This window comes from Genypterus blacodes, unplaced genomic scaffold (assembly GCF_046128005.1).
Source record: "Genypterus blacodes isolate CSIRO-AG114 ecotype Tasmania unplaced genomic scaffold, CSIRO-AGI_Gbla_v1 ptg000009l_1, whole genome shotgun sequence".
Taxonomy (NCBI): domain Eukaryota; kingdom Metazoa; phylum Chordata; class Actinopteri; order Ophidiiformes; family Ophidiidae; genus Genypterus; species Genypterus blacodes.
The window spans coordinates 105,089-177,177 of NW_027466823.1; the positions used below are offsets into that span (position 1 = coordinate 105,089).

A 72,089-nucleotide genomic window follows, 5' to 3' on the forward strand; every position below is an offset into this window, starting at 1 on the left:
TACTGTATGTATCTGATTTACCTTTGAATTAAGAAAATCTAAAGCCTGACAGTTATTCTCACCTCTAATCATGGACTGGAATACAATCTAATCTAATAACTCTGTTCATTGCTCCGCTGTGATCAGAGGGTCAGATCTACAGTATGAACACACACACTGTACAGTACATCATCCACACACACACATGGAGAAGATGTCTGTGACTTGCTTATTGTTATCATTACAGTTAATTTCTGCAGAGATAATATCATTTACTCTTTCCTCTCCTTCCTGCCCTCAGCCTCAGTCAGTCAGTCTGAGCTTTCCGGCAAATATGAGAGAATTTGCATCGTATAAATATTTTATAGGTCCTATCTTTTTTTTCTACTATTTTTATTTATGTATTCATTATTATTCATTTGTTTATGAATAATCTATCATGTTTATCAATATTTCAAAACAATTATCATAATTTGTTATATTATAATATTTGACAGGCTAAAAAAAATCATTTTACAAAATTACTGAAATAATAATTGATCTTCATTCGTTTTTTTTTTTTGACAATGTCAGTAAGAAAGGCAAATTAAAATTTTCAAATTGTTTAGCTCCGTTAATTATTGCTGTATTTGCCTGATCTGTGCTGTGTTGTTTAGTCACCATGTTTCAGCACGAGGCTGTTCATACGTGTAGCTGCTGCCAGAACATGTCAAAGATCAATGACTGACTTTGAGGTTGTATCCTCACCTGCATGGTGAAGAGGAGCGGAGCTGTCAGCTGATCTCCACCTGCTGGTGAGCCGGATCAGGAGGCTGCCGGATCGGGAGGCTGCAGGATCGGGAGGCTGCCGGATCGGGAGGCTGCAGGATCGGGAGGCTGCAGGATCCACCTTGGAAACACAAAGGATGAGTGAGGATGAACTGGCAACAAGCAATCTACATCCAGAAAGGTAAAGACAGGTAAACATGTTCCACAGCCGTGTACATATAAGGTTATTAACAGGCAGGTCAAGGTATCTATGAGCTCCAGCACCTCAAAGACAAAGCTTATAGAAACGTGTGTGTGGCCTCCACATATAAGAACAGCTCCCTTTGTGAGGGGAAGGATTCAATTTCACAGATATTTAATGACAGAAATGAATGTATGGTTTGTGTTTTGATTACAGCTCATGAGGTAGCTCTGTGTGTGTGTGTGTGTGTGTGTGTGTGTGTGTTGTGATGTCCCAGGGCCTGCGGTCGTTGCGTGCCAGCAGCCTTCTCTCTGTAATCCACAACCTTTCTGAAACTCTTAAAGCTGACAGTGCTTGACGTGAACTGTGTTAATTACTGTAATGGCACGCATTCTCATTAAGTCATTGTTTATGTATCCCCAGGCCTTCTGGAGCCTGAGTGGTGCTCTGGTCTGCTCTAGCACCGCCCGCCCGCTCGCCGCCGCCGCCTCACTGGTCTACGTGGCTGTGGCCTCGTTAGCGCAGACAGCTGTTCCTCCCAGCCACAGTCATGACCAACATGAGGAGAGGACCTGGACATGCTGCTGAACAAGCCCACTGCGGGAACAACTGTCAGAAATAGAAATAAGCCACAAGGCAGAGAAATGTCAATGAGTAATCAGAGAGAAAGTGTTCCTCGGGTGACCGTGCTTCAAGCTCTTTATGATCAAGCAACTCCACACCAGGAGCCTCTTCATCAGCCAATCCTAGGGCTTTAATGCCAGGGGTGCAGTGTTTACAGTAACTAGTAACCTATAGGCATTAAAGGCGTGTGTGTGAGACAAACAGTGCCAGAGCTAACCAGCCGCATTTGTCAAAAAAAGGGCATCACATATGTGGATTATTAAAGCCTGGTGGTGCAGCCAAGGGGCATGAACATGGTGCAAGGAGATGGTGCAAGATGTGCTGTAAGAGAGGCAATCTGGGCCCCGGCTCTCAAATGTCACTGACTGACTGCGCCCTTGGCTCCGTCCCATTTTTAGCCCCACTAGGTTGACGTGGGTCTGCATGTAGTCACTCACACACACGCTCAGTCTGAACCACCTGGATGATGTGATGTCATTGTCTTTGCCTCATGTTAATGACTTCAGTCTCAGTGAGTCTGATGTGGTGAAAGATGAGGATCAATGAGGAAGATCAGTCCATCCGCTGTAAACCTGATAGATCTGACCTGCATGACACTAGAAAGCATTTTCAAATTAAATGGATTGCTTTCTAAAACGTATTGCAAAACTTAAATTCCCAACTTATCGTGTCTGAGGAAAGATGGCAGCGATGCCACAGGAAGTCTGCTTTACCTCCCAATGTGTGAACTATAAAAGCTTTCATTTCACTATCATCTCTGGGATCTAATACCAATCTGTATTCTTTATTCAGGCTGTCTATGTTGCTGCCAGACAAAGCCTTTGAAAAGCCAATTCCTGGGAATTAAAGAAGAGATTAAAATATCATTAGGTGATACATAATTGAATGTCAATTTTGAATAAACTCAATTCCTTGTCATTAAACCTTGTGTGGTGAGCCTTTTTCCAATCACAGTGTGGAGCTCACACACACCAGAGCGAGGGACTAACTTCCCAATCATTAAATTGAGGGGAGTTTGTTTGGCCTTGGCATGGCAGACGGCTTTGATTCTGGCTCAGAGCGCAGAGACGAGCAGCTGGAGGAGAAACCAAATTGAAACAAAGCTTCGGAAAATTGAAGGAAACATGAGCATAATAATATTTAATAATTAAATTCTCACAAACAATGGCAGGCGAATGAAGTAATCTGCAAAAGTGTGCAAGAGCATTTGCATAATTGACCCCCCCCGACACACACACACCTCCCCCCCTCCCTGCTGTAAATGAATGATGAAGACAATAAAAGATGTTGCTAAAATTGGGAACAATAACAGCAAAATTTCATCAAGGCCCCCATGCTCATATTAATCTGTGCTAGCAAATCAGTGCAGGGGAGAGAGGGAGAGAGAGAGAGAGAGAGAGAGAGAGAGAGAGAGAGGCAGAGAGAGAGTGACAGAGAGAGAGAGAGTGACAGAGATGGGGGTGGGGTTGGTGAAGGAAGGTGATTAACAACAGCAGGATCTGCCACCACGGACAACATGGCCTGTTTGGCTCAGCTCGAGGGGCGACACACACACACACACACACGCACGCACACACACAAGTTCCTTCCTCCCAGCTGCTGCGGGCGCCGTCTAGCAGCATCATCGTCTGAAAGCCCGAACAAGTGCAATAAACACTGGCATCATTTGTATCGTCATTAACCCTGATTGCACCGTCTTAAAGTCTGAGCACTTATTAGCTGCAATCAATCACCAAAAAGCCTTGAACATGTATGATTCACTCTGGTGTGGCAGATATATAGGAATGTTGGTTCATTCCCTCTGCTAATTAATGATTGAGCACATTACCATGGGTTCTATATGAAATGCAAACATATAAAGGAATCATTTTGACATCTGCAGCCTGTAAACAAAGACGCTGGAACTCTGACACAGGAAAGAGTCCTGACAGATTCACCAACATGACATCATCAACCTCATCCTCTTCTGATGTTTACAAAGTATATAAAATAAGCCTCATCTACATTTAAGCTCTAGATTTGCATTTACAAGTCATTAACTTGATGAAATTCCTCTTCCAAGTCCGATGTAAGGAGGAAGTTGTTGCTTGGTGACTTAAAAGGAAACCTGACTCTGCTGTAAAGGACATAGGACAGCAGGAAGGAGACGTATAAATGTAAAGCATGTCTCTGTCCTCTCATGGAGTTAATTCTTCTTCCTGTTCTGTTGTTCCACAGTGATGTCAACGTCTCAAATGATGCAAAGTCTCATTTTCCCATGTGATCCTCCCTGATTGGCTCTGCTCCTCTGAGGTTCTACAGAGAAACACAGGAGTTATGCTCTCACTGTATTTCTCCTCAACCTCAGATTTGCCCCCGACTCTGAATTCCCAAAGTGACCGCACGCCGCGCAATTAGCAGTGGTAACAAACCCAGACACATTCATTTGATTTGAACTCCTCCTCTGTCTAATTAACAAAATGTAGGTTGGAAAATAAATGGCAGACGCCTCAGCAAATTAATTATGTGTCCACCAAGCTGTTAGCCTGAGCGCCGAGCCGCCATATGGCCGTGTGAGAGTGGACATCATCTGGGGGGGGCAGGGGGGGGGGGGGGGGGGGCACACCCACCAAATTGTCATGGATATTTATGTCTCAGTCATATTCTGCGGTGGCTACATATGTTATGAAATGCTGCAGGATTGGCATTTTAATGATTATTTAATGAGTTTGCATGGATCCAAGTCTGATCCCTTCAATCATCTGAGTCCTATGGACCTTTGGCACAGGCTGGCATGGGTCATGTGACATCATGTGACCTCCTGCTGCCGCCTAAACTAACACAAACGCAAACACGTACACTACACTAACACTACACATACACTACACTACACTATACTAACACAAACACTACACATACACTACACTAACACATACACTACACAAACACAAACAGATACACGTAAACTACACTACTCTACACTACACTACAGGTTCACGAAAACAAACACAAACACATCCACTACACTACCCTAACTGAGCTTGTGCTCTGTGATGCCAGTTGTAGCAGGTAAACAGGTAAACAGGTGATCAGGTGACCGTTCAGATCTAAAGCTGACACGTCCTCTGACTCTATGGCGTGTTGAACAGAGGAGAGGAGAGGAGATGATGATGTGATATGATGTGATGAAGATTCTGAACTCTCCCTTTAGTGTTAATTGAATGAACGAAACCTTTTCCTCTTGAATAGTGTGATGTAATGATGCAACCTGCAGAAGAATGAGATAATGTGATCCCACAGCACTACAAGTAGAGCAGATGGAGTACACAAATCATTTACTGACACTTAATGAGCTATGGACCACAGACCTTCACCACAGGAAGTCTCTCCTGTGGAACCACACTCAAATCCTCCCTTGTGGTGATTGATAATAATTTTTCGGGTTTAAATTCCCAAATGAAATCTGTACAGTTGGAGGTTTGCAGGTTCCTGTAAGATTGAAAACATTAGCAGCTGTAGCTTCTGGAGTATCTGAGGTCGTATTTCAATCAATCCTATTGAATCCAGCATCTAACTGTTACAGCAGGAGTGGAGACTGAGCACAAAGGCTCTGCACAGGAGGAGTGACGCGATCAAATGACAGCAAGACCTGCAGAAGGCAATGTAACAAAATAAGATCATTATCTGTAATAGCTGCTGACTACACTGAGCTTCTGAGAGCTGAAGGCAAGTTTGGTTTGGAGAGCAGGAGAAGAAAAGCTGAATGTTTACAGGAGAATGTGATCAATGTGGCTCCTGTGGTCGGCTTTGACCCAGGAAGGAGACTTTCCATTACAGAATCATCCTAATGTACCAGAGTGTGTTCACTCTTTGTGACGTTGTTAGAGGGACACTGTGGAGATACTGCAGGGGATAAAGTGTGTGTGTGTGTGTGTGTGTGTGTGTGTGTTTGGTGCAAAAATGACAAGAAATTGAGAATAAATAATGGAATTGCTGTTGCTAGTCTTAGTGAAATTGTTTGATGACATCACTTTGTTCGATATTATAATCTCTCTCTCTCTCTCTAAAAAAGGGGAACTCTGAATATTTGGCTCCTGATTATTCTGGATTGGTAAAATGTCTGCAAAGGGGTCGTAAATCCAGGTTCTGCCCCCCTGGAGGTGAGGGGAAGTTCAGAAGGATTCTGTCCAGAGATGAGCTGACATTTTTATTATGGCAAAGAGTTAAAGGTCCATGATCACATTCCTGTGAGCAGAGGCTGCTCCCCTGTGTTAGAGTACAAAATTAAACCTTAATTCTTCTTCTTTAGTATTCCACAAAGATGTAACATTGGGTTTCCTCACACTAACATGTTGGTGGATCATTTAAAACAGAGACAGAGAGCAAGAGGCACGACAAAGACATCATCAAGTGAAATGAACACACACCTGTAAGCAGAGAGGCCCTGTTAGTGGAGTCAGCGGGGTCAGGAGGGGTCAGCAGGGTCAGGAGGGGTCAGGAGGGTTCATGCATGCTCCAAAGTCAGCCTCTCTATTTGATAAACATGACTTGTGCCATCTGTTGTTTTGACAGCTTTTATGCTTAAATGACTAAATGCAGACGAAAGGGAAACATTCCTGCTGTATCTTACATGAGATCTGTGTGTGTGCGTGTGCGTGTGCGTGTGTGTGTGTGTGTGTGTGTGTGTGTGTGTGTTTTGGACAGACAGGACTGATGTCAAAAGTGGAACAATAGTGGAATTGACTGTGGACACAGAGGCAAAGCAGAAGGACTCAGTAACAGAAAACAAATGAATGTTTAAAGCAAATGTCCGTGTGTTCCCAGCAGACAGACAGACAGACAGACAGACAGACAGACAGACAGGCAGGTGTAATGTGTCTGTGGTTATGCATGGAGCTTCAGCTTTCTGGTCAAGATCCATATATTCAAAGGTTCACACAGTCATGGTGTTTCACATGTTTCCCTCATGTTTGGGGGAGGGGGGGTGGGGGGGGGGGGGGGGGTCTTCAGTCTTCAGCCCATTTTTCTGGCAGAAATAAGAGCTTTTGTCCTCCCCAACAGCACAATTTCATGCCAAGTAGCTTGGAACATTAGAAACTAAGTCTGAGGTAGGAGTGAAATGATTTGATGAGATAATGTGTCTCCACCAGATTACAGCCTGGCACAGCTGAAAACACACTTAATGGCATGTTTATGCTTCATCTGTGTGAGGACAGGTCTCAGGTTTTAGTAGATGTTCAAGTACGAGTGTGTTGTTTTTGATGGAAAGAGCTTCACCTTTAACCACACACACACACACACACACGCACACACACACACACGCTAACACGCACACGCACACACGCACACGCACACACACTTCCTCACTGCCAGGTGGATTGAAGTGGACTGCAAATACAGAAAGGAATCTAACTGGAATGAAACCATCGTTCAGAAAACTAAAACATGCCTCCAAAAAGTGCCAACTAAACCTAAAAGCTACACTTATATAACTAATTCAATGATAACTCCACTACTACTACTACTACTAACAATATTAATACTTTCTAAATGTTTTCTGAACAGGTTTTAATAAGAACACAACATCTATCTACCTGTACTCACAGATCTGACAGCGATCCGACTGAGCACTTTCCTTATGCTCATGATAATATTCCATCCATCAAGGCCCATTAGTAACACACACCATCACAGATTCAGTATGCATTAGCCACTGCATACCTCCCTTTATTAATACACAGAGGAAACAGCACATTCAATGACAAAGGCTCTGATAATGTTTCACACAGAAACTCCTCTTCCTCATCTGAAACAGAGTCTTCCTCTCTACAAGGCAGCTGCTAAGTATTTATGAGACAATGTCAAAAAGGTATATGAATGTATGTACAGTTGAATCCCACATGAATAGGCTCAGGGTGGTAAAGTGTCATTGTGGAATCTAAAGGTTGTCGGTTTGATTCCAGGCTCTTCCTATAGAGCCTGTTGTGTTGTTGAACGAGACTCTGACACCCTCAGTGCTCCTGATGTGCAGGATGAAGGCCCTGACCTCGGGTGAATGTGAGGATGAACTCCATAAAGGTCACAGTAAAGCACCTTAGATAGAAACACTATAGAGACAGTTAAAGAGTTAAATACCTAAATCCCCTCGTATTGTATTTGTTGGGGATGTTCTTTAAAATGAGGCAAACCGAGCAGGAAACTGGTTCAACTGTTTGACTCTGTCTCCCTCAAGTGGTCTAAAGCGGTATAGCAGGCACAATGTTCCAGATAGACTCCATATGGATCTGTTACCATAGAATATATAAACATAAAACAAAGAAGGGCCTACGTAACAATGTTCTCACAAAACAAACAAACAAACAAACAAATAGTCTGCAGTTTGTGTTTGGTGGATTCTAACAGCTGAACCATAGAAATGAAAGCAAAGTGTTTAGACATTATTCATGTTTAATAAACTAAAACATCCGTCTATATGACAACATTCCAAATGATACACTTTGTGCATCAACACACTGCTTCTTGAAGCAACATGTTGCATTGTATCATTATCATTATTCATTATCATTATTATGGGGGGGAAAGAAGAAGTAATGTTATTAAATAGGAACCACATCCACAAAAGCATGAAGCACACTGTGGTAATGTAAATAATGTAAATGATATCATATAAACAGTTTGATTATGTTTCCAGTTAAAGTGTTGTTGTTGCAGATACTAACTTCCTGCATGGTGATGTGATTACGTAATAAAGTGCATTCACTACAGATATAAACAAGGGCTTTCATGATTCTACAGCTCAAAAGCCAAACCATGTTGAGTCTATCTTCACAGTTTGACCCTGAATATAAACCCAGAGGACATGAATGATCTGTTTACGTCTTTATTCAAAGATCACAGTGAAACTAGACTCAGAGCACTTTGGTGCTTCTTCATCCTAATGCCTGCAGTCTCATCTGTCACCCAACTTGGAACAACACAGGCTATAACATCTCAAAGTTCAGCAAATGTAACTCTATTCTCTAAAGGGCAGAAACTAAACATGGCCTCCTTGGTGGAGGTATGGGGTCCACTTGCACCAATGAGAGACTTTAGAGGCTGTGTGCCTTTAAGTCTTCCTCCAGTTTCTCAAGATCTTCTCCGCTGCATCCAGGGTGCTGTCTTGCTGTGTAGACAAACAGGAAGTTCAGGTTAATAGAAGGAGTTTCCCACATTCCCCTCCTGACCTCCAGCGGTCTGGGCTTTACCTTGATGAAACAGAGGCGGATGTATTTCTCAAACTGCTTCTTGGACTCGTCTCCACAGAACGCTGTGACCGGGATGGCTGCCAGTTTCTGTAACAGTTAGCATGTTAGCAGCAGAAACAAACCCAAACGTGTCCTCTAGAAGAAGCTGAACTCTACCTTCTCCTTTATCATCCACTTCACAAACTTGTAGTCATAAGCTTCATCTGGATCCATGTGTGACAGATCCTGATCTACAGGGAGAAAGGCAGCAGAACATAGAGGAACTCTGCTGAAACACCTGAACACAACAGATCTTCATCCCACCTTGGTCTCCTGATGCAACACACTCACACAACTCAATGTCCTGCTGTGCAACAAAACCACTTGATTCACGTCTGTTTGCTTTAATCAGCATTACTTCCTTCTTCTTCTTCTTCTTCTCCCAAATTAAACCCACAGACATTGTGCTGACAGTAAACGATCCAGTGAGTAACAGACTGAAGGTTGAACACTTCATTATAACAACTCTAGAGGTGAAGAGAAGCTCACTGAGAGAGGAGACGTCCACCAGCATGAAGTATCCTCCCTCTGGGATGATGGGAGACATGCCGGTGTCCTGCAGGACGGCGGCCATGCGGTCCCGCTTCCCCTCCAGTTCCTCTGCCAGGGAGGAGAAGTAGCACTGAGGCTGACCCATCAGCTCATAGTTCAGGAGCAAACCTCGAGCCACGGCCTCCTGCAGGGGGGAGGGACGCCACACACAATCACACAGATGTCCTTCCAGCTGAGCTCTACATGTGTGTGTGTGTGTGTGTGTGTGTGTGTGTGTGTGCGTGCGTGCGTGTGTTACTGGCCTGTAGGGGGGTGGGGCAGGTGTACACGGTGTTCTGCATGACAGTCTGTAGATGCTTCATCAGGTGTTCAGGTCCTATAGACCAACCAAGCTGGGACAGACACGTCTCCATCATTCAGCAGAAGGTCCAGCGTCTGATAGTTTCCTGTTTTAAATAAACTTCCTCACCTTCCATCCAGTGACACCAAAGGTTTTCCCGGCGCTGCTGATGGTGACGGTTCTGTCCCACATCCCAGGCAGAGAGGCTGAGGAGAAGCACAGGGAGAAGACATGGAGACTGGAACATGGAAGGATCCAGGAAAAGGTCTGAACCCTTCACACCTTTGGTTTAAAGATGGGAATACTTTAGATTCATCTCTGTTTAGAATCTGAACCAAAGGATTCAGTGAATTCTGCAGAAATATTATCTTGACGAGAGTTGGAGAAAGTATTCAGTCTGGTGTGAGCAGAATGTTTCATTAAAGCAAAGGTTCCTCCTCTTCAGGCAGAGACAAACCTATCTTGATGTGTTGGTGTCCTCTGTAGACGAGCCACTCATAGACCTCATCACTGAAGCACAGCGTGTCATGTTTAACACACAGACTGGAGATCATCTGCAGCTCCTCTCTGCTGAACACCTGCAGGAGGACAGGACGCAGGTATGAAGCTGTGAGAACCTTCATCATCATCAACATGACGTCCTGACTACACTTCAGAGCTCCAGGTCCCTTTGGTGAACGTTCTGCTGCGGACAAAACAACTTAGACTGAACATTCAGATCAGATAAGGAGGAGTTTCCTTCTCATGCTTGTACGCTGCTGTGACTGAGAGCTGGTCTGGATGAGTGACAGCAGAGGATGAAGAGGTGACAGCAGAGGGATGAAGAGGTGACAGCAGAGGGATGAAGAGGTGACCCAGAGCTTAAACACCTTCATCAGGTGAATCAGGCAGAATGTGAGACGTTCATGTTGCTCTGTGTGTGCTTGCTGACACAGTCGTCATGGTAACCTGATGGTGCGGTATACGTACCTTCCCTATGGGGTTGTTGGGCGTGTTGATGATGATGGCCTTCGTCTTGGAGTTGAACTTACTGGCGAGTTCATCCGGGTCGAGAACCCAGTCTGCACTCGTCAAGTTCGTCTTCCTGTCAGACTTCTGAAGCATGGCAGAGGAAACGTTCTGTTAAAGTCTTACTGGACTTAAGTTCATCCTGTCAGTGTGTATCATGTGACTGATCATGTCTGACACACACACACACACACACACACACACACACACACACACACACACACACACACACACACACACACACACACACACACACACACACACACACACACACACACACACACACACACACACACACACACACACACACACACACACACACACACACACACACCAGGCGTAGAGGGATCAGCACTGGCTTGGCCCCGGCCATCCGCACCATGGGAACATAGCAGTCAAAGAACGGTTCGATGATGACGACCTGAGGGAAACAGGAAGCAGATCAGAGTCCAGCAGCACAAACATCCCAACATGGAGGTCGGTCCCTTTTAGCTCACCTCGTCTCCCTCCTCCACCAGAGCCTGCATGGTGCTGAACAAGGAGCCGTACCCCCCCACCGTGACCAGGATCTCTTTGAGGGCGTCGATCTGCCGTCCGTACACTTTACCGTACACGAGAGAGAGAGCCGTCACCAGAGCTGGATGACCCTGAGAGCAAGACAAGCCTCGTCAGGTGAAGCTGGACACTTCTGCCACTATTCTGGAGATGATACACATGATATACTGACTGAAGACATCTCACTGCTTCACTCACTGAGCTTTAAGGAGCCACGAGCCATCAGAGGCAGAAAACCACAATCATTCTGTTCCAGTTTAACTGCCAGCAAGAAGGGCAAGCAAAATAACAAGGAGAGAGAGAGAGAGAGAGAGAGAGACAGAGAGAGAGAGAAACCTACAGAGCTTCATTCTTTCCCCTCCTCAGCTTCTAGGTTGACTTCCTGTTAAATGACCAAGACTTCTCTCAAACCTTCAGGATGTTGAATCAATACACAAATGATTCCCTGACATAAACATGCAGAAGAAGAAACGTTGTTACAACTTAAAGAGAAACTTAAGATGGCCGATCCTCTGCTAAGTACAGAGCAGTGATGACCTCATACAGTCTGGACGAGGAAGAGGAGAGGGAGAACTCTTCTTCTCCAGTAGGCCTGAGTGTGTGTGTGTGTGTGTGTGTGTGGTTCTTACGAAGCCTCTGGTGTACTGGTTGAGCCGGTCCACTGCTGCAGCCTCAGCCAGAGCCTCTTTGATGTATGAAGGTGGAGGGATGTCAGGGAAGCCTTGACCCAGGTTCACCACAGACGGGTCTGAGGCCAGAGAGGTGAAGTCCACCCTGCAACACAGACCTGGGTTAGACGGACACACACACACACACACACACACACACACACACACACGCACACAGTCGTTCTCTTACCACACGTTCTTGTCCAGGCCCTCAATTCTTTTGGAGTGTTTGTGTCGGGACGCCATTTTATTCTGCAAGGTCAAAACCAAGATACGGAAATCTGCACTTACACCTCATCAAGATACATATATATACACACACACACACACACACACACACACACACACACACACACACACACACACACACACACACACACACACACACACACACACACACACACACACTTCTCTGTACTCTACTCTGTGTTGGAACGCTGCAATCATCAAGGGTATGAACATGATCACCGCCCACATGCTAAAGCTAAGCTACTGTGAACCTAAAGCAGGTTAAAGTGGACTCACCTCTGAAGTACAACACCTCCTTGAGCCGTTCACAGTAAGAGAGAGACGTGTGAACCTGCAGGACCTCCAGCTGTGCCTGAACACGTTCATGCTGCACAGAAGAAGATCAACCGTAACCTTCACCTTCCGCCTCCTAACTCAAACTGGAGCTGCTGCTTCTGTCCCACAGACTGACTGATCTGTGTCAAGGTGTGAACCTCGTTAATACTTCTGAACATGTATCTATGTGAGGTCATTTTGAGTGATTGGTAATTATAGATGTGTCTTTTGTCACTAAATCCCCAATCAAAGTCAGCATGGATCACTGTGCTGTCTCATGATCTGAGGTTGTTGCTTCCTCTTTGAACAGTTCCTCTAAACTAAGCTCTGTGTTGTTGATGCCTCACATCTGTCTGAGTGAACCTGAGTCTTGTGTGTTCATCCACAATCTGCACATGCTATGTTTATTATAAAGCTTTTAGGACAATGAGGCCTTCATATAAAGATCATCAGGTTATTAATACATGTCTCCTCTAAGTGTTAAAGCTATTAGATGATGCATTTATGGTAAAATGTTGACTTAATCAATACTTATTATTCTAGTTTACTTAATTGAAAACAAAATCAGGTCTGCGGTTAATACATTACAGGTGGTGTTGTTAGTCGTTGGCCCAGTAGATCCAAAACATCAACTGAGTAACAACAATACACAACCAGTCAACCATTAGCGGTGAAGGTTAGTAGCGGAGCTCGCTAGTTAGCATAGCTACCGTAAAGCAGCTGAGACCGATTTACGGGCCTGGGGTTCTGTCAGCGCCTCTACGGTTCAGAACCAGAACTACAGTTTAGCACAAAGACACACACACACACACACACACACACACACACACACACACACACACACACACACATACCGCCAGACGGATCGGTCCACACTGTGTGACCCAAACTTACTTCTCTGCACAAGACACACTGTATGGATGGAGTGTGAGCGTGTGCGCGTGTGTGTGCAGCGGTCCAATCAGATGGCGCAGATCAGGGGGCGGGGCCAGCGTGCAAAAGTGCTGCCTTCGAGGCTAGCGGAAATATTGCATCGGTAATCTTATAACACATTACTGACAAACCACCGATTTATATCACGGAGGCAGCAACTGATTAATCAATATCGTTGTTTTTTGTTTAATGATACATGAAGAGATTCCGGGAAAGTGGTAAGCTGCTTCATTCTGCTGTGGCTGAGGCGTGTTGCTGAACACACATAAGTGACGTTGTGGTTTACCATTTTCATTAAAGTAACCACAGGATGAATGAGTTTAGTCAGCGCTAAGCAAACATAAGAATGTGTGTGAATACAGAGAATCCAACATGAAGCACTGAAACAAACGTCAACCACAATAACAGATCCATTTATCTGTTCAGACAGATGTGGGGCATCAACAACTCACTGCAACAACACAGAGCTGTTCTTAGTTTAACTTTAGAGGAGTTGTTGAAAGAGGAAGCATCAGACTGAGATCATGAGACAGATCAGTCGGATCCATGCTGACTGTCTGGGAAAGAGGGAAGCTCACTTGAGTTTTAATAAATTATAATTCTATGGGTGAAAATAGTTGTTTATAAATGTTTTGGGCAATTAATCTGCTGTCTGGTCACAGTCAAAGAAGAAATGGCCTCTTGTTTCTATGGCAACGCTGTAAAATCTGCAACTGTTCTGACCTAAATTGAATCTAGAGGAAAGGAATTCTCTATGGGTCAAATTGAAACAGACTTCAGCTTTTATCATTAATCATGAGGTCAGTTTGTACGAATGCAGAACAAATTCCAAAAGAGGAGAGAACAATCACAGAATAAGTTTTATATCACTTTCTGGAACATAGTAGATAGTTTGTGTTGTCTAAGGTGCTAGTTATTATTACAGGGATTGTATAGAACTATACTACAGTGCAGAGTTGTGTCTATTGTTGCTTATGTACTGCTTTTGCCAATGTTTGCTACCATGAAAGAATGGGGAGAAAACGATGTGGTTAATCAACAGAAGTGATTGATCCAGTATCAGCTGTCTCAAAGAGCATGGAACCTGAAGAGCAGAACTTCCCTCCTCCCCATGATGAGCACCCGTGTGAGTGTGTGTGGAGCTGAGATAGTGATGAAATCTGAAGGAGACGTTGTGATTGGATCATGTTTGATCTGACATTAACCCTCAGTAAAGTCTCACAATGTATGTATCCATGCTGTATATCTATAGACAAACATGTATATAATAATCATATTCATACAGAATGCATAGTAAATATTGTATAGGTACTCTGTTGTATAGTTCTGTACTTGTATAGATAATCTACTGAGTCAGTGTTCTTGGCTCCCAGACTCGTTTTGTACCAACAGGGGGCAGCTCAAGTAAGTATGGTACTTACACACAGCTTGAGAACCACTGCTAGACGTTCCCTGATCAAGTCTCTATGTATGGATGTCTTAGGTTTGTGTTTTAACACCGAGCCACGGAGCCACGGAGCCTCTGCTGGTCCGGAGCCGGAGCCTCTGGAGTCCACGCCCTGGAGGCGGACATGCCAGCCCGGGCTGATGCGTGAGCCAGGAAGGCTGGAGGACATAACGGAAACACAAGGAGCCGCGCACATCATGAGCTGAGAGCCGGAGCGTCCACACTCACATCCACTAAAGGTAAAGAAATAGAAGAGCTGTGAGATTCTATCAGCGTCATGCTCACTGAGCCGACACACACACACTTCAGGATGCAGGGTCCACTCTAATGTCGCCGAGCAGCTTCACAATTAGTTCACCGTAACAAGCGGTAGTAAGATAGATTTGATGTCTTTTATTCTTTAGGATGATGGAATAATTCAGTGATCAGGCTGTGAGTCAAAGTAGCGAGGCTGGTGTCGCGGTGTGTGTCCGTGTATCCGCGCTGTTTTAGGGGGAAATGTGAGCTCGTCCCCGGAGTTTGAGTTGGGACAGTGAGGACATTAGAAGTCTGTGCTGGGACAGGGAACCTGAGTCAGATCTAATCAGGCACAAACGTTGTTTATCTGCCGTTTCCTTTTCTACATCGTTCTGCTTCATGACCCAAATAGAGCTTCTTCCTTCAATGCGCCTCGTTGTTGTTCAGAGCTGGGATGAGGCAGGATTCTCTGCATCCTGGTCTGGGTGTGTTCCACACACACACAGTCTGTTTTTGGATATCGGAGATTTGCTAAATTTCCTGTCAGGAAGTGATGAGGTTACAGCCTGGACTCTGCGCTCAGCTGACTCATCCATGGAAACGGCTTCTGCTTTCCTTTTGTCTTTACCAAAGCACTGAAGACTCAGATTCATGTCCAGTAACGGCTTTCCTCTCTGCAGTTTGCATTCATGAAAGTGAACTAGCTGTAGTTTAGTGTAAACACTCTGCAGTCTTCCTGTTTACCACAGCCGGATTAGGAAACACTAAAGGATTCTTTGTGGAAAATCTAATTGAACCACACAAATATGACTTCTCACAGGCCGTTCAGAGCCCCCAGGCTTTTAGTGCTCAATCTTAATACAATGGAGTCAAAGTCAATATCAATATCTACACATGCACTCAGAGAGAAGCTGCAAGTTTGTGACTTTATTGTGGTCTAATAAATGAATGTTCGCGCTTGAGTGCTTTTCCAGGTACACTTAATAAAACATAGGCACAGGTAGGGGGGGGGGGGGGGGGGGGGTACCCCAACCACACAAACACTCCCACTGAAACCACACACACAAACACACGTCTGTGGTTATACAACAGTTGGACCAATCACAGACATATTTTACAGCTAGTAAACAATTCCAGCCAAGGAAAACTGAGGAGCAAACACGCCGTCTTTTTCTCTGCTGTCTGTTTTTCATGCTGCTGGGTTATTATTGTGTTAAAGTTATAACTTTTCCCCCACTAGGATCTGACATCTTACATGTTAATCTTGTGATAGTTAACCTGTTTAAGACGATGCAGATGATCCAGGGATCCAGAATAGTGAGGTCAGGCTCAGGTCTGCGGTTGTTACTGCACCACCACCACCAGGAGGACAGATGTTTGTTTTTTCATAAGAAATTAGCGCAAATGTGCACAAATCGGGTTACAATAGACTGATTCATGCATGAGATGTAGCACATACTATAGAATAAGCCACACCCACTCAAATTCGGCAGCAAATTGTGACAAAATGTTAAGAGTCATGTAAAAACAAGGATACAACGTTTCACCCTGTCTGGGTCAATTAGTCCATGACATCTTGACCATTGAGCTAAAACTGTATAGAAAGAGGCGATACGAAATTTGAAAATTTCAAAAAGACATGGACGATGCAGATAGAATAGAAGAATAGATTCTTAGAAGAAGAATCCAGAATGAAAGAATTTAGACTCCAGGACTTATGGTTCAAAAGTTAGAACATTACAAAAGCTGTCTGTCTGCCTGCCTGTCTGTCTATCTGTCTGTCTGTCTGTCTGTCTGTCTGTCATAAAGATAACTTGGAGCGATCTACTTTGATTTCGATTACATTTGCTATGGCAATCGATCACTGTGAAAGACAGACAGAGAGACAGACCGTCAGATAGTAATTACATAAGCTAATGTTTGAGTGTAGATGTTGCTATGGAGAACATACAGTCATTCTCCGTGGCGCTGTGGAGCTGATGGTGATGGAACACTGAACCTGATGTTCTGGGAGCTCAGACCCATTTAGCTCTGCACAGAGCCAAAGGATGTAATTTATGAGTAAAGCTAAAGAGTGGAGCCTGACAATTCATAGTTTAAACAGCTGTGAGTGATGCTGATGATTAGACGTTTCAGTGATCATCAGCATTTTCATCAGCATGCAGTGAGTTTTGAATGACATTGCAGGCAGCTACAGGAAACCTGATCTCTGTATCTGGAGCCAGAAAAGGACCAAAGTGACCATGAGGAGAGCAGGATCAGGATCAGGGCTTCATTCTATGGAGATTGCCTCATCCCACATTACATCACTAGTCTGTTATTAGGGCTTAGTGTGGTTGCTGCACCCAAGCAGACGTTTAAATGATTAAATACTTGGTGATGTGCATTTGGAAACGTCTTCTGTATTTACTCCACTGAGCTACAAGCAATAAGGAAAAGCTGCAAAACTAAAGGAATGCAAGCTCTTCTAGAGGGGCAGAGAGAGGAAACTGTCCATATATGTTGTTTTAAAAGAAAACAGTCTATAGATAATGGCAATGTGATCAATACCTTGTGTTGAGGTCTAAGAGTGCTCTTAGTGTCTGCAAGTAGAGGAAGAATGTTGTCTGGTATGTGACAGGAAGTACTAAAGATAGATTAGTGTCATCTTAAGGTGATGTTCTGGTTCTGGTTCTGTACTAGGATGGGTCTAAGTCTTTAATCGCTCCCTCTCAAAGATTAATGTGCCTCATAATGGACTCAACACTCAAGTTCATATTGATCAGATGTCTAATTTCTCAAACACAATGTCCTGGATGGAAACTGTCATTTAATAGCAAGTATCAAAACAAAGACTGCGCTGGATTCAATTCATTGTTACTTTGCTGTACAGATCTGGTTTAAGGGCTTAGTGACTGAAGATGTGAGGTTTTGCCATGACATCATTCTGACTGAAACCCATTTGTTCTCCTTTTCTTGTCTTTGTTGTCGCAGGCGCCATGATTCCTGTGACTGAGTTCCGACAGTTCTCTGAGCAGCAGCCAGCATTTAGGGTTCTGAAGCCATGGTGGGACGTTTTCACCGACTACCTGTCTGTGGTCATGCTGATGATCGGTGTGTTTGGATGCACCCTGCAGGTCAGAAGGGCTTCATGTCTCTACATCATCATAAAACATAAAACCTCATCAGCCTTCGTAGCTAAATAAGTTATTTTACATTTAAGGAGAATTGTCTGAATTAATTTCCTCAGTAAAATACTCTAACTAACTAACTAACTTACTAACTAATACTTTTTTTTTTTTTTTTTTTTTTTTACAAATCCTCAAGAAGTCAAACCAGAGTAGAAATGTTCTGTTCCAACATGAACAGATGGCAGTGGTGCTGAAAAACACTTAGTAACAGTTTACATCTCTTGACTGCAACTCCTTTTATGAGATACAGTTTGTTTGTGAGATAAAGATGAAGTTGCTCTCTCTATCTCTCTCTCTCCCCCCCCCCCCCCCCCCCAGGGGTTCACATTCCCCACCCAACCCAGTAAACAGAAGATACCAAACCTCAGTGGCTTTAGATGTCACTTCTCTCACTGAGTGAAGGAAAGACTCGGGTCACTGTGAGATTATGTAGAATAAACCTTAGAAATCATAACAAAACATTTTAGATATATAAAAACACTGATAGGATAATGTTTCTGGAGAAAAGGCTTTTGTGTCCTGATCCTGTTTATTGTAACTACACCAGTGTTTGGACGTGATGTAATCATCAATCAATAGAACGGACAGATCCTTTTTGTAGCTGTGTAATAATTCTGCCAAGTTTACTTGAAGCTTAAGCATTTTTTATAGTAACTTCATTCCAAATATTGGATGTCTGCAGTGATCAGCAGAGACACAGAGAGGTTGAGTCTGAAGCTCTGCGGATCAGCTCTTTACAGACCTCAGCAGTCTGACTGTGCAGTTTAACCTGTGAGTTACTGCAGCAAAGCCTCGTCGCCCTTCAGGCTGAGCAGAAGTGCCACTGCCTCGTCCAAGACTCAAGTGCATCGTCATATATCTGTTGTTGGCAGTTAAATAGTTTCGGATCATGGCATCTTTTTTAATGATTGACTAAGTTGAGCATGAGGCAGATAAATTGACTAAATGTTTTCCCTGCAAGCCTGCGACAGTTAAACTTCCCCCTCCCTGTAAACAGCACTGCACAATGAAGTACAGGCATTATTTAACATAGTTTTCATTACTATTTAACATTCTGTGTAAGACTTCTATGATTTACTGGCGCCACCTTGTGGTCAATGTGGAGTTTCCCTGCATCTGTTCATTGTTCTGAATTGTTTTGGAAGTATGTTTCTCTTATTTATTCTTCTTCCATTTTAGGTCATGCAAGACAAGATCATCTGCCTCCCTCAGAGAATGTCATCGCCGGAGCAGGCGGTGTCCTCAGAGAACCAAAGCGACGCGGCCATGGAGTCCTTGTTTCACATGCAGTCCCATATTTCCACTTTGCCAAAAGAAATGAAGGGCCTGAAAACTGATCTGGACCTTCAACAGTACAGCTTCATCAACCAGATGTGTTATGAGAAGGCGCTGCACTGGTATGCCAAGTACTTTCCTTATCTGGTTCTGATACACACGCTCATTTTTATGGTATGCAGCAACTTCTGGTTCAAGTTCCCTGGCTCCAGCTCTAAAATAGAGCACTTTATTTCCATCCTTGGTAAATGCTTTGATTCTCCATGGACAACACGCGCTCTGTCAGAGGTGTCTGGGGAAAACCCAGAACAAAACGACAGTAAAAGGAATACCACCATCCGGTCTAATGTGGCTGTAACACCCGGAGAAGGCAGTTTGGAGAAAGCACAGTCAATCCCCGAAAAGATTGTGGTTGACAAGCCGACGGCGAGCGCTCTGGATAAAAAAGAGGGTGAACAGGCTAAAGCTCTGTTTGAAAAGGTCAAGAAGTTCCGTTTGCATGTGGAGGAGGGAGACATCCTCTACATTATGTATGTGCGCCAGACAGTGTTCAAGGTGCTGAAATCCCTCCTGATCATTGCTTACAACAGTGCTCTGGTGTCTGAAGTGCAAATCACAGTGACTTGTAACGTTGACATCCAGGACATGACAGGATATAAACACTTCTCCTGTAATCACACAATGGCTCACCTGTTCTCCAAGCTTTCCTACTGTTACCTGTGCTTTGTGGCCGTCTATGGCCTAACCAGCCTGTACACCTCCTACTGGCTCTTCTACCGCTCACTGAAAGAATACTCCTTTGAGTACGTGCGACAGGAAACAGGAATCGATGACATTCCAGATGTCAAGAATGACTTTGCTTTCATGCTGCACATGATTGATCAGTATGACCCATTGTATTCTAAAAGATTTGCTGTTTTTCTATCAGAGGTCAGTGAGAACAAACTCAAACAGCTCAATCTCAACCATCAGTGGACGGTGGAGAAATTGCGCCAAAGGCTGCAGACGAACACCAACAACAGACTGGAGCTGCAGCTGTTCATGCTGTCCGGACTACCAGACACCATCTTTGAGGTGACAGAGCTGCAGTCACTCAAGTTAGAGATCATCAACAATGTCACTATCCCCGCTGCCATCTCTAAGCTGGAAGACCTTCAGGAGCTGTCTCTTTACCAATGCTCTTTAAAGTTGCACACAACAGCTACCTCCTTCCTCAAAGAGAACCTGAAAGTACTTCGCGTGAAGTTTGATGATAGCAGGGAACTTCCAAACTGGATGTACGGCCTACGGAATTTAGAGGAACTCTATCTCACGGGTTCACTCAGTCCCGATGCTTCCAAGAATGTAGTTCTGGAGTCTCTGCGGGAATTGAAGTGTTTGAAAACTCTTTCTCTCAAGAGTAACCTGACTAAGATACCCCAGTCTATGGTGGAGGTTTCCAGCCATCTGCAGCGGTTGTACATATACAACGACGGCAGTAAACTTGTAATGCTCAACAACCTGAAGAAGATGAGCAATCTGACGGAGCTGGAGCTCGTGCGTTGCGATCTGGAACGCATCCCACACGCTGTGTTCAGCCTGGTGAACCTGCAAGAGCTTGACCTGAAAGAGAACAACCTGCGATCAATAGAGGAGATTCTCAGCTTCCAGCATCTCCGTAAACTCACCTGCCTGAAGCTTTGGTACAACAGCATCATGTACATTCCAGAGCACATTAAAAAGCTCAGCAGCCTGGAGCGCCTCTACTTTAGCAACAACAAGATTGAGATTTTGCCTTCACATCTTTTCTTATGCAACAAGCTGCGCTACCTGGACCTGTCCAACAACGACATCCGCTTCATCCCTCCAGAGATCGGAGTCCTTCAGAGTCTGCAGTATTTCTCTGTGAGCTGGAACAAAATTGAGAATCTTCCAGATGAGCTCTTCTTCTGCAAAAAGCTCAAAACATTAAAACTTGGCAAGAACACACTGTACACACTCTCGCCAAAGATTTCCTATCTAGTTCTCCTGACACACCTGGACCTCAAAGGCAACCACTTTGAGGTCCTGCCACCGGAGCTGGGCTGCTGTCGGGCTTTGAAGCGCAGTGGCCTTATGGTGGAAGACGCTCTGTTTGAAACTCTGCCTTCAGACATCAGGGAGCAGATGAAGACAGAGTGAGGAGACAACGTGTCTGCTGCTTGGTCCACCTACTAATTCAGTGCACTTGCTTTCTATAAGCTCATTGTTATACTAAGGCCTTGCACTATTGACTACAAAATGTTTTTTTATTGTTCAAGTAACCTTCATGGAGGGGAAATGACTTCTTTTGATGGTTCTCATATCCTGTATAGTTCAGCTGCAGCTTACCAACGTCATCAGCAAAGGAGCTTGCACCTTTGTTATTACACTTTATTTCTACATTGAATGATTTGATATCTTTATGTCAATATGAGATGAGAACCTCAGTGAAGTCATGGCCAGTAGCCAATGCTGTAGTGCATCTTTTCTGTCTTGCCTCCTAGAGTTGTTTTATACAAGAGACTTGCAGTTCAGCAGGTAAATAGAGTATATGAATAATAAACTGTGTAGCACACTACTCTGATATGAAAACACACAACTCACAGACGTCTACACTAACCCTCACAGATGAGATCACACTGATGTTTACTCATGTTACATCTTAAATGTACAGAGGAGATCTGTATTCAAAGTGTATTTTTATACTTTCATGTTGATGAGCAATTAAACAGATTCATTTGTATTCTGAACGTCAGCGTCAATCTGTTTTAGTTGTTAACAATCAGACACTTCCTGGATTTACCTCCTATAAGTATTAGATAACAGATAAGGGCAAACATGCAGAATAACAAAATGACTGGAATACCCACAGGAAGTGATTCAGTTCTATCAATTGAAAGTTATAATTTCATTCTGGAGCCACTCAGTGGCTGTTTGAACTGTTTAAATGAACTTAATGCAGTAGCTGTGATTTAAACTGAGAAGAATAGCCTCAGAATGTACAAACCTGTAAATGTAGAACATATAAATAATGCACTTTGTGTTTTATTGTTTGGTTTTGTGTTGTGTTGTGTTGCTTGTGATCAGCTAGAATAAGGATTATTAATTTTATATTATTGTGTTGTTGTTGTTGTTTCATCATACTCAGTCATTTTTAGAAGTTAAAGGTTATTTATAGAACAAAAAATTAGCAGAAATGACACAGCTGCACATTAGCTTTGTCATCCAAAGTAAGGATGATGTCATACTTAGACATTACTACAGTTGGCTCCTACCTAAACACCAAACTCTCTCTGTAACAAACTCCTTTATTTGTCTGATAATGAGGTATTCATTGTGGTTTATGTCAGATGAAGTGGAAATATGCTGCAATTATGACTTTATTATGGGGTTTCAGGCGCAATGTACTCTTATTAATATAACCACTATTATAATATAACTGCTACTTTAATGCTTGTGTTTAGGCAGACACACACACACGCACGCACGCACGCACGCACACACACACACACACACACACACACACACACACGCACACACACACACACACACACACACACACACACCTGCACAGTGCACAGTTCTCATCGCGCTGATTGTGATCTTTCATCATGACGCAGCCTCATTACGGAGCTCCGGGCCCCGGTGACCCCCCTGGGCCGCCCCGCGTCTGGGCTCGGGTCTGTCGGTCAGCAGTCTGTTGTTGTTCGTTGCCATCAGCTGGAGCTCAGCGGCGTCTGTGCGCGCGGAGAGGCCGAGGACGGGACCATCTGCGGCGGCGTGGGGGAGTCCGCTAAGCTGCTTACCAGCCCGGAGGACGAGCGGCGCGGCGGAACCGAGGGGAACAATGTTCTGTTACGTTTCAGCAGAGAGACATGGGATTTAAGGAGGCGGCTCGTTTGCTTCTGGCGTCCACATAACGGGATCAGATCCTGCTGGAGGTGCGTATTGTCACGGAGCGGGCGGATTTCCTCCCCGTGCTTGGGTTTGCTGCTCCTGCAGCTGTGTTTACCGCAATGTTCGGTCCATCCGTGTTCACGTGTTAGCCGGGTCAGAACCGATCACTGTAGCGCCGCCAAACGCCGGGATGAGTTGTGAACATGTATGATTCAATCGTGAATGTCGGTGTTTTCTGAGACAGAGGCGAGACTGTCGTGATGCGTTTGCAGGCCGTACGGACATCAGGACTCCCCTCGTTTTGTGTCCTTGGAAGAGTCTTGCAGCCGGTCACAACCACAATGCCTCCAACATGTCCGACTCCCCCGGCATGCACGAGCACAGACTCGATCTCTCTCTCTCTTTGTCTCTCTTTATATGTTATTAGTTCATCAGCCTCGGAAAACACAATGTTGCATGTAGGCTGCTGCAGCTAGAACAGAAAGCCAGCGAGGGGAAAGCACATGTAAACTTTGTGTTTATACACTCAGGTAGATTACAGGATTACAATCATGAAAAGGATTAAAAATGGAGGATTATGGTGAATTCAAACTAATTAATCCAAGCGTTTGCATCATTGGAGTATAGAGTTATATAGTCTGGTTCTCCTTAGAGGTCCAGAGTTGATTAATTATGATGAGTTGCCCAGGCTGGTAGCGTTACACAGCTCTATCTTCATTATTATGATCCTCACGATTGGAGGACATAATGCTGGCGCTTCATTAGTTGCCATTGGTTTCCTTAAGTGCATTGTGCTTCAGTCCACATCAGCTACAAGTCAGCAAGTAACATCATAATAAATGTTGTTCATAGGTGGGGTTGCATCGCATGAGCAAACCTCAATAGTAACAGCAGGAAAGGCACACAGCTGTGACCCTGTTCCTAAATGAGACACAGACACAGACATGTCTGTTGGGTCTACAGGTGTAAATAGTGGAAGACCGCCCTAGCCTCCAGCATTACCTCTTCTTAGCAGATGTTACATTTGGGACATTCACAACAAAAACAGAGACGAGGAGCCCAACACAATAAGAGCGCTGGTCCCAGTGACACTAAAGTGAATCCTCTTTAGATGGGCTCATTTGGGGAGGAGGGGCATGTTTGACCCAGTTGCCTCCAGGACTCTGAGGACAACAGCTTCCCAGTCTTTGTCCTGTAAAGGATGTGGGTCACGTATTCTTTTGGTTCCACCACTCCATCACTTTTCACTCACTATAAAATATCATTCGACTCTTTCTTTGTCACTGCGTCTGTGACAGCACCTGCTTCACTGCTAAATTCTATTTAATTAAGGCTTAAAATCAAAATCCGGCCCAAACATAGGATGTCTCATGTGTCCTATTAGTTTAGGTCACAGTTTGAGAAAGTAGGTGAAGTAGAAGAGAGACGGAGGCTTCACAGTGTGTGACCACGATTCAGCTCCACTGTTTGGCACAATGTGTGTTTCATACAACACACTTACACAGCGTTCATAGTAAACACAACCTTCCTTGAGCACAGCTGATTGTTAGGAGCTGCTAAAGCACAAACACAATTAGGCCCAACCAATCAGTTTGTTTTCATGCTGTTAAAAGTCTGATTATACATTGATTAAGGCAATGCATACATCTCTTTCTAACACGCTTCCTCAGAGTAACAGACCTAGATTATGATTAGGAACTGTTATGATTGTCCCAACCTGACGAGATCAGATTGTTGATATTGGGCTTTGATTCTCAGGCGGGTTCTTAGACGGAGCAAAGCAGCTCAGACTTTGCACTTGTCTTTACCGATGATTGTCAAACGGATGCTGCTGTTAGAAAGTCAAACCTTCTCTGATATAAAACATGATGGTGTGTGTTGTGTCAGGTTGGACTCAGACTCAGAGTCTTGTGTTACTGGTTTGGTCCAGTTCAGACCCGATTCAAGCTCTTATGTAAACGTCTGAGTTGGACTAAACCACCTCCTCATGCTTCTCCTCTCATACACAAGCTACACGTTAGTTTGCCTTAAACCCAGTTCAGAGGAAACACATGTAAGTAGTGAGTCCATGTATACGGTCATGAATGAGCCACTGTGCAGACAGGAAATGAGCTCGTTTTTAGTTTACCTAGTTTCTCTCACTCACACACGGTTTGAGCTCCTCTGTGTTGCTCATATAGAAGACTGTATGTTGATCGATCAGAACACACCCTCACTAGAGGCGATGACCTCATCAAGCAGCTTATTTTTGCTATTCTCTGCCCTAAAGCAAAGTGTAGCTGTGAGCATGTTTAGCATTAAAGTGTTGTGTCAGGATCCTGGTGTTGTGCACATCAACGCCATCATGAGTTTGTAAACACACAGATACGTTTCCTTCTAGGACACGTCACATGTCACAAGTCAGAATGTCCAGCCTCCTAGAGACGTATTGATAGGACAACAGGAAATAATAATGTTAACTCTAATGAATGACAAGGTCAAAGAACAATCTGCTCCTCCCTTCCTCTTTTTCCAATCCATGCTAACCTGTCACACGTCAGGCTTGTTACACTTCTGTATCAGTGCCACACAGGATTATGGGAGTAATACCTGAACATGGAGGAAATGTCTTCAATCCTGTGCACATGGTCATTTGGTGTGTAATTGTGTGAATGTGGGTTTGTGTTTCATGTTTATTTGTGCTTGTGTGTGTGTGTGTTCTGGGTTTGTTGCCATTTATGTGTGATTGCTCGGACATTAAGCGACAGAGTGAGTGACACAGATCTGAGCCGGGCCTGTCAGTGTGAAGTTTAAATACCAAACCTGTGCAGTAGTTTGATTAAAGCAGTCATGTGGTGTAGGGAGAAGCTGCTATAAACACCAGGAGAGAGCGAGAGAGAGAGACAGACAGAGAGAGAGAGAGAGACAGACAGACAGAGAGAGAGAGAGAGACAGACAGAGAGAGAGAGATGGTGAGAAGTCCCGAGGGCCGCAGCTGCAGCTGGAATAAGGCTGTGTAATCTTTCTGTTTACTGTTTGACCAAAGCACTCAGTATCTTTCCTCTGGATCTAACAGCAGATTCTCTCTTGCAGGAATGTTCACTCTTACGGAAGTCGCCGCCCTCAATGACATCCAGCCAACTTACCGAATTCTGAAACCATGGTGGGATGTCTTCATGGATTACCTGGGCATCGTCATGCTCATGCTGGCCATATTTGCTGGAACAATGCAGCTAACAAAAGACCAGGTGGTTTGTCTTCCCATTATGGAGCAACTTCCCGAGGAGTCTGGAAGCTTCTTGGGACAGAGGCCGACAGAGGCAACAGACAGGAACGGTGAAAGTGCCCCCCCCTTATTGGCTACTCGCTCGCCTGACATCATTGGACCGTCACTTCCCCCCAAACAGTCAGAGGCACTTGAGACTCATCCCATGGGAATCAGGACCAGGCTGGATTTCCAGCAATATGTCTTTGTTAATCAGATGTGCTACCATGTTGCTCTTCCTTGGTACTCCAAATATTTCCCATATCTTGCTCTGATCCACACGATTGTATTAATGGTCAGCAGCAACTTCTGGTTCAAGTACCCAAAGACCAGCTCCAAGATAGAACACTTTGTTTCCATACTTGGAAAATGCTTTGAGTCACCCTGGACCACTAAAGCGTTGTCTGAGACGGCGTGTGAGGATTCAGAGGAGAACAAGCAGAGACTGGCCGGGGCCTCCAGCCTTCTGAAGCATCTCTCCACAAGCAGCGAGGAGGGGAGCCCAAAGCAGCCCGCTTCTGTCCTCACAAAAACTGGGGTCACCTTCTCCATTGAGAAGCTCGTGAGTGAAGTTCCAGCGATGACCATTCTGGACAAGAAAGATGGCGAGCAAGCAAAGGCTCTCTTTGAAAAAGTCAGGAAATTCCGCGCTCACGTTGAAGACAGTGACTTGATTTACAAACTCTATGCCATTCAAACAGTCATCAAAACTGTAAAATTCATCTTGATCTTGTGCTACACAATGACGTTTGTTGCTTCTATTGATTTTGACCATGTGTGTGAGCCTGACATTAAACATCTGACTGGATACACTAAGTTCCACTGCACACATAACATGGCCTTCATGTTAAAGAAACTCCTGGTCAGTTACATTGCTATCATTTGTGTTTATGGCATAGTTTGCATTTACACACTATTCTGGCTTTTCCGGCGACCGCTTAAGGAGTATTCCTTTGAGAAGGTCAGAGAAGAAAGCAGTTTCAGCGACATCCCAGATGTGAAGAATGACTTTGCTTTCCTCCTGCACATGGTTGATCAGTACGATCAGCTGTACTCAAAGCGTTTTGGTGTTTTCCTCTCTGAGGTGAGTGAAAACAAACTGCGGGAGATCAGCCTGAACCATGAGTGGACCTTTGAGAAGCTGCGACAGCACGTAACACGCAATCCTCAAGAAAAGCTTGAACTCCATCTGTTCATGCTGTCTGGAGTGCCTGATGCTGTGTTTGACCTCACTGATTTGGAAATCCTAAGACTAGAATTAATTCCCGAGGCCAGGATCACAGCTAAGATATCCCAGATGACAAACCTCCAGGAGCTGCACTTCTATCACTGCCCAGCCAAAGTTGAGCAGACTGCTTTCATTTTCCTCCGTGACCACCTCAGGTGCCTTCATGTTAAATTCACTGATGTGGCTGAGATCCCTACCTGGTTATACTTGTTAAAAAATCTAAGGGAGCTGTACTTGGTTGGTAATCTGAACTCTGAGAACAACAAGATGATTGGACTTGAGTCCCTCAGAGACCTCAGGCACCTCAAGATCTTGCATCTCAAAAGCAACCTGACAAAGATCCCGACCAACATCACAGACCTCTCTCCACATCTCATCAAGCTGGTTGTTCATAACGATGGCACCAAACTTGTGGTCCTGAATATCCTGAAGAAAATGATGAACCTGGCTGAGCTGGAACTTCACAACTGTGAACTGGAGCGAATCCCTCATGCTATCTTTAGTTTGACCAACCTTCAGGAGCTGGACCTGAAATCAAACAACATTCGCACCATTGAGGAAATCATCAGCTTCCAGCACCTCAAGAGACTGACGTGCCTCAAACTCTGGCACAATAAGATCATCTCCATTCCCATGTCAATAAGCCATGTCAAAAACCTGGAGTCACTGTATCTCTCACACAACAAGCTGGAGTCTTTACCCTCATCACTATTCACCCTCCTTAAGCTGAGGTACCTTGATGTCAGCCATAACTCTATTGCAGCGATTCCACTGGAGGTGGGCTTTCTGCAGAATCTCCAACACTTTGCCATCACAGGTAACAAACTTGAAGTGGTTCCCAAGCAACTGTTCAAGTGCACCAAACTGAGGACATTATGTCTTGGCCAGAACTGTATTTCCTCTCTTCCAGAAAAAATTGGCCATCTCATGCAGCTGACACATGTTGAACTCAAAGGGAATTGTCTGGATCGTCTCCCAGCTCAGCTCAGTCAGTGCTGCCTCCTCCGCAGAAGCTGCCTCATTGTGGAGGATCACCTCTTTGACTCTCTGCCCCTGGAGGTCAAAGAGAGCATCAATCAGGAATCCACTGTTTCTTTTGCCAATGGCTGCAAGTGTCTCAGTGATGGACGGTAGACAGATGAGACCTGACTTTAAATGTTGACCATTTTATGTTGTGAGGGATTTTTAATCTCCACATGAAAACTCTTCTCCTGGTAGCTTTCACTTCAGAGCATTTGTAGGCCTCCTGGTGTTTTAGCAGCTCACTGTGTATAGTGTTCATACAATAATGCAAACAATGTAGGAACCACTGTTGAGTTATTTCTGTATTTCCACACCTGAATGATTTAGTCCACTTAGTCCACTAGGGTTTGCAGCCCCCTGGTACGGTTCATTCTATGCTGGTCTAGACTTGCACATAATAAAAGCAGCACCTCCTCCTCCTCAAATAATGTGAAGCAACATGCAGTCATGATATTGGATTCATCATTCTGCTGCCATAGTTTAGTTTGGTATATGACCCAATTGATGACTACAAGTAGGAAAGTCCGTATTCCCTGTTCTTTAGTTCTCCCAGGATAGTAAGAGTCTTCCTGTTTTGTGTTCTATTCTCTTTTAGCTCTTGTTAGTATAGTTTGGTTAGTTTGGATTTGTTCCTGAGTGTAACAAACTGAACCAAGAGGAAATGCAACACTGTATCACTTTAGTCCCTGATTCAGACTGAAGCAAACTGATCACAGGTCTGAAGCTGATTCATCCAAGTGAAGGCCAGATGTCATTCTGTTGTTGATAATTACTAAGTGTGTGAGTGCATGTAGCCGTTAAACAGCTCCAGTCATATTTATTACACTGTGTATGTACAAAGACTCTTTTTGTTATGTGTACAGCTACTATGGAAGACCACACATAGTTTAGTGAATAACAAACTCACACAGACCATACATTGCACTGTAATGCTATGTTTGCACAGAAACACGGTTTAAGTTGTTCTATGTCACGGCACAGTGGAATCTTTAAGCTTGAAGAGAATATTGTTTTAAACCAGTGGTTCTCAAACTGTGAACTCCATGTACCACTGAGGGACCTGAGGGGACCTGAGGGGACCTGAGGGAACCTGAGGGGACCTGAGGGACCTGAGGGACCTGAGGGACCTGAGGGGACCTGAGGGACCTGAGGGAATCCTGCAGAGAATCAAAACAATTGGAATATATGGGAATTCAGTTCTGTTCATATGCTTAGTTTGTCCCTTGAACGCACCACAGATTCTTCATGGCTCTGCTGACTGAGCTCATCTGTGTATCTGTAGCAGGTTTGTTCAGACGGTGGTACTCAGATGTTTTGTGGCCCTTTGGTGGAGCTTCATGGCCTCATACTGTATTTCCTCCACACTCAGCTTATATCAACCTGTTTACATGAATACTGTGTAATCAGGCTCAGTCCTCAGCATGTCTAGCTTTGGTATAATAGAACGTAGAACATAGTAAATACCTTGTATAACTCCACTTATTCACCAGATAAAGTTATGATGTTAAAATAACTTACTACTGAAAACCAATTTACTGCAGAATGATGTATTTTTAATCTCAATCTTGTGTTTAAACTAAATCTCTGTTCTCATTATAAAGGGATTGAAAAACACAAATAAAGACTTTGTTTTTCCTATTTACAGAAGTGACATCATTACATGTTCATTTTGCTGTTTTGTTCTTTGAATTTGTAATTATTGTTGCAAGTGGTAGGAAAATATGCATCATTATAACAAACTATTGACTTAAATCTTGATACACATTAGTATTTGAATGACTGACACAGATTTCTACTATAACAGCATTACACCCTGTGAGTATAAGTTGTAATTATATGAATCTAAAGTTATGGAGAGTCTAAACACTTTGTAGCAAATTGGCACTCATGGCACATTTGCTCACTGAGCTCTCACTGCACATGCAACCCCAAAGCTTTAAAACAAAGCTTTAGAACTCCTCTAACTTAATTTCTGTCCTTGGCATATTCCCATGGCAGTGAAGCGCAGAAACACGGAGCGCAACAACAGAAAAAGTTACATAACTCAGTGGAATGTTCTCAACACCCCAAGGTTCTGCTCACATTTGAACCTCGGCCAGTTCAGTTTGGGTTTATGACACCAAAACTACAAACAGGATCACTGACTTTACAAACAGAGAGAGAGTAAAGAGCAGAGGTCAAATCTGTGCACTGGACTCCACTGACCAGGCTTGATCCAAGACTGGTGGAGTTTTATGAGAAGTATTATGAAGTATGTGGAGAGAAACAAGTTTACATCTTTACAAGTAAACACACAGCTCCTACACTGTGTTCATTTATCTACAGCAAATATAAATAGCAATCAAATATACCGTCTAAACTACACTCTCATCCTTAAACAGACAGCTGATGTGATTTCCTGGCTAATGTTGCCCTCAGGTGGAAGTTTACTCACACTACATATTACAGAATGACCTCATCTCCTCTCTGATGACTGCGGCTGACATCGGCAAACTAATTGTTTAGGATCTTGAGCCAATTATTGCTTGCAATTAATTTTTTTCCCCAATTCTTTGGCTCAGATACACTTTATTGATAACTGATTCAATTAAAATTAAATGACTTTAGATCTCTGTTCTCATCAGTTCAGCATAATTACCATCAGGAGTTCACCGAGATAACAAATGCTATAAATGCTGGAATTTAAGACGGTGTCGTTGCCATGGAAACGCAATGGACAATCTATCGTGAACTAAAATATAAACATAATAAAGTAATATTCTTATCTAAGGCACATTTCCTTCTGCCGCCTTGTTTTGCATCCTCAGTATGATAGTCTGGTTGACTTGAATTGGTTGTGTGGTAATATGACCTCATCAACAGAACAGTAACGCCATACAAGATAGTCAAATGTTACGTCAGACCTTTTACGTTAAAGGTGGAGCGATTTGATTTGGGTCCATTATTCATTTTCCAGTCTAATGAATAATTACATTAATAACATTTGTGAATTAGTTATAGCAGAATAGGTGCTGTTATTAATCTCCAGCATGCACTTCCTTTTCCTCTCTCGGACTGTCAGCCATGTGTGCGTGTGTGTAAGTGTGTGACGTGGCTGCTGTCACTTCCCGGCTGCATGAGGCTCCTCTCAGCTGAGGAGGGGAGTTATTGCTTTAACGACCTGCTCTGCATTGAAAGCAGTCTGGCGGGATTGTGTGCGATCCGGTTTGATCCGCGTTCTTTAGTTTGTCCTTGGCAGATAATGTATTCCCAAATTCATATTGGTGTTTATTGAGAATAGTAAGTGCTGATGCAGAATCCAGTGTCAAGTGAAATGCGAGAGGAATGAATTAGAGCTTACAGTCACGTTAAAGCCAATTATGTCTCCTCTGGTAGTGCTGTTGTGTTTCTGTGAGTGTGGGATGTGATCTGGATGCATCGGGCCTGTTTCTCCCATGATGCCTGAGGGGAAGCAGCTCAGATCTTCAGCGACAGCATTTTGTGAGCACTTGCACAACTGATGAGCTGTAATTATGTTTTAATTATTTCTGTAGGGCATCGTTCGCTCACGATGAGAAACCGCCGCCGCCGCCTCCGCCTCCTCCTCCTCCTCCTCCTCCTCCTCCCCGCAAATGAAGACATTTGGTATTTTGAAAACATTTGGTGATGAAACTCTCTCCTATGAAGTTCACTAATTGCCGCCCAGCCTGGTGTCACCGCCCATAGAGCGCCGCTTTGATGTCCACTGCCCAGGATGATAATCAAGGGCACGGGGAGCAAGTGATTGGCTGTAATTGGGACAAGTTGTTTTAAAAAAAAGGGCACCACATGTCTTCCACGGCTGCTTTGCACAGCCGCTGCTCCGAGACACAAACCCCTCCCCCCTCCCCCTCCCCCTCCCCCCACCGTGCCCATGGGTGAGGAAGCCTTGTCACTTATTAAGGAGGCTGTTGGCGTGAAGTGACAGATGTCCCGATGTGATCTGTCTGCATGTTTGGCCTCCATCTGTCTTGTTAGTACACATAGTTAAGGATAGGGAGAGGGCAGAGCTGCTGTTCTTTCATATATGTTAAATGTATTGGAAGCCCCGGTTGTGGGCAGTGGGAGCTGAAGCTAGCTCCTGTGGCCATCCTCTGACAACAATCTCTAAGCTCCTCATTTCTACTTTTATTTTCCAAGGCTTCTCCTCTTCCTCCACCTCTTCAGCGGGCCCTGGTGTTGTGGGGTTCAGTGCCACTGAACCGTCTCTAAATCTCCATTTTTGCTCTGCTTTGCTCCCCGCTTGGCAGAGAAAGATTAGGGCTCGGGTCCTGGGGTGTGTATCCTCCTCTCGCTCGTCCTCACACCTTCCCTCTTCATCCGTCCTCTGAGATTCAAATCCTTTTAGCTTCTTCCTCAGGTAAAATTGCCAAGGACCTTGTGAGCCCTAGGTTCCCCTGGAGGTAAAATCTATAATGGAGTTTTGATTTGAGCAAGCGCAGCCTTGAAAATGGACTTCTTTAACTAGCTAGCTGCCTCGACACAAGGTCAACAGTACTCCAGGTGGACACAACATGCCACAACAGTGTGAGAAAAAGGCAGAACAAAGAAACACTTTCACTCAGAGGAAAGTGGCCGCTGCTTCAAATCAGAAAGGGAGTCATGGTTCTTTCCTCCTCATTATTCTAGCAGCATTAATTATGATGACACAGGAAAAGTTTTTGCTGCGTCCTTCAGTTGAAGACGCTGCAGAGGTTCTGTGATTATCTGGACACAATTCTGATTCAAATGACTGCAAATGCAACAGACTGGCAGGAGAAACCCGCCCAGCATTGGTGTGAATGTGGATGGATACCTTGAGTCACACATAGAGGGCGCCATGACCTCAGCAGTGGAGCGAAGGATGGAGGAGGAGGAAAGTATTCTATCTCATTTTGCTTTTAATGTAGATGCAGTAAGGAGGAATGTCACAATAACAACAATACTAATACTGCTGCTACTAATAAGAATATAAGAGAATATTACTGTGCTATTAAAGTACAATAATGTAGAATTATAATAATAATAATTATGTGGTTTTATGTTTTACGTTTTGAATGAGTTTGATATGTTTATAAATCCGTCATGGTTTCCCTTCTGAAGCAGCAGTTGACCTACATTAAGCTTAATCACATCACCAGATTGTGTTACAGAGTTTCACAAATATGCTTCATTACCACTTTATTGATGCTCCCTCTGCTGACTCTCAATTATTCATCAGCCACTCAAAACCTGGATGCCCCGCGTCAATTTATGCTCCGTATCAAAACAGAGCCCGCACTCCTGCTGCAGTCATGATCTTAGTTAATCAGGATCATTTAATGCGGTTAGCGGCGCTGCTTTACATTCAAAATGGAACACTTTTGCCGTCTGCTCCGGTTCTCAGCGATGGTGGGTTTGTCCAAATGATGCAATTGGTCATTACCTCACATCAGACTCAGCCTCAGAGACATAATTCTGCTTGACAGTTGAATCCCAGCTTTGACAGCCTCAAACTTGTTGAGTTTTCTCTAAATACTTGCCACTGCAATGAGTTAAACATCCCCCGGAGGCACGGCAGAGTTTTCCTTTTGAACAAACACCCGGGGGACGCCAAGCTGGGACTGCACTAGGAACCGGAGGTCTTAGGGAGAAGGCTGTTTGGGTTTATCTAATGGTACAATGGGTAATTTCTCCTGCCACTGCAGAGGGAGGAGAAGAGAGGGGAGAGGAGAGAGGGGAGTATGTTTAAGAGAGAATCTTTATCTAGGCTTAATTTCCCATGCTCAAGCAGAGTGGAGGATTTTTTGCTGCACAGATCTCTTTGTCAGATCCTACCTACCCAGTGAAGACCCAGGGGCGCTCCCAGAACATACGCATCACCTAGATTTGCCTTCCAGCCCACTTCTCTCCAGCGACTGCACCCTCTACCCGCCGGCTTCTTTGGTGGAAGAAAAAAACAAATGAGCATTTTAGGCATCAGATCTCTGTTTGTCGGAGGAAGAAGACTTCAATTTGAATAGATTTCTTTTCAACGCAATCGTTCAGAGCACACAGACGGGAGGCAAAGCTTCATTGTAAATGGTTGCGATGCAGAATTAGAGGGACTGTGTGAAGGAGCGTGTTCCTGTCTCAGCGTCTCTCCCGAGCTGGAGCCTATAGATGCTAATCTCCTCCTCCACTCTAGACTCAAACTCTGGGTATGGATCTGCATCAACATAAACACAGTGAGAGGAAACTATGGCTGCTTGAGTCTCGTGGTGTTTTGGCGGAGACACCAAGCTTCAGTAATGTAATGTTTACACGATGCATTCAGGAGTTATGCTAGTTTAAAGAACTTATTGGGAGTCAAATCAGGTTGAGTTGATATTTTGTGACCTTTGTGTTAAACGCTCCACTGCCATCCAGACCTATTCTGACACACAGAGGTTAAAGCTTTGTCACTCTGGCTTACTGACCTTCTTCTTCTTCTGAATAAGAAACGTGACAAAATACAAAAATAAACTCATAAGAACATAAAGAATCTTTTACTGACTAAGTTTATGTGCTTAAATCATTTTGGAGCCAAACAGCAGATAGAAGCTCCTAACACTGAGGTGCTGAGGTCATCACAGCCAAACAGACACAACTATCACGCTGACTTTGTCCCGTCTTCATTAATCTGTAATTACTTTTCACACCGCAGTTGGCTGCTCAATCTCCAATGACACCGGAGAGGCTGGAGCCAGGCTCAGGATCTCTGAAGGCCCAGGCACTTTGCAAGGGAGAAGTGGAGCGGCTACGGCAGTCATCATTGTCAAAAAGGAGTGCACAACACTGTTGGGACAAAGGAAGGTGGTGGTGAAAACACGAGGTGAGTGGAACAGGCTGTGGTGGAGATGGAGAGGGGGGGGCGGGGGGGGTGAAAAGAGTCCCAAAGCTCCCTGCCAGTGATGACCAGAGTGTCCATCAGTGAGGTCTCACGGGTGCCTGGTGAAACAGCAGAGCTGGCAGAAGTAAAAAACACACCCACCCTGGGAAAGTGCTTTTTCTCCCGCCAGACTTGGAGTGATGGATTGGGCCGGCCAGTGCACACAATGCATTTGTGAAGAGGGGAGAAAACAGAGGGTCTGTCAGAAAAACACTTCCACTTTACTCCTCCAATGCACTGAAATATTTAAGGCTTTGATATTTATTTCATTATTCCACACGTGGGATGTGAAAATGGACAGACACACACAAATGGAACGCATATGGACAAAAGATTTAGAGTCAGACACACTGTAGAGGTGTGTGTGTGTGTGTGTGTGTGTGTGTGTGCAGCAGAGATGCCAGGATGAATATTTCAGCATGGTTACTAGAGTTTGTTTCATGGCAAAATATGTTAACTACTATTAAGCTCTTCCAAAGAGCATCCAGGGCCTTGGGAGGCTGGGAGCTTCCTGCTGCAGCAGCCAGGCAGCCAGGCAGGTTGAGGTTTCCCTCCTGGATGATGGAAGTGTGAGAGGTCTGAAACATGGCTGCTTACCTCCAGAGTCAACAGTATTGATCAGAACACTACATCCTCTCCAATCCATCCCCATTTCCTTTGAAGGTGAAACTCATCCCTGATATCTGCCAACAGCTCACTTACTCAGGGATTTCTGCTCCTCCATCTAGGTTGTATTAATTAATGTGTGCTTTTCTTAAATTAGCTCTCTGAGGAGCTATAACTCAAATTCCTGTATTTATGGAAGTAATAGGTTGGAAAAAAATGCTAAACTGCAATAATTATGCAGTCCAACGCTTTGCTTTGGAGAATAAACTGCAAGAAAGCTGATGAAATATGAATGTGCGTTGGGTGCAAAGAGAGTTAAATATTTACACTCCTGTGTTCGTCTGCAGCCTCAGTAAAGATGCTAGTCAACAGCAATAATTGCTTTACTGCTAAACTTTGCTTTTGATTCCTGCTGTGTTGTACAACTTCAGAACGCTTCTTCTTTCCAATGTAAAGCTATTAGACTTTCTGTTTTAAAGACGCCACTCTTGCCCTCACAACCCAGCGTATGTTTCTGTTCTCTGTGTCACAGAATCAGGCAGGTAGCTGCATCCTAAACAGCAGAGAAGCTAAAGGTCCTGCTGCAGCGAGGCGCCCCCTAGGGACTGATCTTATATCAGGAGACCCTATGTCTCTACGCTAAAGAGGCGATTCAAACCCAAGGATGCTTGAATTATTAAAGACGCTCTATGTTTCCCAGCCTTCATTTAGCTTCTGTAAGGGGCGGGGCCTGTGCTCTGTGGGCAGGAGTGTGGCCACAAGTAGGAGGGATGGAAGGTGAGGGCGGGGGGGGGGGGGGCGCTGTTTGTGTTCTCACCCCTTCCATCATCGGCCTCGTGCGCTAAAATGGCCTTTTACGTTGCCCGCATGCTTTTACTGCCTTTGAAGAGTTATTTTTGTTGATGAAAAAGATACGGCGCCTGGTAAAGTGAACCCCCGGCTATTCACAAGGTTGCTTCATACTTTAGCCCCAGTTTGGCTTATAAATATATCATCAGCCAAAGTAAACCCGTAGACCGGCGCAGGCTTCAGTGGCAACGCTGAGTGAGGGAGCGAGCGACAGAGAGGGAGAAGGGGAGAGAGAGAGGGAGAGAGGGAAAGAAAGAAAGAAAGCAGTTTAGCAGTGGTTGATCTCATTCTGGGGTGGAGGCGTCTGCGCTCAAGGTTTTAAGACGTTAAAAGTCTTAAACTGGCTTTATTGACGCCTCTCTTGATTCGTAGCTACAGTACAGAGGCCTCACTTGTTAAACAACTTGTATGTTAATGACTTGTATTAGGACTGATCAATCGGCTCGGGATGCCAGCCGTTCCCATCGCTTTGAAGTGGGAGCATTGATTTGTGAGAATATACAAAGAATTAAACAATTGGTTGTGCTAAGTGCTGAGTGGAGCTCTGTGTGTAGCGGTAAGCTGTCTGTCTGTTCGATTAATAGATCGCAACACAACAAGGCTACCATGACAACCAGCACCACGCCCACATCCTCCTCTGTCTCTAAATGCTCTTCTGTGCTTCATCTTCAAAATAATATCTGTTACCTGGAAACTGTAACAAGTGTTAAAAACTCAAATCAAATCCTGCGCATTTCAGATTATGTTTGCCCCCTCACACTCTCTCTCTCTCTCTCTCTCACACACACACACAAACACACACACACACACACACACACACACACACACACACACACACACACACACACACACACACACACACACACACACACACCATATCCCACCCAGCAGCAGCAGCAGCAGCACCACCCCTGCTTTCCATTCTCTCTGTTTAAGTAGGTGAAAAAAATGCGGAGTGTGTTTCTGGATGCGATCCCAGGTGGAATATTGTTGGTGTATTGCCCACAAAACAGATGTCTCCTCTGAATTAGTTACCTGCAGATCCTCCCTGAATATGAAATGGGGGAATATTCAACTTGTGCACAGTCCTGATGTATTCCTGTGTGTGTGTGTGTGTGTGTGTGTGTGTTTGCTTTAAGACCAGCATGCAGATCAGACCTATACATCACTTTACCTTCCTATAGGAGTTAGATCATCTATTGATTTGTTTCTAACAGGGCTGTGATCTCTGGTTGAACAGGAGAAGGATCTGAATGATGGGGAGCCCTCAAACAACCTGCATCATTACAACTAGAGCATACCTCTGCCAAGGCTGAACAAGGCTGTGCAACGTCTTAATATCTACAATAAAAAAAAGCATGTTAGGACTTAAATAGTTGTAACTTTTGTGCAGATCTAATTAGAATGTTTGGAGTAATCCTGCCAACCAATCAGGCGACGCTGGGCTTCCTGCAGGCAGACACACAACATGGCAGCAGGTGAGAACATGACGGCAGCAGCATGAGCGTGACAGGAGGCAGCGCAGGATCATGAGCCTGTTCTCTGTGCCGTTATGGTTACATCACTTCCTCTAAATGGGAGGGCATGAAGCGAGGCAGAGAGGCAAATGCACCAAATCCCCCCCAGCCCAGAGAGCGAGCGAGTGAGGGAGCGGCCGGGCCTCTCCTTTATGGACGCTGGGATGCTTGACAAAGCAGAGTAATTAAAGCAATAGCAGCGGTGGGCTTTCATTGATAAAGATTGGAGCCGATGCACCTCTCTCTGTGTGTGTGTGTGTGTGTGTGTGTGTGTGTGTGTGTGTGTGTCAGCAGCAGCAGCCGAGCTCCCGTCCCCTGGATCCCTCACTCGCCTTTCATCTCCCCCACTCAGCCATGAAAAATTCATCTAAGACCTCCAGAAATATTTATTGTAAAATCTTAGGGAGAAGTGGTTGCACTGAAAAATTCATGGCCTCGTTCGCCTCCAACAGCTGTGGACCCTTTAATTAATTTGATTGCTCAGATTACACAATAAATTCATTTATATAATATTTATGTGTCCTTATTCTCAACTAGAGTCTAATCACACAGAAACACATGCGAGGCTGCGTTAGAAGACCCAACAGTAAACACGGGATTTAGCTCATTAACACAAACGACTGACTTTGGTTTGTGTGGTAATATTTGTTACTTTGTTAAATGTGATGAAGCATGAGAGGACATCTTTACCACGATGAAGCCTTAACTCACCAAACCTAAAACAGGATTGACTGACTGATTGATTTGAAGATAGATCCCATTGTGACTGCAGCACTCTCTGCTTTTGTTTGCATTAGATTGAATTGTTCACAACATTTGAGAGAGATTTCAGTGAAAATCAACATGCATCTATAATCAATATGACTGTGTGTATGACGTGTGCGTGCTTATTGTTATCAGCTCATCCCTTCATGCATCAGTGTGTGTGTGTTTAGTGCAGACACACACTCCAAAGTAGAACCTTACTTTACTTTTAACTGCAAGTTTAACTCCAACCTCTCTCTCTCTCTCTCTCTCTCTCTCTCTCTCTCTCTCTCTCTCTCTCTCTCTCTCTTCCAGCATCCAGCTGAAACATGGTCTCTTCTCATCGCGTCTCCAAAGTGAACCCAAATCACTTTACAGAGCCTATAATCGTTTAGCCCGTTCAGGCTGGGATATTTGGTTTGTGAGAGAGGAAATATAAGCACACAGGAAACAAAAGCCCGTAAATTGTTTGCCATTGCCACTCATAGATAGAACAGAGGTATGAGCCAATCTGTAGGAAGGCCTGACAGCTCGTAACAGCTCGGTGTGACAGGTGTCTTCCTTCACTTTGTAATCACAGTGTGAGGAACCCTGCTGTGCAAAACAGACAACAACAGTGTTTATAATGATGGAATACACACAGTGTGCAGACTTCAAATGAGCACTCTGGAGGATTTTTCAGATGCACTTCTGAATTGCAGCTTTATGTCCATGGGAGCGCTTTAACAGAAACAACCTGCTCATAACATTCTGACGGGGGAAAAGGCTTGGGTTTACAGGTAGATGAGCGATAATGGGGCCTATCAGACATTCATTAGCCATGTGACCGCGTATTCACTCTTACTGCCCACTGAGATTTGGTACCGGTCCAGTCCTGCACCAGATGTAAGCCTGAGGGGCGTGCTGGGTCAGGGTTAATGGCTGTAGCGTGGTATCATGTTCAGCTCTGTTGAAGTCCACCCTCTCACCCTGCCAAGAGGTCAGCGGGGACATTAGTCTCAGCCCCATTCTTCATTAGCCTCGCTAATTACAGGGCTCCTCTACAGGGATGGCAGCTCGTGCCCGGGATGAGCCTGGTGTTCCTCTGCCTCGGTGCCACTGAGGGCCGGGGCCATATGTTGAGCCTCCCAGCAAGCGCCGTTGGACACGACTAAAGATTAGAGCGCTTTTCTAACAATATTTACTCAATTAAAGACCAAAGTTAGAGTTCCTTCTTCTCTGAATCATTTACAGAGCTACATTGATCTCGTTCTAGTCTCTCTGGTCAAAGCACCGATCTGCACAATGACTGAAAACAATATCCACTTTTTGTTGACGTGTGTGCGAGACGCCTCCCTGCTCTTCATCGTCTCTTACCTCTCTTCTATACTTGTACACCGGCTTGTCTGTCCTGAAAGGTGATAGAAATGAAATTGTGTCTTATTCTTATTCTAGAGCATAATTCTAGACTTCTATTCTTTTTCTTCCACCCATTGTTCTGTTTGTCACAGCCTGCAGTAACGGAGTCGGAGCTGTTAGTTCTTCTTTCACCGTCAAACTCCTGCCACCGTCTTACAAACCAGGCTTGTTGGCTCTAATTGCCTTCCTGCCAGCAGATTGGCCTTGACTGAGTGTTTGGTGGATTCAGATTTATGTCAAGTCAACAGCGATCCTCTCCTCAGATCACTCAGTGTGCTCTGACATGAAGCCTGAGTGTTTTGTACACTGACAGGCCCTCTTTGCTGCTCTCTTCCAGGTCCTTTGCTCTGTTATCGATGGAGGGCCGGCCTGTGACATCGCCTTTGGCCCCGCATCCTCTCTTGTTGTTATGTGTAAGACGTGTCTGCCAGCACTAGCCCGGCTCTGCCTGCTGGGCGAGGTGTCAGGATGATGATTGCTTCCTGACCTCTGCTCGTCTCTCCATTACATCCATAATGAAACCTGCAACTCCTCTACAGCTGCCTCTAAATGGTGAAAGGTGCCTCGCTGTATGTGTTTCCCTTTGACTTCACTTGGGCATTTGATGCTTAACATGTTCCGTCTTCTCTGACCATGTGCCACGCACCTCCGGGACCCGCCATCATGAGATAGTAGCCTGTCAGCGGGCCTGAGACGCCTCTGCTGTCATGTCTGGCCTTTTCTGCAGCTCTTTGATGAAGCTTTGTGAAGGAGAGAGAGAGAGAGAGACCTTTTAGACTGCAGACCCTCATCTCTCTGCGACCTTCATGTCCACGCCTCCCCTCACATCCTCCTCCTTCATTTTAACAACGACCGCAGCTACGAGAGCTTTATCAAAATAGCATTTAAGGAAACTTTTGGACAAAGTATTGAACCAGCGTCCTCCACTGAAGCGGTGTTGTGTCTGATTAGTGATCCAACAGGAAAGAAGAAGAAGAAGACAGCGGGTCAGTTCTTTGTGTTATGCTGCTGTGTGTGTGCGTTTTCCTCTTGTGCGTTTGGGGGGGATGGAAGAAAAAGAGGAGAGCGGTGATAACAAGTGAGAAAGTGGAAGAGGGAGCTTTTGAGCAGCGCAGCGGCGGTGGCGGTGGCGGCGGCGGTGGCGGCAGCATCATCCCATAACTTCTCCTCACACAGGGCTGTCTGAAAGGTCCCATTGATCAGCACCGACTCTCTTGTTCAGCACTAACCGCTATCCCTCATCCCCACTGTCACAAAGCCATCAAGATCAAATCCCGCTTCTACATGGCAGGCCTGAGAGCGCCTTTCCCTCTGATACCATACAACCCCAATAGACAAGGGAGCCATAGAAAGAGCCCAGTAGAAAACTAGAACTGCTGCCACATCTTTGGCAACCATTACTGCCTTTTTTGTGACACGCTTTTTGATATGTCACCTTCTGATCTGATGCGGCGCTCCGGCTGGTCTCGCCTCAAGGGGTCGGGGCGGAGGCTGCGCTTGCAGAAAAGTGGGAGAGAAAACGAGCACTTTGCATTCAATTGCTCCCCGTTTGGTAGTTCTTCCTTCGCCGCATGTGAAGAAGAGAGCAGACAAACAGATATCCAGAGGAGCTCGCTCTCCTTTTTCATCCCCCATTGTCAAGTTAATTTACAGCTGAGTCTTCCTGGATGCAGGATGCCATGTGAGTTATTGATTATTTTCCCCTCTCTCTCAGAGCCATCATTCTGAGCCGCCGCGCTGGAACAATGAGGGAGGGTTGAGCCCCAGAGGAGCGCTGTGTACAACTCCGTACACGCCACTTTACACTCCCACTCACTGCCGGGAACATACAGACAAATTCAATTTACACCGCTTTTAGACAAATGTAAACATACTGCGCTCAACGCACCAGTGCACGTCTCTGAAGTCTGGGTCATCAAACGCCAGCAGCACACAATGTGATGGGACTTCCAGTAAAGGATGTGTAAATGAGAAAAGATATATAAATATAGAGAGAGAGAGACACACAAGCTGTGAAGACACGTTGGGACTGGATCCACAATCTGATGGTGCCAGAGTGAAAAGCAACGCATGGTAGCATGCAGGGTTAGAGCAACAAGAGAGGAGGAGGAGGAGGAGGAGGAGGAGGAGGAGGGGAGAGCTTTGATTTAGATGTGAAGGGGAAGAAATTAAGAGAGGGAGAGAGGGGCAGAGGGGGAGAGATAGATAGATAGATAGATAGATAGATAGATAGATAGATAGATAGATAGATAGATAGATAGATAGATAGATAGATAGATAGATAGATAGATAGATAGATAGATAGATAGATAGGGAGGGAGGGAGGGAGGGAGAGAGAGAGAGAGAGAGAGGGAAGGAGAGAGAGAAAGAGAGAGAGAGAGAGAGAGGTGGGAGGAATGATGCCAAGAAACCAAGACAGGGAGGGAGAGAGGGAGAGATAGGAAGAGAGAGAGTGGAGAAGAGAGAGAAAGAGAGTGAGAGAGAGAGAGAGAGAGAGAGAGTTGAGTGTAGAGTGAGGCAGAGTTTGAGAGCAGGGTGAGGGGGCGTGACCCTGGTGAACTCCTCCAGAATGTCTGAACTCCTCCCTGACTCTCTTTAATCCTGGTGTCTCTCCTGTGATGAACTCTCTAATGAGCAGAAACTAAGACACAGGTCAGGATGATGAGATGAGACTCTTCGTCCTCTGATGTTGGGCAGATTAAAAATTCCCCCGAGCCGAACATTTAACCCACAGATGAGACAAATAAAGAACCTGGCCCTCCATCTGGAACACGGCTGAGCTGCTCCAGTCCAGCTTCAGTCTCTAAAGTTTGAGGGGAAACGTAAAAATGACACACACACACACACACACACACACACACACACACACACACACACACACACATGCTAGTTAGAGGTCCGTGTTGTTAGCGTGTAGCTGGCGTGTCCCTGTGGTTCCCAGCCGTGTGTGCTAACACTGAGCTAACTGCTTCACACACTGTCATCAAAAGGAAATCAAACAGAGGGATTGTTGCTTTTGATCTGAACAGATTAAACCATCAAAGATTTTAATTGTTTCCAAAACACTTTCAGATCTTTGCTATTCCCTTTGCTGAGATCTTCCATCTGTCACACACACACACACACACACACGCACGCACGCACACACACACACACACACACACAGCTACTTATTGACTGCAGGGTAAATGTGATGCTTATTATAATTCAAAGGCAGTTAATTGATTTAACTGCTGACTGATCAAAACAATCCCGATCATACATTCCTCCTCCTTTAAATAAGTGCCCGTCATGTTAGCACAGTTAATAAGAACAACCATCTAATAATCCTCCTGATCACATATCAGATCAATACATATAAACAATAACAATCATAAGGAACTTCATCAATCAATCAGGTATGAATATAAATGTTTAAGTAATACAGTCCTTGGGTTCGTTTGAAGGGTTTCATGTTTGGAGGAGCTGCTGATCATAAACATGAACTGGTTGCAGCGTCTGAATGTCTGAGGTTCAGTTTGAGTTTGAACTTTGAACTTTACTGCAATTTCTACTGGAATCCTCAAGGATTTGAGTCTGAAACATGAAGACTGTGTTGATCTCTTGGTGATTGAACTTATTTACTCCACTGACATGCTGCCTATATGTTTACATTAATGGATCCATCATTATGAAAGCAATGAATTTTGTATCAGGAGTATCTCACCTAATACCTGACACACACACACACACACACACACACACACACACGCACACACACACACACACACACACACACAGATGTAACATAATAAAGATTGGCAGGTGATCAGGAGAAGACACTTCCATAGTCTATATGATGCAGGTGACATCATCGTTCTCAGGCATGTTCCCGTCCTAATTGTCGCCTCTACACGTGTGTGCAGTGTTTCCTCATTAGGCGGCCTCACCTCATACAGCGATGACACAAGGTGTGGTGTAAAGTCTGAGAGCAGCTGAAGCCTATTGATCCTGCTGATGGACACAGTATCGAGCTGATCGGCTCACAGCTTGACTGAGGCTGAGTGAACGATGATGTCACCGTGATGAAGACGTCCGCCGTCCCGTCTAGACATGAAGAAGAAGCAAACGGTGGCATTTAGGCGGAGGGAAGTTGCTGGAGTAGAAGTGGAAGTGGCCAAAGTTTGAGCAGAGAGTAATCTGGGCTTCACAGCGAGCGGCGGCCTCTCGCTCCACCTCCGTCTTTTATCTTCTCTTTGTTGGCGTGGCCGCGTTGAATCAGGGGTTCACCGTATCTCCTCCCTCCCCCGGTGTGGCTCCACAAAGATGATTGCCTTCTAGTAACAAGCCTCTGCCCCGCATCACTGCTACCATCACCCCCCCCCCCCTCCTCTCTCTCCATCCCTCCCTTGTTCCCCTGCTCCATGCTTATCAAACATCAAAGGGACCTATCATACCCCAATGGTTTAAATCTTTTAACAGGGAATAACAGCCGGAGTACATCCAGACCCCCTCACATCCAGCAGTCATGTCGCCACGTGTTCCCACAACCATCGCCAGGGGAGAGGAGAGGCTCCGGCCCGGGCGGGGGTCTCTGCTGTTCTCTCTCTCTCTCTCTCTCTCTCTCTCTCTGCAGGACGGAGCGGGCGGAGCCGGGCACTGTGATCAGGGGCCGGGGCCAAATTCAGTTTGAAATGTGAACGGGCTAATTTTTGTCAGAGTCTTTCATACGAGAGGGGGGGCGGGGGGGGGGGGGGGGGGGAGGTCCCAGGTGCCACAGCACGCCAAGGGTCATCATTAGAAGACAGGGCCGCACAAAAAACAGAAAGGGAAGAAAAAAGCTGCATCTGGTGGCAATGTGTCTCTTTTATTCTCTTTTATTCTTTTATTATTTTACTCTGCACTCTGGTAAATTCATAAACAGTAATGAAGGAACTTTACACGGCCCACACCCCCCCGTCCCCCCTACCCAGCCTCCTCATCTTTCTTATTTCACACACACATACACACACACACACACACACACACACTGATTTCCTTGGCTGGTGTATAAACAAACAAAATAGTGAAGAAGAAGAAGAAGAAAAAACGACCTAGCTTGAGAGATATGTGTGTGTGTGTGTGTGTGTGTGTGTGTGTCTGTGTAGGGGGGCTGGTGTTCATATCTGATTTGAAATTCAGAGGGATTCCCTGATCAAAGGCGGCTCAATATCTCTCTGCTGTTCAAAAGGACTCAGAATAAAACAAATGTGATGTGACCGAGCCGAGCGGCGGCTTCATTACGAGCCAAAGCAGGTAAGCACAGGTAAAGATGGCGCTAATACACGAACCCTTCCTCCCTTCCTTCCTCCCTTCCTTCCCTGGCCCCTCCCCCTCCCCCTCACGCACGCTGAACACACATTTGTTTGCTTTATGCCTGCGTGTTCCTGTGCGTCCTCCGTCACTCCCCTCGCTCTCTTGGTGGCGTTTGATATTGATTAGGGCGGGAGCAGGCGGAGAGGAACACGGGTTCACAACACGCCACCAGCTCCCTTTGTCGCAGGAACACTCACACAGCTTTGGTTTGGTTTTGTCCTTTTTTACACTCTTGTTTTTTGCCTGAGTGAGGAGTTTTGCGTTGCTTTGCACACAAAGTCCCAGAGTTAAAGGTTAAACGCTCTTTAGGGTCTGCAGGTGGAAACGCTGCTCTGCAACTCATCAAGGGTTAAAGAGCAGCTGATGGACAAACAGCTGGGATGAACCAAGTGTGTGTGCTGCCTGGATGTGTAATGTTCTGAGTGTTAAATGTAATAGAGACATGTTTACACAGCAAAACAGCAGCATTTGAAATCTGTAAACACTTAATCTGATGGGACCTTACAGTATTTAAGGTAAATGTGTTATTGTGTTCTAAAGTGAACCAAAGCTGGATTCTGAACCTTCACAGCTGCACACCTGATGGATTAGTGCAGGAGGAGGAACTCTTCCTTACAGACGGACTCACTTCACTACCTGACGCCCTAAAGGCTGATTCACCCACTTACTAAAGGGGCCATGCATATTAATGTATAAATAAGACTCAATGTAAACACACATCTGTCATCATGTGAGGTCCCTGAAGGAGGAGAGATGAATCTAAAGACAGAGAAGTGCTTCCACCTGTCAGAAACATGCATAATATACATAAAGTTCATATAATTACAACAGCAAAGAAGTGAAACTGCTGTGATTATTGGATTCTTCTTCTTATTCTTCTGTCTTCAGCAGTAACAGAACCATTTGCAAGAACAGAATCTGTAAAATTTCCACTTCAGGACCAGAATCCAATATGTTTGAAGCTCTGACTTTCCCTTTTAGCCGCCGCCTCCCTGTTTTGGGGTCGCGACCTTCTGTGAGCACAGCGCTCCAAATGAGCCGGGTCAGTTTTGTAGTCTTTTTGTGCTTGGAGGAGCCATAAAATATTCAGCGTTAGTGCTTCCCTGAGACCAGGCTGGTGGCTGTGGCTTTGTTAGCGTGGCTGCCCTTGTCTGGCACACACACACACACACACACACACACACACACACACACACACACACACACACACACACAGCCGTCCAAGTGTCCACTCCGCACCTTGAACCTCAGACTGGAGGGGCTGAACTCTGAGCCCGCCCTCCCTCCAAAACACGTTGTCCCATTTTCTGGTTATCTGGGCTGAACTTTCCTCCATCCCATCATGCATCATTCCTCCCACCTCATGGCTGGATCGCAGCGTATCTGTTGTCTGGTTATTTCCAGCAGGTAAGGGTGTGGGATATAGCTCTGTGTGGACTTTGTCAATTCATGACCAATGGCGAGGTCCTGCATTATACACTAAGCTGAGCAGGAGAAGAGGTTTGTTTTATTCACAACCTTGTGGATTCAAACAGATTGCTCAGACTGGGGAATTGAGGCAGATACTCTCATACTAGTCCAAGACATGGAGAGAGAACAGGTAGGAATAAACTATGTATAAAAGCAGTGGTAAGCTTCAGCCTGGGGCGAAGCTACATAGGCTACAATGTTACCCTCCCCAAAGCCACAATCAATTCTTGGCTTCTACAGATATCCAAATGTTTATTTTTGCTGCGCTGGAATATAATGACACGTCGTTGTGAGATGCCGATTGTACCCTGAGCTCAGGTCGGCGTGAGAGGAACACCTCGCTCAGATTGACTTTGGTTTAGGTTAAATTTCAGAGCTCCGTTCCAAACGGCGGAGACGGGAGCAGAACTCACCCCTCGCTCTTCACTCTTCATTACAAATTGAGAAAACCTGAAGAGCTCACATGATTTATTTGGCACATGTATGGCATTTTCAGATGGATTACCAACACCAACAAATATCAGCAGACATCCCCGCATCACTCCACATTCACAGCCCTGCCTGTCAGAGCCAGCGAGCGAGCGAGCGAGCGCCCTGTTCCATACGCCTGCATCTTCCTCCTCCTCCATAGGATAATGCTGCATCACATCACAACATTATCATCTCATTCACATTCATCACAGTGACGGCTTCCTCCCATCATCTAGATAATCCTGGAGTCATTTCCCTCCGCGCCCGTCCGGATCTCCATTCAGAGAAGTATCCCGTGACCAAATCCTTAGTAAAAGGTTAGGATGTAGGTGCAGTGTGTCTGTCCTGTGTGATACACACACACACACACACACACACACACACACACACACACACACACACACACACACACACACACACACACACACACACACACACACACACGCCGCAGCACCGCCGCGTCTAGACTGACATGGATTTAATCCTGCCTGACGAAAGGGATGCGCTCTGTCGGTTAGTGGGGCTTCACCAAGGCGGTGAGCGGCGCTGCGACCCCAAAGCCCACCTCCCCCTCAATCTCCCCCCGCAGCCTCAACCATGTGTCCATAAGTATTACATTAACCCCGTACATACCTGCCGGACCAGCCCGGGAAATCAATGAGCATGTATGTATGTATGTGCATTTATGTATGTGTGTGTACGTGTGTGTGTATGTGCATGTATGTGTGTGTGTGTGTGTGTATGTGTGTGTGTGCGTGTGTGTGTGTGTGTGTGTGTACCAATATGTATACCTCTGCTATTTGCCTTCATATTTTCTGGTGGTAAACAAACAAAGTGACTTGGTGCTTCTGTCTGCACTCCTCTGTCTCTCTCTCTCTCTCTCTGGGTGACCTGGTGGTCCTGGTGGTCCTGGTGGTCCTGGTCCGGCCTGGGAGAGGTTCTAAGTTGCTGAGTTATGTGTAGAAGAAGCTGAGTTCCTCCATACATTAAGGCCGAGAAAGAGGCCTCTTCTTTCACCTGTTCCTCCTCAGAGAGTCCAGACGGTTGAAGTCCTCTCTGATCTATAGTCCTGATCCATGGGTTCCTAACAAAGTGGCACCACCAGTCTACACACACACACACATCCAAGTGATAAACACAGACATGATCTGATAATGAGGCTTTTTATGAAGTCTTTGCCTCACAATCTTCCTCCGACGCATCTCTCTTCTCACCCTCTCTCTCTCTCTCTCTCTCTCTCTCTCTCTCTCTCTCTCTCTCTCACAGGAGCTGTATAGCTGCCATGCTTCACACTCACACTAGGGGGCAGTATGTCACTAAAAACACACACGCTCTGAAGACGCCAGTGCCTTGACATGCCCTGCATCCGCTCCAACAAAATTAATGAAAATTTAAAGTCAAACTGCTGTACTCAGTTCTCACAGCAGACGAAGCAGCCGAGTGTCTAAGAGCCTCTAAATAAAAATATAGCAGGAGTGTGTGCATGAGTGAGTGCGGCGCTGTAAAACAAGGGACTCACTCTGCACCGCACAGTTTGAAAGAATGATGGAGGCTCTACGCTCGCAGTCTGTGGGGACGGAGACGAGATGAAGCTGTAGGAGAGACTGGGACGGAGACGGGAGCAGATGTGAGCAGATGTGAGCCGTGTTCAGGCCCATGTTCTGACCGACCTGAAGTTAGGCTGAAAACTACAGTGTTCATTTAGATCTGCATGTGTTTGGAAGGCGTTGTTGTTGTTGTTGTTGTTGTGTCTTGGGGTCACATGATCCATCCCACTGCCACACACAGCCTGCACTTCATGTTGTGTAGTGAAATGTTTTCAGTCAGCAGCTTTAGATTTCCACATTTTGCTGGTTTGCCGCCGCACCAACGTGTATTTATACTCCATTACATCCGGGTGAGTCGTCGTTAAAAACAAACCATGAATGCCACAAAGCATCCATTTAGGTTTCCATTTTAAATGCAGGTGTTTGTGTGTGTGTGTGTGTGTGTGTGTGTCCACTGAGCTGACACATGCAGCGGTCTGTGAGCAGAGTCAATTAGGAGCGGCTGCAGATTATTTGTTAATTAAATAGAGGCTACCTTAAGCACAAAGGTACAGGAGCTCACACCTCACAGTGCAACACTAACAGCTGCCAGGCCTTGTTCTGCCTACAGAGAGGGGGCTGTTCATTAAGCAGCGCTATCTCTCCTGGGCTTGTCCACCTGCCTTGATCACGTTTGCATTAATAATGCATCGCCGAGTGCAGTAATACAACCGCTACGTTCGCCGCTCCTCTCCGCCGCTCGCTGGCAGCTCTGCCATCACAACATGTGGGGGGAAAAATTGTAATCTTTTCCTCCTTTATCCAGGGCTGCTCTCATATTGCCGCCCCAAAGAACACATTTCTGCTGTGTACAAACACCAAAATGGCTTTACCCTCTTTCTTTTTGGGTTCACTACACTTTGAAAACAATCCGGCAGACGAAGCGTCCGCCGGATGAAAGCTGACCGTTTGGAGTCACAGGCTGAAACTTCATTCCTCTGCTATTTCTTATGTGATATCATATAGAGGAGCAACTAAAGAACACAAGTGTGTGTGTTTCACAGAGTAGCAAGGAGAGAGAGGGAGAGACAGAGAGGGGGAGAGAAAGAGAGAGAGAGAGGAAGAGAGAGAGAGAGAGGATAGGAGTCTAACACACACACACGCCTTTCAACAGATTCAGCTGGAGACCATGATTTTTAGTAGTAATGGCAATGTCTTGGTGAATTTTCCCTTAAATTATGGTTCTGATCAGATCAGAATAGCTTGAAGAGATTAGCATTGATTCCAAACACCTGTAATGAAGTCTAAACGTGTCCCGGGCCTCAAACAGGGCAGAAGCACTGAAACCACATCATTTCCAGGGATCACACTCTTGTTAAAATTCAGGGAATCTTGTTCTTTGTATAGGCGTCCAGTATATCCAAACAGTCAATAGGAGAAATGGAGGCGGCGGCGGCGGCGGCGGCTTGCTAGCAGGGTAAATATGACTTATTATTTTCTAATGTAACTCTCCTAAGCCCCGGCTCAGATTTCCATTTGGAAGCAAACATTAAGGAGATTCAGGAGCCATCCAAACGGCCAAGTAATTAATGTTACTACGCACGCCCAAGATATTAGAATGTTAACAGTGTTGGAGCCATGTGATTGCGAATACAGAGTGAGGGCTTTATTACTGCGGCCCAGACAGGGGGTGACATCCCTCCTAATTGGGGACATCAGAGTTCCTGCTGCTGCGTCTTATCCTCAGTTCAGATCGCTCCTTTTTTTTAATTTATTCACTTTCCTTCTCCCCCTCTCGCTCCCTTTCCTCCCTCTCTCGCTCCTTATCGCTAGGATCTGCTCTCATTAGCAGTCAGCTGTGGCCCCCCCCGTACACCCCCCCCCCCCCCCCCCCCCCCACCCCCCTCGTTTGCATTTCAAGTGGCGGCGCTGTGCAGGAGCGGCCCCGCGTTACCGTCAAGCAGGGACAGAGGAAAAAGAGAGAAAGAGAGGGAGGCGAGAGAAGAGAAGGCGGCGTTGTACGCGGGGTTGATGCTTCATCACGGCGCCGCGTCCCCGACATCTGGGGCCGCCTTTTTCCCATGAGCACCGGCGTGTCATTAACAGGATTAATCTGGGCCCTAATTTCCTAATGATCGCTGTTTTAATGTATGTGAACCAGCGCAGTCTCTTGACTCATTACCGCCAATTTGCCCGAGACACACATCATCAGCCTCTCTAACAACACACCAACATTTATTTTTGCTAATATGATTTCTCTCCACTGTGGATAGAGCAAACACAGTTTAGTTTGGGCTGAGTGGATTCCTGATCAGAGCTTTACAGACTCTGAATGACATGCTAATGAGGAGCAGCTCATTTCTCTGGATGTGTGTGTGTGTGTGTGTGTGTGTGGCCTGATGTTACTGTGGTAATGTGTCTCCATACATTACACAGCTCATGCACAGAATACTAACAGCAGAGAGTTGCAGAGTAAAGCACACTGGCACCAATAGAGGCTCTTTGCTTCTCTACATGCAGGGGAAACATGGCAGCTTACTTAAACATGAAGCCACAGCAGAAGGAGGCGGTGGAGGTGGAGCTCTCCCCTCTAAACACACAGATGTATTCAGGCCCCAGGGCAGCTATAGGGCAGACCTGTGAAACCTGGACACGCCGTCTTGGTTTAAGGGAGAAGTCTCACCCGGGAGGATCCTCTGTGGCTTCTGCGACAGTTGACCTCTCACCTCCAGGCTCTGCGGCGGCTCGGTGGTTGGAGGCTCATCTGTGCAGGTCGGCTGCACCCCGTGTGATTTCATACAAACCAACCACGGCTGTAAGTGAGGATGACAGAACCCACCGCAACGGATTCTTTAATATTAATGTTTGGGACAGCGGCGTCTCAGAGTGATGTATGGAACACAAATCATGCTGCTGTGGAGTTTGTTTATCTTTGATTTACAACAATAAATCCTTACATTTCTGCTGTTATAAGACATTTACTTACACTTTAAACGCATATTCAATAATCAATAATAATGTGCTGATAATGAGAATGATCCTCAAGTAAAAACAGAGAAGACCCATTACAAGAAAAGCCAATCCATCTGTACTCGACACTCCTGACCTCCATCCCTCTGCTTTACCAGCTCTGTTTTTAAATAAATAAGCATAGAATGACTGAATGTAGAGTAAAGCTATAAGGAGGCTTCAGTCTAAGATGAGCTTTTATAATCACAACCAGGAGAAGGATCACCAACGCCTCCTCAAACTGCCTCTAACACACAAACAGACACATTTGTTTCTGCACCGCTCCTCCTCCTCCTCCTCCTCCTCCTCCCATTGATTACCAGTGTGAGAGACATTTAAGCCCTAACTGCTATCTGACTTCATCTGTGACGAAATATTCATTAAAGTCCTCTAAATGTCAGCCTGCTAATTGGTTTGCACCTGCACGCCAAAAGCAGATTCCATGATTAATATTACCCAGGACTTCGCCCCTCTCTCCCCTGTAAAAACTCCCGGTACAAGTAGAGGAGTGCAGGGTAAATATTGAATCTGGGACTCAACTCCTGGCGTACACGGCGGAGCAGGCAGAGATGTGTGAGAGCGGGGGGGAAGCAGTCCTAATTAAGGAGCTGTAATCAGGCTGGGAGCGAGTGGGTCACCGCCTGGGTGTCATTTGTGATATTAAACCGTGCCGTCCTCCTCCTTCTGTTTGTTGTGCTTCGCTGGCTAAAGCTAATCCCTTTTAATATAGCCGCAAATATGCAAATGGCCGATTCAATATACCAAACCCTCCGATAGCTATCCTCTTTTAATTCAACAAAAGGCAAGAGCAGGACCTTGTCAGTCAAAATGCCTCTCTCCTCATAACAACACTAATGTTTTCCCATTACGCTCAGTCCAACTAATTAAGGGGGAAGTAGCGGGGAAGGATTTGCCGCTCCCTCGTGACTGCAGGACCCGGCTTTGAGACTTCTTAGCCCCGGCCTTTGGAAAGATCTAAGAGCCTTCACATCTTCATAAACTAATGTAAAAATGGAGAAGCACATTCCAAAAGGGCTGCGGTCCGGTCCGGTCCGGTCCGGTCCGGTCCGTTGCGGCTCCCCTGGCTGCTGCAGTCGGCTCCACATGAGCAGGCACGGAATGAAAGCTCAGCATCGCCATCTGTGAATACGCCGCACAGTTTGTGAGCAGGGTTCGAAAGGCCAAGTACCCCACAATGAGAAAGCAGCATTTATATCCTTGCGACACAATTCATAAATAATGGATGAATCTGTAGATCTCTAGCAACCCGGTGCATCTACATGTCACAAGTGACTCAATGATGATACCATAAAGCAGAGCTAAAGTGGTTTAAGGTCTATTCTGTGGAAGTCTCAGGATAAAGAGGGCTAAGAGAACCCAGGGACATACTTCCTCTAGTATTCCTCCACGGCCTGTTGGGAATACTACAGCAAGAAAAACTCTGCTCTCAGCTGCTTAACCTCCCAACTAAAAGCAGCTCAGGAACACGCTTACTGCCGGCTGATGTCTCACAAGCTTTCACATTCACACCTCATCTCAATAACCGTGTCACAATAAATAGGTGGACACAAATCATATTAACTTCCTGACGCGTTTCAGAGCTGTGTGTGTGGAGCTGCAGGCGGGTCCTGGTTGAGCATGTGGCAGGGTTGTGTGCCGTGCCCTCAGGTGGGAACCCGGCGCTCAGCGGCTGCATCCACAGATTCTGAAAATAGTCAGAACCTAGAGTGTAAGGTTTCATCTGCTAATAGCTTCATTACTGGTTGAGCACTATTTTGGTTTAATTACCTGTAAAATGCATGGCTTTTCATCGCCTTATAGCCTGAATTCATTTGAGCTTCAATCATTTTGAGGCTCTAATAGGCATCATGCCTGACTTGACAGTTGCCTGAAGGTGTTACCCTTAGTCGTGTGTGGTGTTGGGCTTTGACCTGTTGTTAATAGTACTCAGATGCATCCCTACGTGTGAATGAGGTGAAAATGAGGAAAGGAAAGCACTGGCTGAGACCACGTACATGCTGTGTGTGTGTGCGTGTGTGTGCGTGCGTAGACGTGTGTGCATATGTTGCTGGAAACAGATTTAGCCGCCAAGTTGTCATCTGTAAAACCTCCAGCTGTAGGATCTAATGCATCCTTTCACCCCAGCCAAGCTTTTTGCGTGTGCATTTTAACTTGCTGGGTAAACTCAGCCACCCTTGTGGCCTCGCAAATAGCTGTGGAAAAAGCTCCTGCAATGGCTCTTCAATTATTGATTGACAGTAAAAAGCTTGTGGGTTCATTAAGATCATAGATGTGCAGGGGGGAAAAACTCTAAACCCGGGGTAACTGCACAGCACTTAGTCACAGATGGGCCGGTAACAGGGCTGGATAGCTGGGAGGAAGGTAGACCCGTGTGTGTGTGTGTGTGTGTGCAGACAGGAGCCTCCATATCACACTGAAGCTGGTATTGGTGTCCCATTAAACACTGAGCCAGACTGTTCCTGCTAAGGATCTGTGTATCTGCTTCAGGGGAGCTCAAAGCAACAGCCACAGACAACCTCCTCAAGGATGCCACATAAACGTCACCTCTTACTCCTGTTAGGAGAAACACTCTGTCTTGCGAAGCTGAATGTGAATTAGGCCTGTCATCTGCTAAAGTGCATGAATATCCATGCAGGCGTTAGAAAGGAACACACGGCTGAGACACAACACACTCCATACATGCTGGAGCACCACGGCGAGGGGTTCTATTATTCCAGACACAGTGAATAGACACAGCACCTCCAGAGGAGTCAATGTGCCGCCGACACGCCTAAAGCTCATTAATGGGGGTTCTGAACGCAGTTTCCAGACGGAAGTGGAAGGTTCTACTTATTAAAACCCCTCAAATCCACACACTGTTATCTGGGTCATTTGAAGTAACTGCAGAAGGATCACTAAATTATTAACTCTAATTGGGACACCTTCTTGAAAAAGATTGGATTAAATAAATAAATATTTCATAGTAAGTAAGTAAGTAAGATAAGAACCTAGATTCTCTGTTTACTACTTCAATAAAGAGAAAGATGAATAAATGAAGAGAAGCAGCAAGCAAGCAGCAAACGACACAGAGAGATCAATGTAAACAAAACAAACAAACTGATTTTAGATCTAATAAAAGTGTGTATTCTGTAATTGTGGTTATTTCCTTTAATCAACCTATTAATAAGAAATGCCTTCCCTGTCTTTCGGAGCTGTTTATTCATAATTAAGTTAGAGAGAGGACTTTTCATCCCCCTCGAGGTGGACCAGGTTAAATTGAGTTGAAAATGAGATTTTAGCATCTCCTGCAATAATAGCAGGGAGCTGAACTTGGGTCTGATCTCTGTTAATAGAGTGAGAGCACAGGAGAATTTGGTGTTACGCTGTGAATAGAGGCAGAGCAGGTGGAAACCAGGATCCTTTTCATGAACAGGCATGAAGTCAATTAGAGCGGAGAGAGGGAGTGTGAAGAGCGGAGGGAGGAACATGTGCTTATGCAGGAGGAATTTAGAGCCGTCATTATCCGAGGGGTTTGGTTCGGTGGAGGCCATGTGACCGAGCAGAAGCTCAACCCTCTGCTTCAGTTATTATTACAAAATGGAGTTATGAGGATGAGGAGGTTTTTCTTGTCATCACAACTGTGGATTTAATCAACACTCGGGTGTCGGCGAGGTTGTAGCGGCTTGATGCTTCCACATTATTCTGTCTAAGCCTCTCAAATTGGATTTGCAGCATTCTGCGATGTATAATTGCGCGACAAATACTTCATTAAAGCAGGATCCTGATATGCTGCTGTTTGCTGTTAGCCTCTCTGGTCTGAGAATGTAATAAAGTGAAGCCAGGTATGGTTCTCAAACTGTGGGACACTAGCAGTGGTGCCTGAAACGCCCCAGGGTGTTCACCATAAGAGATGATACTGGAAATTAGTCCAAAATAAAATGGGTTCATTCATCTACTTCAGTGTTAAACAGTTTATAGGTGGGACTTGGTTTGCAAAGATTGAGATCCACAGCTGATATGGGCTTTAGAGGTTTAAGGTGTAGATTCAGGTTCAGAATAGAGATTGTGTCACAGAAGGAAACATAAACACATGACATCAGTGTGGATACTTGACACTGAGCACATGTATTGACAGTTTTCCTTATATAAATTGTTTTGCCTTCATCAATCATGAATGAATGGAGGATCTAACGCTACATTTGACTGATGCACTGCCACACGTTTCCCTGGGTGTGGGCGTGTGTGTATGTGTGTGTGTGTGTGTGTGTGTGATGAGGTTGAGGAATTCCTTCCAATTAAGCCCTGTTGTCTTGAACATTCCAAACATGCAATTAAGCTAATTGGTCAGAGGAGTGTGTGTGATGTGGGAGGGAGCGATGAGGGCCGAGCCTCGTCAGTCTCCTCTCAGCCCAATTCATTGGCCTTTTGCTATAATGTGCTTCAGTCGGCGCACTCTTGTCCTCCCCATTAGGCCTATCCCCAGTGGAGAGCCTCCTCCTGCATTACACTGTAACAGGCTTGTTAATAATACATTAATGAAGAGCTGCTCCTCCAGATTAGGTGGTGGCCCCTCTGATAATGGGGAGCTGGAAAAGGGCCAGGCAATCACCTCACTGTTGCAATGTAACCTTGGGTTAAATAAGCTTTTGTTAGAGAGCTGGAGAGAGGCAGAGGGAGAGGGAGAGGAGTGGAGAGAGAGAGAGAGAGAGAGAGAGAAATGTAAATGACTCTTTTGTCTCCGACATGGGTGGAAATATGAAATTGCCAGGCAGCAGAACTAAAGTGTGGCGCTGTTTGTGGGCTCACAGTACATAATTGTGCGGCGGACACGCAATGACCTGATACTTAAGAGCAGTCAGGCCGGCGTGGAGGCCGCTCCTCCCTGTGCCTCTGAAGTGAAGCACGCAGGCTGGAATGCAGCGCTGTCAGCAAGCGTGTGTGTTCCTCCCGTGTCACATTCGCCTGTTCTCCCGGAGTGATGCGCCACACTTTCACACGTGTATTTCTCGGGGTTTTGGAATCCCGGCTCGCAAATGTATTCTGATGCAAACTGCGCTAGCAATCAACAAACAATAAACAAAAGGAAAATGCCAAACGGCTTGGCTTAAATATTTTAAATACCCTGGGTTCTTTTGAATGCTGTGGCACACGGAGGATGTATATACTTGTCTTGTCTGCGTGCTGTTTTGGCAGCCTGGTTCCCCTGTCTGTCTCTTCATAGAAATCTTGATAGAAATATCAGAAGGAGATTTTAATCACAGGGGTGTTGTGCATGCTTACCACAAAGGAAGAAAGCATTTCCCTCCGACGCTGTCACCCTCTCACACAGCCGCCTCTGTCAGCCGGAGATATGCCTTAAGACACGTCTCCCATTCAGGCTATGTAACACTTGCCAAACTGCAGCAAACTTAACAGCGGCTGAGAACAAACGGAATGAGGAAGCGATAGGAAAATAAGATGGCATGAAATGTTTCCTAGAGTCAAATACAGTGTGTTAAAGAAGGCCTAGAGAGAAAACATTCAGGGGGAGAAGGTAAACACAACCATTAGGTTTCTAACTGAGACAGAGTGCATGGGGGATTTGGATGCTGCTTTTGTCTCCTGGTTCCCTCCCTCCCTCCCTCCCTCCCTCCCTCCCTCCTCCCTACACACTCTTTGCTTTGTTTTGTTCCTTAGGGTGATTTGATGAGGACAAATTAGAAAATGCACCCCAGTTTCATTTGAACTTCAGTGCAAACAGCAGATGAAACAGCGCCCCCAGTGTGACAGGGTGGAGCGTAATCACACACACACACACACACACACAGCCATCACCTCAATACATACAGGCACACATGATACGCCACTGAGTCTGCCTCTTCTCCACTCAGTGTAATGTGGGATGTCACCGTCTGTACACTCACTGCACCCAATCTCCAGATCCAAATTGAAGCTACGTCTTACTTTTGTCTGCGATAAATAAATAAGAGCACAAACAAAACTTTGGGGAGCGCGTTAGAAAGAAGAGAAGTGCTGCTGTAAACCCAGTCCTGTTCAATTAAGGTCCAATAACTAATGTTCTTTCTAAAGTTGGGGTAAATTGAGCCCCCTGATGTTTTCATTCAGGCCTTCTTCTACTCATCTCCACTTAAAAGGCCCAGTTCAGAAATTGTTGTCCCAAAGTAAGTTCTAAAAGACCTTCAAATCATTAAGTATGAGTTTTCAAAGAGCTGCCGATTGAAAGCCAATGGGAAAGTCCTCACACTTTTATCTCTGATGTTAAAGAAAAAGATGAGGATCTTGAGCCTGGGCCTTTCAGATAAGTGAATATATTTAATTTTTGAAAGAATCACAGAGTTTGTGTCTTTGGTCCTTCAGCCTACTGGGACCGAGGCGGGAAGGAGTCAAAGATTTTTTTTCTCTCTTCCCTCGCTCTACATCTCTCTCTCTCTCTCTCTCTCTCTCTCTCTCTCTCTCTCTCGCTCGCTCGCCCTGCTGTACTCATAAAGAGGAATAGGCCCTGAAACCTCGGCAGGCCTCTAAGTTGATTTATTTATCAGGTCTATCTCTACTCCCGAGTGATAGCTGTGTGTGATGGATACCCATGGGTGGGTCTTGGTGGAGCACCCCTCCCTCCCTCCCTCCCTCCCTCCCTCCCTCCCTCCCTCCCCCCCGCTTGCTCGCTGTGGCATCAGAGCTCATCCCTGACGCTGTGCTTTCATCACAGGGCCCCGGCTCAGACCTCTGCAGCTAATGAATGCTGAACGCCGTGCCTTTGCGAGAAGAACGTGACTGACCAGTGCACTAAAGGCCCACAGGTTAAGGTTAGGGCTCCACGCTCCCACAGGCGCCTCATCCCTCTGCTGAGGCTCAGACGCCTCACAGTTCGTCCTCCCCGTATGGCACAGCTGTTTGTTTGGCCCTGGGAGACTTCTCTGTCGCTCTGCCAAAGCTGTAATCTCAGAGACGCCCAAAAACCTCGCTCTGGGTCTGAACACCGTCTCCTACACACACTCCACACACTCCTATACAGTGAGCAAGAAACACACTGTATGTATGAAGAAGTACAAGTTTCCCCAGCCTGCAGAGACACAATCCCCAAAGTGCTTTGTGTTTCTGCTCCAAAATGGCCGCTGTTGGTAACAGGAAACACAACTGCTTTGTGTTGTTTGCTTTTCGACACGGCGTTCCAACATTTTAACGACACGGGGACCGGCTGATAGAGAGAACATCTGGCTTTTGTGCATAGCTGAAAGAGTGCACATATATTATACATGACATTCTGTACATCTGCCAAAGCTTCAGCCTGCCTCTTCCTCAATCAGTGCAGAGGCAAGCACACATGATAACGCTGGCTGGCTCTCACTCTTATTTACCAGCGGCCCAAACAGCGGGAAGGAGAAACGCTGCGTGTAACGTCTCCACATTGGAATGCAGTTGAGTTTGTGCAGCACAGATCCTGGCTCTGCTGCTCTGAAGGGGCACGAGGAGTTAAATATTGAGTTTGCCAATTAGGGAACTTTTCTGAGGGAACAGATGGATTGCCAGTCGTGTTAGAGGCAACACCTGAACTCTGTCAATAATGACACCACACAGGTTGGGAGGGAGATGAACTGAGAGCATTATCTCTCTCCTGACAGAACAAGCACCTTACTCATGTATAGAACACTAAAGCCCTCTGTGTGTGACGCAATACACCGCCGTCTGAGTTTAACCTGTTAATTGAAACAAGCGGGAAGTGATAAGCACCTGAAAAAATGTTGTGAGGAACACTTTATCAACATTTAAGGGTTTGTATAAAGATGTGTGACATTGCAAAATCATAATGTTCATGAAATAGCTCAGAATGAGATAAGTACACACACACACACACACACACGCGGTGTTTGAGCACAGAGCAGGAGCCTGAACACTGAGCCGTCCTCTGGGCTCTGGGTGAGCCAGGTGCCCCTCTCCTCTCCATCTGTTCCAGGGCTAAACCCAGAGAAGCTGCTTTCTATTTCTGTTTCTATTGGGCTTTTTTTTTCCCCGTGTCAGAGATTAATACAGAGATCTACCAATTAAATAGCAACAGAAACATGCAGATGAAGCTGCAGAGCCCAGCGTCACAAACTCTGACTGGATGGGACACAAACTAAATCAATACATCCATTATAGCCTTTGTTTCCTTACAGGCCAAAGTCCTATTGTCTCCTGATGTAACACGGAACCCCCCTAGCCTTATTTGTCGTATCTATTTCCTGTCACCTTGGGCACGTGTGCACTCAACATGTAGCAGGAGCCGCACTTCTGTTCTCACAGGAAAGTTTCACTTTTCCATGCTGTCTAACTGTGAGAGTGATAATTGGATAATGAGCAGATAAACAGCTGGAGACGCTGTATTTTGGCTCTTCATCTAAGAACGGCTAAATGTAAGTCTAGGTTTGTACACACACACACACACACACACACACACACACACACACACACACACACACACACTCCCAGCCACCCCCACACAAACACACAGTCCTCTACAACACTCCGTCTAAGTGTACTGAGGTAAACTTGTCATAGAGGGAGCAGCTATTTGGGGGCCATCTTGTTGTGTGTGTCTCTCCTTGGCTCAACTGCTGGGAACAATGACAGGAAGGAAGCAGGCTGGAGGTGAGTGAGGTGTGAGAGCCCTAAGAGTGTGTATCCAAGCCCTAATTAACTCTGCTGCTTCCTCTCTCCCTGGCATTCCTGCCTTCCTGGGGCACATGCCAGTTACACCGACGCTGTGTGTTTATGTACGCATGTGTGTCAATGTGTGTGTATTTGCAAGCACCGTAATATCACTGTCACCGCCGTTTGTTCCTGTGCTCGCCTCCCCGCCTCAGTCCCCCCCACCCCCCCCCCATTTGCCTGGCATGCCTGGGCTCCTGTGTCAGGTTTGGTGAGGCGTCCCGGAGCCAGCGGATGGAGCGTAATTACCCTCTGCTCACCGTGAACTCGTGTCCCCCAAAAACAAGAGCTTTCTCACTCTGTATCCATAAACAAACCACTGCGGCGGCGCCCTGCCTCCTCCTCCTGTGCCACCCACTCGTTATGGGCGCTCCTCTCAGCACAGACCTGGTCAGAGAGTGCCCTGAGTCTGACAGCAGCTTTTTAATGACATCCCCACATCGTAAATGTTCTCTAACAACACTGTCTTGTATGGTAGGTTCTGACCTTCTTCTTAAACAGGAAAGTCAGCTATAAGTGTGACCTACGACTGAGGGTGGCTGGTTACTCCACATATATAAGACCCAAACTAAAATAAGCCATTTATTTATCCCACAACGCCGGGGTGCACCAGCTGCCCAGCCCCTTATTTTGCTAAGCCCGTTGCTTTAAGCAGCCTTGTCAGAACTTGATACTAGTCATTAAAGGCAGTGATGATGCACAGCGGCGCCCCCGCTCTGACAGCCGCGCTGTCCCCGCCAAGCTGCAGAGCTTTAATACAGGACCAGGAAGGCGTCCAAAGACAAGAGTAAATAAAGCAGGGAGGAGATGAAATGCAGGCGACAGTGAGGCAGACAGCTGAACAAACGCAATGACTTAGAAAATGGGCCTAACAGCTCACTCTTCCCCCACTCTTTACACAATCAACCGTGTAAATTATTGAAATATCATGAAAAATAAATAGTTCAATAAAAAAAAACTCAGCCAAGCCCCAATTATGCAGTTTAGCTGCACGAATCAGGGTTTCTCTCCTTCATCACACTGAAGAGATGATTGTTTATCTGGGAAACAGTGGAGATCTAAAGGATCCTGGAATGTCTCTGAATATGGAAAACATCCAAAGCAAAGAGGGCTTAGACCGGCAAGCTGCCAGGCTCGTCTTCTCCCCATCCAACAAGGTTAGAGAAGACATCTCATCAGGTGAACTTCACCTGAGTATCTCCATTTCTATGAATCTTTAGGTGAATGAGTCCTGGAGAATGGAGAGAGGAGAGCAAAGGCTGTGTTAAATGTCCCTTGTTTTAACAGTTTGAGGCTTTATCCCTGTGTTCTCCAGTGGCGCCTCCTCAAAGAATAATGCCCTGGGAGTCCAGGTGCTTTGAGCTGGGACTAGCCCTCTTCCTCTGGTCCTTACATGTGATCTCCTTGATTTTAATGAGGCCACATGGACCCCCTGTGATGTGCTTTGGAGGATGGGGAGATCCTGCGCTCGCTCTGAGGCCGTGATGGCGGTTGAACACCAGTGACCCCCCCCCCCCCCCCCCCCCCCCCCCGCCTGGTTTCAGCCAGGCCTCTCAGGCACTTCTAATGTTTTATTAAGCAGGTTCACTGGTTCGCACTCTTCTGAGAAAATACAACAGCCTGTCAATCATCCATCTGTATAAAGTGCTCTGTGGCTTCACAATGGGCCCCGCATGTATCACATGCATCAGATCGATAAGAAATCTTTCTCACCGCTTCACAGAAGATGTTGACAATGTTGCCACACCTGAATATAAAACAGACCTTGGGACTCCCTCTCTCTCTCTTTCTCTCTCTCTCTCTCTCTCTCGCTCTCTCTCTCTCTCTCTCTCTCTGTCTACATTTATATTCACAACACAGGACCAACTATGGAACAAACACACTAATTAGTCTCGTCATGTAAGCACGATGAAACTACTTCATTATTTTGATAATGATTGATGAGTTTATTAACACAAAGCTGCTTTAATGTGTCAATTTTGTAGATGTGATGGATGATGGTTCTCATTCTGAAACTACTAGAACAAACAAGTCTCTCCCTCGACCTGGACACAGAGCCACACTGTAGGAGGTTAGGACCAAACGCTCTGTGACCTCTGTGACCTCTGTGGTCCTAGAAGAAACACAACAAGTGGGTCAACCTGTGACCTCGCGACTAAAAGGTCCTGAATGAGCAGACATGATGTGATTTAATTTATTTTACAAGCTATTTTATTATAACAGAATTAATATGTATGAAATCTGGAAAACCTGGCAAAAGAGGGGCAAAAGGAAAGAAATAAAGAATGAGGGGGAACAAGAGAGAGAGAGCGAGAGAGAGAGAGAGAGAGAGAGAGAGAGAGAGAGAGCACAGTGAACCGAAAGCAGACTCATTATTTATATCTTATTATTTATTTTATACACACTTAATATGATTACCATAGTGTGCAATAACTACCTGAGGGTGAGGGCGATCCTTCAGAGATCCTTCAATCGATCTTTCAGTCAAAGAGATGTCTCATTAAAGTGAAATTCTTGGGCTTGTGTCATCACACAGACAGCCAGCAGTACCATGGGGGCGCTACAGGGCACAGGGAGGCCGGGAGCAGAGGAGAGCCCGGCACTACACTGCACTTATTCTTATTCTTAGCATGCTTGGTGTTATTGGTTTTGTCAGTTATCAATAATTTTCTATTGGCTAATGGAAGCGTCTGCCCGGGCCCAGAGCTGACCTGCTACATGGGTGGATGACATGGAAGGCTTAGGAGACTGGAGGAGACGCAGGGAACATACAAGGAAGCAGGTAACTGATGTCAACAAAGGAAGCAAGCTGGAACTCTACTTCCCTTTACAGAGTGTGGACCTCTAGGAGTTGTAGTTAGCCATTAAATGTACCGAATACCACGGTCACACCACCAAAAACAACAACAAATATGCATTAAATTGCCTGAGCAAAAACACTTGCAGGGGATTGACCTCATACTGGCCTTTTCCCTCATGCTAGCCTTAGGATGGATGGATGTTCACCAAATGCAAGCCTCTAAGAAAAGCTAAATCCTCTGCATGCTCATGCATGCTCTCTCAGCATCTGTGTGTGCTGTTGCAGCCGGTAGGATCATCAACCGGGGCTGTTGACTCTTACTCTTGTAAAAACGGCTTCCTGTGTTAATGCACATGTGCATCTATAGCCTGTAAGAGACAAAGGAGCGGTGTCTGTGTCACAGTTGTGTGTTATACATGTGTATTGTGCATGTTCACACAAGAACTGGGAAATAACACTGAGTCAGAGGTGTCATAGCTGAAGGTGAGACAGGAAGACAGGGGCAAGACACGGTGCAGAGCGTGCAGGCAGGCCTAGACTGTATCTGAGTAAGGCCTGTCAGCCAGCATGGGGCTCTGCACCTCCAGGGGAGAGCAGCCACTCTCACACACACAATCATCACTTTATCAGCTAATAGCTTCCATATTATAACAATAAACAGAGACGGATCAATAAGAGAAAACATAAGCAACACAATTACAAGACTGGAATGTTGAAAAGTAAAGTTAATTAGTTATTTATCTTTTTTTTTTTTTTTTTTTTTTTTTACAAAGGATTATGTTCACCTGATCTAAAGCAGGCCAGCTGACCGGCCAGCACATTAATAGTTAACACAAACATGGTGTACAACAATACAGAAGGAGATGTTACTCTCTGTCCACTCTGCTCTCTTCCTTCATGTTTCCAGGTTAATAAATCATGAATTCATCAAGACAGAATCACAGATATGTTTTACCATGAACATATGCTAATATCTTTGATTCTACAGTGAGTCAGTCTTTTGTCTAAAGCCGCCATTAGTACATGTTTATCATTATTTATATTATTATGTGTTATAATCTAGTTGCCAACCTCCACCTGTACCATAATCAGCTAACTATATTTAATATCAATTGTAAATCCTTTACTTAGCCTCCAATGATCAGTTAACTATGGTGTCTCCAAAATCAAGACAATGCTTAATTCAATCTTTTCAACCAATTCCAGCAGACTGAATGCAGAGACCATTGGATCATTATATTTGGATCTGGATTCAGGGGCAGATGCAGGAATTTAAAAAATTATTTCTTGGCAATGAAAGACAGGCCATTATTTTTTCCATATTTGTTCATTCTTTCAGAAGAAATACATCAACAATACAAGTGCTGTACAGTAACATACAGCTGTGTCTCTTATCTTATACTGATTCCATTACAGAGATGAATCCATGAAATGTCTGCATATGTGTCCTTGTCTGGCCTTGCTGGAGGTATGGACTATGATAAATGCCCTTACAATATGTTCTGTTCATAGGGTGAGGACAAAAAAGGTCCCCAAAAAACTAAAAGAAACCTGAATTGAGAAAGAGAAGGAACTATAAAATAATGGACTTAACATTGACTGCAGCTCTTCCTCCAGGCTTTTATGCATGTTTTGGTCTCGTAACTTCATGTTGAGAGGAGATATCACTCCCGCTCTGCTAAGGTGATGTAAGGTAATTGGATTATCATTCACTTGTTGTTATTCAGCTCTATTCTGCTGTAGTACAGATTGATTCTACAAGGCAAAACAAAGCTGCACGGTGTCGCCTGCACAGGAGCAAATAACAAATAAAGAGGAACTGGGAGACTGGCTGCCTTCCAAAATGATACATTCCTGTGTCTGATTTATGTTCACATTTGAATAAAAATATATTCACACACACACACACACACACACACACACACACACACACACACACACACACACCTTTTTGTCACACTTGCTGCATAACCCTTACATGTGGAGTCTAAATTTCTGTTTTAAATTGTATTACAAAATTCCTTAAAAACCGCAAAAAAAAAAATCATCAGTATTCACATTTTGTTTGGTAGAATTTCTTCTGTTAGGACAAATTCAATAAAAAATAAAATAAATAATGGGTGTAACAGCAATGAGTTGTTTACAAGGACACACACACACACACACACACACACACGCACTCTGACTGAATGAAGCATCTGTTCCAGTCGCGGCATCTATTTCTCAATTATACCAACATTTGAATTCACACAAGTCATTCCATTTCACCTAAGACAGCGTTACCAGGCGGGGGAGGGGACACACACACCTCCGTCGTCCCCCCGGCTTTAAATCTAATTTCATTTTGTAACTCACCGGCGTTTAGTGAAATGGGTCAGTAATTCCAGCGCTGACAGGCAGCAACACACTGCTTTCTATTGCTATTCCGAGTGGATAAAGCTAAAGTTAAAGCAGTAGTGAGTGTTATTGACTCCAGCTCATCTGTCCTTCCTCCACCTTTACAGACAATCCTAGCTTCTTGTTATTGTCGGTCACTGCATATGCAATTCAACGACGCTTCCGCTCCGACTGCTGATAGCTTCTATTAAGTCTGAAAATGTATGAAATAGACCACTGACTGATATCTTTGTGTGTTTAAGGCAAGAGTACATTAGTACAAACAGAGAAGGTTCCATTTTATATTAAAGGAACAAGACCTTTGGCTCCACACAGGTAGTATTCTTTTCATACATATGTATTCTCTTCCCTGACAGTAAGCCTTCTGGAGTTAGGGCTTCTTCTCTTGCTGGGATTATTTGATGACCTGAGCATGTTTTTTTTTTAGAATGGATATTTTATGAAGAATATGCTGTGAAGCTGTAGGGTTTACAAAGACAACATGCTAGTCCTCTCACGCTAGTCTGCTCTCTGAATCAGAGACAGACTGTTGCTTAATGTTAATGTTAATGTGTTTAGACGCGTCCTCTGTGGTTCTAAATCTGTAGACGTTTCACATTTTTGATTACTTGTTAGGCTTCTGATTTACCTAACACTTAGCTAACACTTAGCTACACTAACGCCTACCTGTCCTGAATATCACATCAACCTAGCTACAACTTCATAACAACAATAACATTAAGTATAAATATATATATCCTGTATAATATATATTTTTGTTTGCAATATTGCTAGAAATGCGTACATGCAGAGTGTTGAAGGGGAGTTTTTCCTTGCCAAATGCATGTGTGTAATGTAATGTGAAGAGCCTTGAGATAACCTTTGTTGTGAGTTGGTGCTTGAATTGAATGAACACAACCTCTAGACGACCTATGATACATAAAAACATTGATTTGAATTATTGATGTGATGTGATTCTGCTGTTTTGTCTTAGGTTGATTGAATCTTTTTAATTTCTTTGCACAAACCAGATGTAACTAAATGTATGTAGACTACTTCAAAGAGTCTCTAAAAATGAGGTGTACTGCAAGATGCCGTGTCCTTTCTCTGTATTACACAGGACACAGGAAGGAGCATCCAGAACACATTTTCTCCTGATCATGCAAGTAATTAATGAAATGGAATTAAAAAACAAAACTAAGAAAATGTCTCTAAACCAGGCTGTGAGTTTGTCTCATTGTTTGTTCATTTGTAAATACTGTACAGAAACCTTCCAGATAAAAATCAGAGTGGCCTGAGCTCACATTGTGCTTCTGTTTGGCCTCAGTGGGAGCAGAGAAGAGGCCTTCTTCCATCACATGGCCCACAGTGTTGTGGGTGACAGGCAGGCTCAGGAGAGGAAAGTGACATTTAGGAAGAGCTAAAACAATGGAACACTAGTACTTTAATGTCTCATAAGACATCCTTTAAACATGGCTTTTCCATCTGAAAGCATCTCCATGCTGAGTCAAGTGCACTAACTGTGCATGAAGGAGCTCGTTCCCTCAGGACAGGGCAGCCTGATACCCGCAAGAATAAACTGGCCTTTAACTCCAAAGCTCTGCACGGCACAAGATACACAGACTAAAGCTCCCTGTGCCAAAGGGACGGAGCAATGCAAAATCAGAGCTACAAATCTGCAAGAGCCCATTCTGTAACCTCAACCAGCAGCACTGAATAAGGTGTCATGGAAACAATAGTAAAGAATAAATCCTTGACTTAAAAGTACAGAGACCACTGCAACTAATAATTGTTTAGTAGATATTATAATTTAAGAGATCTTCAGGATGTGGAGCTTGATTGAATTCGGACCGTTTGGGGACGGCATAGCCCAGAAAGTGAAGTTGTATATATTAAAACTTAAAACTGCAGATTTCTATACGCACAGACGTACACTGCCCTGATGAACATTATGCAGCATTAGTGCCTATAAGCTAAAGAAAAGGAGTCCTGACCAAAAGACAACCTGACCTCTGAATTATAAACGCTACACTCTCAAAGATTTGTTGAATTTTTTTTTCCCGAGCTCGCTATATTTCTGAACAAATGCTTTCGAAGAAGAGACTTTGCTCAAGGTAAGATTAAAATTCATGGAAAGGAGCATCACCCGCTCACCCTGACAGAGGGCGGCTTTGGAACGGCTGCTCAAGAAAACAAATATTTTCAACCAAGTGGCTGTGGTCGTGAAGTACATACGTCCCGCAGCTCTGATTTTACATCCTGTCACATTAATGATTCAAAGCACTCAATATAAATATTAAAAGTAATAGCCTCACTATTCAGCTATTACTCCATCATTCCCTGAAATCATCATAAAACATTCAGAGCCTTTTAGAAAATTTACACACTTGAATTTGATGGCAGGGAAAGGAGGCTGTCAGAGCGCGAGGTCCTGGAAGCTTAAATAATAGTGGAAAGCTGTTTATGGAACATGCTTTATTTATTCATCGTCCCAGAGTAAGGTCTTCAGTTTAGATGGAGAAATAGAGAGGGAGTGTGAACACCGCACAGGGAGAGGCAATCCAGAAAGAGAAAATCAAAGAAAGACCTATCTGGGGGAAAAGCTGGAACATAACTCTTCCCACAGTGCAATAAAAGAGGGAAAAATGCAGAGTCCATGAGATTCTAAGCACAAGGTCAATCAATGGAAGGACTTTGGGTCCAGGAGCAGCTAATGGATTGTGAAGACGTGTAGCAGGGTTATGAATTTTTAACCAGTTCCTCCTTCAGCCCAGACCTCTATAAATCAATGAAGACTTATTGGAGAGGATCAATTATGCAAACTCTAAAACATTTAATGACAGATAATGAAGAGGTCCCTGGGGACGGGCTGGCGGGGTGGAACCTAACAAGTATCCCTGGAATCATCGGTGCAGCAGAAACCACACAGGGGGCTCTTAGTGCAACTTTCCAAGGCCACAACTTAAACACTTCACCAGCAGCAACGCCGATCCTCTGAGGGAAAACAGCAACGGAGATCACGGATATGGACATTATGCCGAAATCTGTCAGTCTAAAGAAAAAGCTTCACAATTTTAAACACGACCACCTGAACGAGGAAAACCACGGAGATGATTCTATTTTCCAAGTGCAGGTTTGATGGAGATGTAAGGATTTTCCCCTGTGGGAGAGCTGAAGAAAGAGACGGCCACCTTAAAGAGCCGGGGCGTATTATTTGCGATGTTTCCCAAAGCTCATCATAAAAATGGCCTGAGGCCGCCCCCTGTGGTCGTAATCTCAAATCACTGAGCTCTAAACAATGTTAAGCACAAGCGCGCACATTAAAAGCCTCTCTGCAAATCTGTCCCCTTGACTCATGCAGCGCACGATGCCTCTGACCCTGTTACCACATGCTTTTATGTGCTCTGTGTCCTTCCAACAATTCATGTTTAATGTATCACTTCTCTTTCCCTTGTCTAGTCATCCGTGTAGAGACCGTTCAAAGATTGTAGCGTCGCATACAGTGGCTTTAGAGCTTGTTACGTCTCCACAGCTATAATCCACCATCTGCTTTTTAAAGTTCTAATATTAAGACACCTTTAAACAGGTGCGTGGAATCATGCAGACATTAACTATTGAATCACGGCAAGTTTAGCATTGAGGCTGTGTCCGTACTTTCTAAAGTACAATGTTTGCAATAGTGTGCTCAAACAGCATACAGTGTGCTAAGCCCGAGGAACACATGAGAGAGAAAGTGAAAAGAGAGAGATATAGGGGGATCAAAGAGGATCTAACCAAATGCATCACGGCCCAGGTCATTTGTGTTTATATCACGGCGGGGAAATTCATATTTTATTACTCTAGGTACAGCATCAATCCCTCTGACAATTCTTTCCAGATGTTTCTTTGTATCCCAGGGGTGTCTAAGCAGCAGCTACAGGACTGATGGAGGGACTTATCACCAAGCTCGCATCTGTCCCGCTCGCCATCATTTCATTCTTTTTTTCCCCTCAAAGTGCAACCTTTCCAGCACTGTGACGGCAGAGAGGAAAATGCTCGCCTGCCGTAGAGCATTGTGCGCCTTCCTCTGTAAGTACCGCGCATTCTGAAAAGTGTGTGTCTTTTATGACTGAAATGTATTTGCTTGTTGCTCCCCATCTGTAATGCCAGAAGGTCATTGTGTCTCATCTGTAGTGGTTGAGGAAGAAGAGGCACTTAGCCACTGATGGGCTGAATTCACACTGGGCTCTCTGGTGATTTCTGTGCCCCATTTCCTCGCTATTACCCAAAATGCATCTCTGAGACATGTATTAAGATGAGTACATGTCATTTTAATTGACATTTCAATTATTCATTTCCAGAGGTCCACCCTTTTCTTGATGTTTATTAAACTCATGTTGGAGACTGTATTTTGTGTTTCTATATAAATGTAAAGGTTTCTGGTTTAAAGGAATGAGAGTGGAATGGATTTGTTGCAAATCAGCATCTGAGGTCATAAATGATGCGTTCATTGATGGCTCATTGGTACGGTGTGTCAATTATTAATCATACCACAGTGAGAAATAAGTTTGTAGGGAATGATATGAGAACTTTAAAAAAAAAAAAATTGAAAGGAATTGCCAATGGTGAGACCTGCATAAGGATCCATTAGTTTGACCCTGAATCCTCCTAACAATTAAGAAAAGGGCTGGAGCAAAAAAAGGGAAAAGTCTGAAGTGAATAAGTGGCATTTGTGCAGGTCCATCTTCACACTCCACTGAGCCTCACTCAGACAGGAGAGATGACCCCGAGTCGGGCCAAAATGTTTACTGGCAGATGTATTTTAAGGGAGCCCTCCTTAGCTGGTCATGGCAGCGGAAAATACCCTGCTGTTCTGTGCATCTACAATTCGCTGCTCTTCCCAATTCCACCTACAAAACCCTGACCTTTGAAAGAAATGATGGATGAGCTGGCCATGCCACTGTTTCTTCTCTTTTCTCTTTTTTTTCTCCTTTCTTTTTTTTTTTCCATTCCATTGAAGCTCTGTCGATGCGGAGCTGGAAGGCAAATTCTACCCCTCCTTTACTCACTGTTTCAAATCACTTTAAAGTCTGATGCCGGCTTTGGCCAGAGCCCTTTGGCACTTGGCTCCTGTGCAGCGGTTCGCGTCAGGAGCTACGATTTGTGATTTGCAGATGACATGAGCAATGCCTCGCTCGTGGCTGTGGAGGTAAATTTGCAAACCAAAGTCAGTGACGTGTGATGTGATGTGACTGGAGCAGGACCAGCACCACCACTGCTAAATGAGTTTCACTGCTAGAAACACAAAGCTATACGACGTGCGGGGCTAACGCTGTGTGCCAGGGTGCGCTGGGAGGGATTTGTGTGATTGTGTGCACATAGACAAGCATGTGCCTGCATGTGCTCTATGCATGAGGGTAATGATGCTGATAATGTTTCTTTCTGCCTCTCCTCTACTCATTTAGTAGTGTGCTTAGAGAAAGTGGGATTTACATAATACCATTCAACAGTTCGTACTACGCCTTCCTCCCAGTGTGACATCTC

At 45.1% G+C, this 72,089-nt stretch overlaps 3 protein-coding genes across 6 annotated transcripts; 2 read left to right on the forward strand and 1 right to left on the reverse strand.

Annotated features, from left to right (window-relative positions):
• Positions 1-7,249: 7,249 nt before the first annotated feature.
• LOC143007081 (kynurenine--oxoglutarate transaminase 3-like) lies at positions 7,250-13,401 on the reverse strand. 4 transcript variants are annotated; one of them, XM_076158485.1, is made up of 14 exons: positions 13,336-13,401; positions 12,403-12,493; positions 12,068-12,129; positions 11,839-11,983; positions 11,152-11,301; positions 10,989-11,075; positions 10,616-10,741; positions 10,104-10,224; positions 9,776-9,852; positions 9,609-9,698; positions 9,304-9,490; positions 8,932-9,005; positions 8,776-8,862; positions 7,250-8,693 (listed from the first exon to the last, which is right to left on the reverse strand). In XM_076158485.1, the coding sequence occupies exons 2-14, from the start codon at positions 12,490-12,492 to the stop codon at positions 8,637-8,639; spliced, it is 1,353 nt and encodes a 450-aa protein (XP_076014600.1). In that variant the 5' UTR covers position 12,493; positions 13,336-13,401; the 3' UTR covers positions 7,250-8,636. The 4 variants fall into 4 exon arrangements, with proteins under 4 accessions (XP_076014600.1, XP_076014592.1, XP_076014609.1 ...); XM_076158477.1 differs by having other exon boundaries at positions 13,296-13,385; XM_076158494.1 differs by lacking the exon at positions 13,336-13,401 and adding an exon at positions 13,152-13,175.
• A 1,396-nt stretch (positions 13,402-14,797) lies between these two features.
• lrrc8c (leucine rich repeat containing 8 VRAC subunit C) lies at positions 14,798-22,246 on the forward strand. Its single transcript, XM_076158554.1, has 3 exons — positions 14,798-15,060; positions 18,032-18,174; positions 19,408-22,246. The coding sequence occupies exons 2-3, from the start codon at positions 18,037-18,039 to the stop codon at positions 21,661-21,663; spliced, it is 2,394 nt and encodes a 797-aa protein (XP_076014669.1). The 5' UTR covers positions 14,798-15,060; positions 18,032-18,036; the 3' UTR covers positions 21,664-22,246.
• A 4,228-nt stretch (positions 22,247-26,474) lies between these two features.
• On the forward strand, positions 26,475-30,492 carry lrrc8db (leucine rich repeat containing 8 VRAC subunit Db). The gene has a single exon (XM_076158427.1). It carries the CDS (start codon positions 26,475-26,477, stop codon positions 29,004-29,006), a length of 2,532 nt encoding a protein of 843 aa, XP_076014542.1. The 3' UTR covers positions 29,007-30,492.
• The last annotated feature ends 41,597 nt before the right edge of the window (positions 30,493-72,089 follow it).

Bases quoted from the DNA above. Each gene is read 5' to 3' on its own strand.
- LOC143007081 (XM_076158485.1), bottom strand. From the start codon at position 12,492: ATGAACGTGTTCAGGCACAGCTGGAGGTCCTGCAGGTTCACACGTCTC. The intron at 9,006-9,303 runs GTGAGCTTCTCT...TTCTCCCTGTAG, and splicing joins GGTGGACGTCTCCTCTCTCA to ATCAGGATCTGTCACACATG. The intron at 8,694-8,775 runs GTAAAGCCCAGA...TTGTCTACACAG, and splicing joins TCCGCCTCTGTTTCATCAAG to CAAGACAGCACCCTGGATGC.
- lrrc8c (XM_076158554.1), top strand. From the start codon at position 18,037: ATGATTCCTGTGACTGAGTTCCGACAGTTCTCTGAGCAGCAGCCAGCA. The intron at 18,175-19,407 runs GTCAGAAGGGCT...CTTCCATTTTAG, and splicing joins TGTTTGGATGCACCCTGCAG to GTCATGCAAGACAAGATCAT.
- lrrc8db (XM_076158427.1), top strand. From the start codon at position 26,475: ATGTTCACTCTTACGGAAGTCGCCGCCCTCAATGACATCCAGCCAACT.